The sequence below is a fragment of the Scomber japonicus genome, chromosome 21 (genome assembly GCF_027409825.1).
Source record: "Scomber japonicus isolate fScoJap1 chromosome 21, fScoJap1.pri, whole genome shotgun sequence".
Classification (NCBI taxonomy): domain Eukaryota; kingdom Metazoa; phylum Chordata; class Actinopteri; order Scombriformes; family Scombridae; genus Scomber; species Scomber japonicus.
In genome coordinates, this window is record NC_070598.1 from 17,842,228 (window position 1) to 17,914,316 (window position 72,089).

General features: G+C 38.4%; 2 protein-coding genes and 1 non-coding gene across 3 annotated transcripts; 2 read left to right on the forward strand and 1 right to left on the reverse strand.

Moving 5' to 3' along the window:
* The first annotated feature begins 16,405 nt into the window (after positions 1-16,405).
* Positions 16,406-19,506, forward strand: c21h11orf65 (chromosome 21 C11orf65 homolog). Its single transcript, XM_053342349.1, has 9 exons — positions 16,406-16,410; positions 17,268-17,358; positions 17,462-17,554; positions 17,626-17,679; positions 17,768-17,977; positions 18,130-18,260; positions 18,784-18,954; positions 19,101-19,156; positions 19,400-19,506. Exons 1-9 carry the CDS (start codon positions 16,406-16,408, stop codon positions 19,504-19,506), a joined length of 918 nt encoding a protein of 305 aa, XP_053198324.1.
* Positions 19,507-20,238: 732 nt separating this feature from the next.
* On the reverse strand, positions 20,239-20,310 carry trnac-gca (transfer RNA cysteine (anticodon GCA)). The gene has a single exon. It is a non-coding gene; the product is annotated as a tRNA-Cys (tRNA).
* Positions 20,311-20,683: 373 nt separating this feature from the next.
* pomp (proteasome maturation protein) lies at positions 20,684-24,310 on the forward strand. The gene is made up of 6 exons (XM_053342415.1): positions 20,684-20,735; positions 21,044-21,141; positions 22,441-22,501; positions 23,549-23,650; positions 23,750-23,843; positions 23,938-24,310. Exons 1-6 carry the CDS (start codon positions 20,733-20,735, stop codon positions 24,003-24,005), a joined length of 426 nt encoding a protein of 141 aa, XP_053198390.1. The 5' UTR covers positions 20,684-20,732; the 3' UTR covers positions 24,006-24,310.
* Positions 24,311-72,089: the final 47,779 nt, after the last annotated feature.

Below are 72,089 nucleotides of genomic sequence, written 5' to 3' on the forward strand. Positions count from 1 at the left end.
GCAATAAAGCTCATTTGAGTGTCCTTCCTTTCTATTCCCAATAGGATTTCAGTATCTGCTTTGACTGCAAAACACACCGTTTTTAGAGGTATGAACCAGGCCATGGCCACGTATGACGTTGCACTGAGCTAATGTCTGTCAGGCCAACACTTTGGTCCACACTGAAATATCTTATTTGTATGGATTGCTATGAAATTTGGTACAGACATGCATGTTCCCCTCATGATGAATGGCACGTCTTTTCATGTAGCACCACCATCAGGTTAAAATTTCAAGTTGTAGCTTTATGTTACACTTGCTTTATGACCAAACCAGCTGCACAAAGTAATGACATTCCCATCAGCCTCAGCTGTATTTTCTGTGCTAATTAGTGAGTATCAGTATGTTTTCAGCAATATCAGCAAGTTTGAACACTAAACTAAGATGGTAAATATATGGTCATTTACACCTGCTTAACACGTTAGCATGGCTGTAGATTCTTAGTCTTGTTTAACACGATACACACACACATATATATATATATATATATATGTGTGTGTGTGTGTGTGTGTGTGTGTGTGTGTACACACGTGACAAATTAAAGGACAAATCTGATAAAATGTGCTTCCACACAGGTGCACTTCATGGTACAATTAAGTGATTAATATCCAATCATGATCTGTGGCATGAATAAAATTACTGAGCAGGCCCAGTTGATTCTAATTTTGTAATAAAGATGACAAGAGGAATGATCTAAGTGATAGCAGGAGCTTCAGGCATAAAAACTCCCCGACTGGCTGGTGTTTCAATAAGAACAGTGACATCTGAATTTAGATCTATGGGAAAACATCATTAAACACCTAGAGGAGCTTTTGGAGCAATGTAATACACAGCACTCAACACCACTATGATCAAAACGGCAACTGAGGGAATATCCTTTGGAAGAATGGTGTTCATCCCTCCAGTAGAGTTCAGAGACTTGTAGAATCAATGCTGAGGCGCATTGAAGTTGTTCTGGTGGCATATGGTGACATCATAAATAGTTTTTTAATGAATCAGTTAATTTCATACAAAGTAACAGAATAAACTTAAATGAAATCACTGTCTGGTGTGACTTTAAAACAGTAGCAGTTCTCGGTGCACCTGCAAATAATTTTTCTGGTACTAGACTGGTTGACTGTTCCTGCATATTGGAGAACTTACTACAGTTATTCTGTGGATTTAGGTGTGTTTGTTGTTTCTGTCTCTTCATGTAATCCCAGACTGACTACATGATGTTGAGATCAGGACTCTGTGGGGGACATACCATCTGTCGTAGGGCTCTTTGTTCTTCTTGTTGCTGAGGATAGTTCTTTATGATTCTGGCTGTATGTTTGGTGTCATTTTCATGCTGCAGAATAAATTCAGGATGGATCAGACGTCTCCCTGATGGTATTACATAAACTGAGCTAGGAATCTAAACAGTCAAAGTCTCTAAAACTGTTGCACAGTACTGTATATAATGCAATGACTGCAATGTAATGTGATGATTATATGTGATTTATTGTTTAAAAATAAGGGACAAAAATGTGTTTAAAATCATATATGCATAAAGTCAACCATTGCAACACCCACAGTGGGGAAAGAAGGCATTGCTAATGAATTATCTCTATAAAAACAAAACAACTTGTTGAGAATATTATCAAAGCATTAAGTCTGATCCCAGCCTGACTATATGTGGAACTTCAAGCTGTGTTCCTAAATGAAATCAACAAAACGAGCACACTTAATGAAGATTAAAGGACAGGAGCATTACACATTTACTCACCTTAGAGGATGTATGAAGAATTCATCTTTGAGTCTGTTGATAAAAAGCTTAAATCAGTGTTTGCACCATCAGAGAGCTGTGAGTACTTGTAGCAGGATAAAAAGGAGACAGTGCATGAAGACTTTGAGCCTTCACTTCTTTGAAGTTCAGAGAGAACCAAATTCATTACATCAGTGTTATTCCTTCCCCCAAATTAACTGTTAGTTGCAGTAATCTACATTTTTATGGTAACGATGAATCAAATGTCATATGATGTGGAATGTCTTGTTTGTAGTAACAAACCCACAGATAATTATTACCCATCTGCAGACTGTTGTTTTGGTTTTACAGCCCACAGCTTTTCTATTTTGGTTCTCTCTCAAAGCTCTCGTCATTGTTTCCCATCTTTAACAGGCAGTTGTCCCAGTGAATACACACTGATAAACTCACTGTACACTACCTCCCCAGCATCAAACAGCAGACAAACACAGTTAACAATTAGCTGATGAGCATAGTGAAGCATTAAGCTACTTAAGAACACTTAAACAAGGGATAAAGCAAGTCAGTTGGCCAGAAACTGGTCAGACTGCATTTGAATGCTAATGTTGCTCTGTAACCTCTTTATGTGTATATGCTAACAACTTTATAAGGTGTCAGTGTTGTATTTTCTGCTCGATTTAAGTTTAAAATGGAGTTGAACTACATTGGGGATAAAGGAGGGTGTGTATATTAGATCATTACTTTTTTTGTTCTTTAAGATGGTAATTTGTGTTTAGATGTGTTTCCATTAGAAACAGAATATTGGAGGTGGGTAAAGCATTGCAGGAAACTAGATATGAGAGATTAAAAGTGTGCAAAACAAATAATTTAAAATGGACAGCTACTGTTGACTCTGTAATCACCCTCATTTAGTACAAATGACTGCAGCAGAGAAAGAAGCTGATTGTGTTGGTACTGCTGTAATGCTCTATAATGGAAGGGATTTACTTCAAAATCTGCAATCGCTATTTTGTTGGATGGAATTGCAATATATCCCTGACAGAAGGTAACAAGACTGAAAAATCAATTTTCATTTTATTTATTTGCTTTAATTAACATGGTGCTGTCGTTGTAATTCCTACTGGTCCTATAGAGGTAATAAATCAATTACCACCACTTAAAAGGTTTCCTCTTCCTTTATATGGAGGATATGGTTCAGTCTGTGAACTTTGTTAGGAGTAAACTTAGTCAGACAACAGACTGTAGAACTATTAACGTGCCAGCAACAACTGGAGCATTACAAGAATGTGTTCCTGTTTCCTTCAATATTAGCCTCCTGTAACTCAGACTTGCCTTCCTGTCTTCACCTGCGGCCGGAGCAGACCTCCCTGTGCTGGCCCAAGGAGCTCTTTGGGAAGTTCTGGACAGACTGGAAAGCCATTAATAGACCGTCCAAATAGGGCTGTCCTGCACGTGCCTCCGCTGAATCGCCCATCCTGTGGAAACTCATACTTTATCTGTGTCAAGAGTGATGACTGAGAAAGAAGAGCTAAATGCTGATACTGAAACATGCTGTAGCACTTTCCACTCATGTCCAGCTTTTTCATGACTTCATGCATTTTAAAGTAATTATCTGCACATTTTGCACGCTTTCCGATTAAACTTTATTCTGTTGAACAATATAAATATTTTAAGTGGTGTGATTAGTAGTAAATGTAAAGAGATATTGCCAATATGGTACAGAATCTACAAGTTGTCCATTTATCAAAGCAGTGCTTGACATTCACTGCCCATGCTATTTGATTGGTATTAGAACCAATCTAATGGGTACCAAATGGCTTTTGTTCCTCTGATTGCATTTGATGAAATATAGCTCTTGTTTGTTCTGAAGATGTCTGCTAATGCTGCTATTTACACTGATTTGTCAACTAGCACAGTGGGAAAATGTGATACAATCAGTGTATCCACAGTGGTCACAGGGCAGGGGAAGAAAACATTGTTTATTGTCCCAGTAAAGGCCATGTTAAAATGGTGCAACCGACTGAGGCTATTTCTGCTTTTTCAGGCTTTATCAAACCTCTCACACTGTGAACAAGTGAGTGTTAATCCAAAACAATGGGGGAAGCCATGACTCAGGCAGCTAAAAATAATAATAATAATGAAACAAAAAAAAACATCTTGGCACAATCTGGATGTGTGTGTGTGTGTGTGTGTGTGTGTGTGTGTGTGTGTGTGTGTGTGTGTGTGTGTGTGTGTGTGTGTGTGTGTGTGTGTGTGTATGCTATTGATATCAGTGCATATGAAGTCATTTTCTTTAGGGTAGAGGTCAATGGAGAAAAGTTGCAAAAGGAGGAAACACCTGTTCTCTGTCACATTACATCCTGGTGGAACACAGGAAGGCTTTGCCTAATGAAGCCTTGAATCCTGTTGGGCTTCTGATTAAATATATTATAACAACCAGACAAAAAGGCAACAGTCTGAAAAAACAAAGCCTGATGGCAGGCACCTTTACCTGATGATATCTGTGAATATGGAGAAACACACACACACACACTCAGAACACCATGTTGCATAGTTTAACTAACACTAATGTCAAGTTGCTTCTAAACCACCTCGTTAACATCAACCAACTGCTTCACTGTATGGTGATGCTCCACAGCTGACATGATTTTTGTGGATTGCTCTTGCCACACTTGTTTTCTTTTTTTGTTTGTGATTTTGTGATTAGGTTGGGTTTGCAGCAATCCTATTGGGACCCTGTCTTCAGAAAAGGGAGGGTGTAATGATCTCTGGTGACATCTGTATTTCACTGTGTGATTCAACTGTTTCTCCTGTTGCAGGAGATCATTGGTGGTTATTTAAGTCTAGGATACAGCACACTCTCTCTCACTCTCCTCTGGCTGTTTGCTGCTGCTGCTACATGCATCTGTTTCGGTCCAGTTATGTTGCCTCAGGTTTGTTGCTTAACTCTTTAGCACCTTACAACACAACCACATCTCATTCATGCACATCACACACCACTTATGCTGCTGATATTAACACTCCATGCCATATACATTTGGATTTAATGTTGGTTTAAAATACTTTTCTGATGTTAAATGTTTATTGGTGTGTCTTGCTTTTTGTTGCAGCCAGTTGAGCCAGACCATAACAAAGTCAGTCTCAAAAGAGAAAATGATGTAATTAACATATTGCAAGATGCAAAAATGCAAAAATGCAATTTTTCCCCACCAAAATACCCAGTCTTGTAGTACAATATCTGCTAGTAGAAACTACAGCAAAATCTTGATGGTTGTGTTTAGACACAGGTAGCACTTTGTTAAGGTTAGGGAAAGATCATGGGGTTAATACAGAAAAAAGTCTGTGATGACTTGAAGCATAACATGTTCATTAACATTTAAATGAAACACTGGGCAATCAGCAGGGTCCCAGGTGAACTCTGATGAACTAGAAAATGTCTGGCTGTGCTGTAAGGTCACAAGTTGATTGATAATTAAATACAAGAGGACATTTTGAGATGATTTAAAGATCACAGAGGATGCTTTGTTTTAGATGTTGCCCAAATCAAAAGACTGAAAGAGAACTTAAAGAAGCTCAGGTGAAGTTTTATACTGGATTATATCTGACAGGTAAATACTTAAAACAATGGAACACATTATCTACTGGTTGTTGAATTCATTGACTGGTAAAAACCTTTTTTTTTTCTTTTTTTTTAAATGTACAGTACAGTATGCAAATATTGTACAGGCTATATCACGTCTTGAATTTATATCAATAAAATGTAAAAAAAAAAAAAAAAAAAGTTTAATACATGAAGCAAATGCTGAATCAGGTGGTGTGTGTGTGTGTGTGTGTGTGTGTGTGTGTGTGTGTGTGTGTGTGGTCAGCATTCACTACTTATTTAACGGATTTGTTTTTCTGTTTGAATTTGCATGAATAAAAAATGGATCAAACATCTAAATTCTGCTTACAACTCATTTGGAAGCATGTCACATTGTTGGCAAAACCGTCCTGTGCATTTTTTCAGCTGCAAGAACAGTTTTGTTTGTAAGGCTTTCACTGCATTTTGGAAGGAATGTGTAATAAATTAGTGTTACCCTCCTGCTGATTTTCATTCAGGAAGTTGAGAAGTTGTTTTGACTGAAGCTTTCAGTAGCATTGGGGTCAACCCAGGGAAATCAAGATACCGCCTTTCATCGCCATTCAGGTTTAGGTCAGATTGCTTCAAATGTTTTCAGAACACAAATGTGCTCGAGCAAGAAAGTAAATCTCCACAAGCCCTGGAAGTGCTGTTTAGCTGTACAGATGCTATCATCTCCCTATTGAGAGAGGCAAAGGAAGAAAATAATTTCCTTTCAAGAAGCAATAAAGGACCACACTATTATTCTGCATCCCTAGGCTTGGGATTGGCTTCCATTGTGCTGGCCTTGAAGGAAACAATTCCCCCCCATCTCAAAGAGTTTGGACAACCTTTCCTCATGGCAAATGAGACACTCAAGCTCAATAAAGAAATACTCAGTCTGCCTTCTCCAGCCTTAGCATGCTGGCCAGTCTGGCTTGTTTTTAGATTGTTTTCTAGGTGCCAGTAGTGGGAAGGATGGAGGCTGACCCTGTACAGGACAAAGAACACTGAATACTATACATGTCCACACACCAAACGAAGGATTGCACAGACTAAGAACATATTAAATCAAATATACTCTATATTGTATATTACATAATGTATTGAAAAGGTTCTGTTTTAAATAAATGAATATTAAGCTGGCCCATTTCAAATAATGATACATGTCTTCACCTCAACACAGCTGAGTATTATACAATTCATGTTACACCTCATTAACAACAACAACAAAGCACCATCAGTGTCTCATCCTAAAAGTATAACAAAGACCCTCGGAGGCTACCTTGTTTACTGCCGGATATTTGTTTACATTCAATTACATCCTGGTGGAACACAGGAAGGCTTTGCCTAATGAAGCCATGAACCCTGTTCTGAGCTTCTGCTTAAATTAATTATAATAACCAGACAAAAAGGCAACAGTCTGAGACAGGCTTATTGTGCTCTGTAATTCTGCTTGTGTGAATGTGTGTGCTTTTGTATGTGTGATTGACTGTGTGATTGACTGTGTGGCAGGGCAATCACCCTCTTACCTATACCTGATGTGAATGTGGAGAAACACACACTCAAACACAAGCCCCTTCCAGCATGAAAGCATTAAAAAAAATAGTCCCCTTTACTGTCCCTCAGCTAAAGACATGCCTCGATATCAGGTTAGCATTTTGCAGCAGATGTTATCATTCATTTATCTTCATGAAAAGCTAAAGCATGGCACTGCGATTTTCTGCACATGCTCTGAACTTAATTGTGCTGGACAGGGAGATTTTAGCAATTTGTCCCAGTAACCAGGACAAAAACTATTTCCATAGCATTTAACCGCTCCAGCTTCCATGAGTCTTAAAGGATAGATTATGTTTATTACAACCTAGATCTTCAATCATTTCAATAGGATATCAACGTACCTACAAACTTATTTGTTCACATTGCTTAAAGAAGTGTGGCAGGGAACACAAACAGTCAGACAGATGTGTACTATCTGTTGTCCACTATAGTTCAACTTTTGGGTTGACATCTGAAGCTTATATGTAATGTGCTCACTTTAAGTTTTACCTCCAAAAATATAGTAGATCCTCTCGCTAAACTATTAGCTTGTTTGCTTGTCTGATCACGTTGCTTATGTTCCTGGCCCCATACTTACTAACATATTCATTAAATGTACTTTGTTTAGCGTTGTTTCCAAGATCTCAGGAATTAACTTACTAAAGTCAATGCTAAGACATCGAGGTGGCGTCCGTCCAAGTTGTTGTTGTTTCAGCTTGAGTGAAAAATTAACATTCACTCTGAGGCTTTATAACTCTAATTCATGAAAGGTTGGAGATAAGAAAAAAAGAGAAAAGTGTGGAGAGAAAAAAACTAAAACAAAATCAAGTTTATTGTCATCACAAATTAAGTTTCTGGTAAGTTTTAAACAAACTCAAACACAAACATTCAGTGCCTGCATTAAAGCTACAGCCAAGTCTTGTCTAATGCACATCTGGAAGACAGGTGTGTAGAACAGGGACACCAAACAAAAGCAAAGGTTTGATTCATCTGCACTAAGTTTATTGGAAATGCGATCAGTGTTTGTCAGGAGTGCTTGGAGTTCAACATTTCCTTTTGCTAGCAACATCTAACATCTGTAACAGTGGGTACATTATAAGATGACATTGTGATGTTTTTGGTGTCTTTCTGCTTAAATCTGATAAGTCTATTCTAAAGTGTACAATTTCCCAAAACAGACATCTTTATATATGTATATGTATATAGTCAACTTATTATTCTACAGCATGAATGTAATTTTACTGGGTTTTATTTTTGAATTTCACATACAGATTTCAAAATGACAAAACAAACACAAGGCTTTCTGTTATAACGGGGCCAATGCCAGTGATCATGCAGCATGAATATATTTACATGGTTGTGATAGTAAAAATGCTCTACAACATACTGGGTTAGGGTTAGGGTTAGGCTATTTACTGTATTTTTACATAATATCAGAGAATGTTTGAAAATGACAGTTAATGAGTCAGTGCAAAGAAAAAAATGCAATCAAAACTAATCAACCACTTTTATTTAAATCTAAGATTGAAGGTGTATTGTGGACAGTATATACTCAATTCAACGAAATACATTTCATTAAATATGTCTTATGATGATCAAATAACCACCTTTCTGTTTTCAGCATTTTTACTTGCAAGTATTATGAGCACCACTATCAAAGAGGTTGATCTGGTTTAGCAGAACATTCTCTCTTTCAGTAAATGGAAACACAGCTGGAATGAAAGTGATTGGGTCACCAGGTGGTTCAGAGAAGAGGGAAATAGGCAGACAGACGGTGAGCTGGATAACAGGCAAAGAAGGCCAATAACAACAAGGCAGATAATAAACAGAAGGGTGGAGACACTGCAGATACAGTGCATGTCTGTGAAGATCCTCAGTCATCCAGGTCATGGTTATCCAAGGACAGTTGAATCATAGGCAGCTGGACAAGCAGTATTTACCTAGATATAGTGTGTGTTCTCTATTCCACTCAGTTTACATTTGTAGATACAGTACTATTTACCTAGATACAGTAGTATTTACTTATTCTACTGAGTCTACTTTTGTAGATACATCAGTATTTAAATACAGTAGTGTTTACCTAGATACAGTAGAACCTAAATACAGTAGTTTTATCTACTCTGCTGTGTCTACATTTGTAGATACAGTAGTATTTACTAGATATAGTAGTCTTTTCCTAGATACAGTAGTATTTCTTTACTCTGCTGTGTCTACATTTGTGGATACAGTAGTATTTTTCTAGATACAGTAGTGTTTGCCTACTCTCTTTTTTCTGTGTACCTAATAGATTAAGACCGCCAGGCTTTTAGAAGAGCTGTTGGCCTTCTAAAAGTTGAAGTTGGAAAAGGGAAACAGAAAGTTAATCGGTTAAATGATGAAATAGGACAAATTAGCATAAGACCAGTTGGTCTGTTTAACCAGAGATGAAATGAGATGCATAAGTAGAATGAACAGGGGAGCTCTCCATCAGGATGAAAGAGACTTGCCTGAAACCACAGATGTCCACACAGAGCTGTGACTTTAAGATGACAAAGAAGTTAGGAGGATAAAGAAGGAGAATGAAAAATAGCTGGAGATACAGATATGAGAGAGGCAGCAGAAAGAGAAAAAGAAAACAAAGGATAAAAAGAATGAACAATAGAGACGGTGGAGTACAGAGAGAATGAAAGGACCTTCTGAGTCTATAATTAGTTTTACTGGAAGAGGCTAAGTCTATTGTCCCACTTATTGATTTAAGTTGTTCGTGCTGAAGTGCTCTGATAAGGCACATGGCTTTACCCTCCGTATCTGTGTATCATCTTGTAGGTCAGTACAGTAGCATTTCATTTACCTCTTGTCAATTTGATGCACAGCCTGGCACTGGAGGAGTTCCAGCAAGGCCAAACACTGTTCCTTTTTCGGTTTTCATTTTAATTAGATAGAAACATCAAGCTTTTTTCAATTTTAATTGGAAAATAAAAAATATATCATGAAAAATAGTAACAAAACAAAATATTAACCAAATATAAAATACAGGATCAAGAGTTATATCTTACCAAGTCTGACATGAGCCGAGTTGAATCATTGCTGTTTGGGCATGACGAAGTGCATTCATCACACAGTACGAAAGCAATTTTTGTATCACCTATAACAATTGTTGCAGCCAAGTCTTGCTGGGTCATTGAATCAATAAAAATCTATCTACTCCAGAGCGTTACTTCAGTGTGTGTATGTGTGTGTGTGTGTGTGTGTGTGTGTGTGTGTGTGTGTGTGTGTGTGTGTGTGTGTGTATGTTCCTGCCTCTGTGAGCATATGCCTTCTTATGTGAAGGTTATTGGCCTTTATTAGAGCTCAAATTCAACAAACAAATAACTTCAGAAACTGTGGAGGAAAACCTGCTTTGGGTTGAGAATAGACACTATTCAGACGGAAACATCCTAACTTGTGAATACCAAACAAGAACATTTTGTACTGTCTGTGGTAACTCTGCATACTGTCCTTATTGGTATTGCTCACAGACTTTTGTACAATGTGGTAGAACTCAATAAAAGGAGAAAGCAAAACTACTTTCTTCTTTAAAAATATCACATTGTAAACACTTCCTCTTTAAGAAAATAACTACCTGACCTCGTATTGTGCCTGTAAAACAGAAGTCATATCTGAAGCATATTCATCAGTTGTACAATAGGGGTGTGGTCATCCTTAAATGCCTTTCCGTAACTGTTTTGGCAGATTTGATTGTGCATGTGCCACTGAAAATGAGAGAGCAGACAAATATGGCAAAGGGAGGGAAATATGAACAGCAGTGTTTAAAGCTGCTATAATCAATAGGTCACGTGGCTACATGTATGTGAAAGGGGTTCCTAGGAGAAGAAAGCAAATAAGATTATTTTCCAAAATGTTGAAGGATTCCTTTAAGACTGTTGGTATTTTAAGGTGTATTTTTAAGTAATTGGTGTGGGTGTGTTTGTGTAAGAGTGAGGATTAAAAACAACTTGAAAATGATGATTCAGCAGACCGAATGAAAATGAACAAGAGTAAAAAGGTCATTTTGGCAGTATTCATAACCTGAACATGAGAAGTGAAAACACAGACACTAATTATATTAAAAAATTCACGTGCATGTCTGCTGTACATGCCTGAATGAATTATTCATCCTTGCTGCATTATTAAATATTATCTGGATTCCAACTACACCGTTTCATGCCCTTTTCAATTCATTTCCTGTTATTTGTGTCATTGGATTATTCCGAGTTGAACACTTATTTTTGGCACAGTGATAAATAATCTGGATTTAAAAGAGGATCTGCTTTCATCGGTAGCATCAAACAGGAAAGAAACTGCTCCTACTGGTTGGTACATAATGCAGACTTGACTCATGGCTCAGGACGCTTTAATAATAAATGAACCTATCAGCCTCCACAATGTTGTTTGGACTTCTAATTGGTGTTGGGGGCAATGAGCTGAAGGTTTCTTGGGGTGGTATGTGTGAGCATATATTCTATGTATGTGCACTTAAGGTTGTAAACCCTACAATAAGTCATGATTAGAAAGCATCATTATATCATCCATTATGAATTTCTCTCACACCTTTGGCCTGTTAAAAAATGTCATGCCCTTATAACCACTGACAATCTATACTATAGTTCAATCACCATGCTGCACAGAGCTCTGACAGCTCTCCGCTGTATTTACAAAGTGCCCACAAGGACATAATATGCAGCAAGGGATTCAGTATGGTGCTCATGGCTTTTTTGGGTCGATTTGTGAAATTGGAGATGCTGAGTTTAACCTTAAGGCCACCTCACAGCTCTGTCTGAGCATCTTTTACATATTTTCAATCTATTTATTGTTAGCATGGATGCATAAAGGGAGAGGAAGAATCTGAGACATTATTCCTAGAGTCACTCCAGACAAGTCTTTATTTATTTTGTTATTCATTAAATGTTATTCTCTGTCGAGTCAATGAAAAGATGAGGTTTATATTTTATAGCTTTTTTATTTGCTCTAGTGTATTCCACTTTCAGACCTGTCAACCCTGGATGGATTTTTTGAGTAGCACTACAGAGACCTGGATGCATCGCATGCATTAACCGCTGTTCATACAATTAAATGATGTATATAATTTGCATATATATGCATTACAGCACATTATTTGCATACATGCAGCAGTCAAACAGAAAAACAGGGATACACAGATACGAAAATGATTGATACCAATAGCAGATTGTTTATAAAATATCTGCAGTCATTTATGCCTGTTTTATGCCATTTGTCTTTCACCTGTAACACAGCTTACCAAGGAACTCAATTTCACTAACCTACCACTACTGTTGCATTTATATAGTTTCTATTGTTTACACCTCCACAATAATCAAAGTTTATTTCAATTTGGTTTGTAAAAGCCAAACCAGCCTAAACAGACTATTTTGTGACTATGGGGAAATAAATATTTTAGAGGTGGTGAATGCAGCTGTTCTCATTATAGGTTGGGTTACCTAACCCTAACCATATCTTGATGATATAGGCTGAATACAATAATAACTATAAATACAATACTATGATAAGTCCCATTTAACAATCTGTAACCCACGGACAAGATAATTTAACTTTACTTTGCCAACTTGCTTAATGAGCAAGCCAGCTTGCATAATATTAGGGTTAACGTTATTAATGTTTAATATTTTCCAAGGTTAGCAGCTCTGCATTAAATTTACTCAATTCACAATTTCAACATTCCACGGCCACCCCAGTCTGTTTACCTTTGCAGAGGGGAAAGAGAGGGATACAATCGATATTGTGTTGCTGCCAATATGCAGTCTGTTGAAATGACATTACACATGTAAATCACGATCATCCCCAAATGGCATTTGGGTGAAGGCAGGGTGAATTAATCTGGCGCTATGTTTGGTGAAACTCTTCTTCGTCATTTGCTTTTCGGCAGGACAGATGCTGCTGCCTCTTTCTGTTAGGCTTCAGTACTACATGTGCACAACTGAACTCACAGGCATCACCAGGTTTTTGCATAGTTTAGATTGACAAATCGTACCAGTGTACTTTTTCAAAATGCCTACCTGCAATGCAAAATGTGTAATTACTTACTTACTTTTAGGAAACTATTTCAACTTCTCTTACTTACTGAGTTATTTTCACCCACTTTCAGTTCTATTCCAGGTGACTCAGATTGGTGCGAGGTGTCGTTTATGGCACATGTTAATACCACACCTCAGACTTGGATAAAATGTTTAAAATGGATGAGCCTAATTATCCCACAGACTATTATGAACCAATATCATTTCATAATCTGATCACTGTTGTTGTGTTTTCCCAACATGACACATATGCATTAGTCTTATACTGCCCCCTACTGATTCAAACCTGTTGATGTACCTTTGTTTCATGTTTTTGTCTTGTTTTTTGAAGAACAGACTGCTCCGAGGTATGTTTATGGAGTAACAGACTGTTCAGAATACTGTTGTAAAGATAAAGAACAAATGTAAGTACTGTGAAAGAATTCAATTCCACCTCCACCATGAACTGCTTTAAGTGATGGATGGTGGTTTCGTATATACTGATACAAAGACAAAGCATTTTCATTTCAGAGAGAACATCAACATGGCAGTTGTCTCCCCGAGGTAAAATCCATTACACTAGTTTAGAAATTATCATGTCAATCTGCAGGCAATTGAGGAAACAATACAGCTACAGAACTGTAGGTGGTTGATGTGCAGTGAAACACAGAGGAATAATTTAATGACATGCTGACTGCCTAAATTTGGCGCACCTACTTAAAATGCAGGGTTGATATGAAAATAGGAACACCAATGGTAATGTAGGAATATGTAATGTGTCCTTGTATGGTAGTAGACAAGGACGCTGCACATTCTCCTGTCTTCTCATCAGTGTGAGGTCAGGGTCAGCACAATGATACACAAGACAACTTCTGTACATCTTTGAGATTGATTATGAAGGCTTCAAAACAGTGAAAGACAATCATTTTAATTACACATATACAATATAATTTTCATTCTAGTCTAGTTTCACTCTCATTTCGCACTCTCTTTTATAAAAGTGATCTGTATCACATTCTCAGAAATGTAATCCATTGTGGGTAATGAGTTTGAGGAAGGCACTTTTCTTTTCCTTTTTTTTATAGTTATGCAACATTTTTTAACAAGGTTGTCAAGCCAAATGTGTTCAATAGCATCTAAATATTCAGCAATCTATTTAGTTGAAAATACAGCCAAAAGTTGTATTTGAGGAGTATGACCCATTAAAATATGTTTTATTATTTACCTCTATGTATTAAAACAGTGAAACCAGGCTGATATAAACGTCTGTTCGTGTTATGAGTCAAAATGTTGGAGAATTCAGCCTGGAGAAAACAAACCGACCGAAATGAGAGGAAGAAATACAACTTCTCGTTTGAATAACAGTGAATTTAGTTTTGTCACATGCCTACAGGCTTTGGTGAGGAAATGCATTCAGTGAATATTTGCATAATGTACATCTTTCTCATTAGCAATTCATATCAGCAACAGTTTCGGGTCCTGAATTATGAATGCAGTGTGTTTGGAGAGCAAACAGAACTATCGCCCGCATTATCCGTGAACCATAAATGTGTACATTTGAGCATCTAATACATACAGATAGAGTTTGAAAGGGGTTTTAATTTGCTTATCTCTCATTATAAATCCCATCTCCTTTCATTTAATTGTTGAGTCTGAAACTGTCACAGCTGAAGGGAGTTGAAGTTAAAGTTGAAATTGAATTTTGAGTGTGGTTTTTTGTATGTGCCTGGATACAGCACATGACTGGATTGATTCAGTTGGGTTTTGTATGCAAAAAGTGACAGGTTGATAACCTGTCTGAACAAACTTTCACCTTCTGGGACCAGACTCTAAATTGCCAGAAGAAAAAAACAAAAAACACTGCAAATGTGGCATGGGTTGGTCTCTGAAGGGCTGTTTTCATGAGAAAACTGTATGCAATGAAAATGAAACTAGCTGCTGTCTGTTCAGAAGCTCATTTAAAGGAAGAAATTCTGATTTTATTAAAAAATGTTAATATAAGGCTGTCCTGTGTAATGACTTGATGTGATGTGGCTATGGGGTTAAAGAAGGACTGACAAAGGTTGGGAAACACTGATTTAGACAATAAAACAGGTCTGTGTGTATATGCTTCCTCTCTGGAAGATGCTGTAAGCATTTTTTCCTACAGACATGCCATGTCATCAGGTCTGGTTTGCTGCATTTGCTAATTACCGGAGCGAATTCACTCTCATCCTGGTCATGACTCTACGTCAGCCAGACTAATTGAAAAGGTGGATTGAGGGCAGAAAGACCTGGACCTGAGGAAAGAACATTACTCATTACAGGTTTGCGATAAGGTTTGAGTGTGTGTCTAGTGCACGCAGGCATGAGCTCAATAATCTTTTTAAATAGGTGAGTTGTGGAAAACCAAAGAAAAGCTGGAGTTTCATGTTAAAGAGCTCCACCCAATGGCCAACAGGTAAAAAAAAAAGAAAGTCAGTTTTGTTTTTTCTTTTTATTCATCCAATAAAAAGCTTGTCACTGATGAATTAGTTTTGTAATCCAGACTGGTTAGTTGACCTATGGAATTGATTGACTCTGTAAATTTGGTACTAGATTGTGACATTATTTTGAAATGAGCTTTTGTCTCTGCTTGTGTTTTTAGGCCTCCGCCCTGGCAACAATTGTGGCCAGAGTCATCATGTTTTCGGGTTGTCTGTCTCTCCCATTTGTGATCTGAACAATATGTCTCAGGACCGTCTGGAGGGAATTTTATTGCATCTGGCCTAAACGTCCACTTGGACTCAAGGATGAACTGAAGTGGAGATTGTGACCTTGATTCACATTTGGTCAGATACTGAATTGTTGACACTAATCTTTGGTTGCCCACCTTGAAACTGTATTGATTGTATCTATTTCATGGTGCTGGGTTGAATATGTGTGTGAAGAATCCACATTTTAGATCTTGTAGCATATTTGCATTTTGCTTTCCCAAGATACTTGTATGAGTCCACCTTATTTACTTCCTCTCACTGGAAGACAATGTGGACAGGGGGCCTCCTGTTCCTCTGGTAGTCCACTACAAACTCATATTGAGCTTCAGGGAATTATTATGCACCATGTGATGAAGCTCCCTATTAGTCCTCTATTGTCCTCTGTAAAACAGTCTTAATTGTAGGCAGTCCTCTGTAACAGCCCTTAAGTGAAGACAGTATGTTTCTCATTGGAATCATTCATGTCAACTTCCATTTCACCAAAAAATATACCATGTATTAAATTCCTTCAAAGTCCTTCAAAGTCTTCGCTGTATATATTGTATTTCTTTGTAATGTTGTTTGCACGTCTTTAATGAACTTTAACACCTTTGTCACTAATTAGTTTTATTCTGACAGTCTGGTCCGGAAAGCGCTCCGTTGCTAGGTAACATAATTAAATCCCGCGTTAGCGTTAGTTTGAGGATTGACAGGCAGCTGTTTGATGACAGAGGAAGTCATGGGGTAATGATTGTTTTCCTGTTTAGGACATGAATACGGTGGTCGGGGGAGTAGTTTATATTGTTTCAGTTTTGAATTGTTGTATGGCATCTTATGTTATAGTTTTCTAAACCTAACTGATATTCGAGTACTGCTACCTAATATTTTACTCCCCGAAAATGTTTAAAAGTTTATGACTTGGAGCCAGCTTTTAGCCCTCCAGGGGTCAGCGCGAGTCACGTGACTGAAAACTATGAATAGTCTCATCATAAGGTTTGCAGAGACTTTCCAAGCTGATGTAAATTTGAACACTGAGAGAACAAATTCAAATGATTTATTTCAAATTTTATTTCATAACAAACAATGATCAATATATCAAACATCTCTTAATTGTGACCCCACCTGCACAATTTACTATCAGGTTATTATACAGGACAATGGCTCCTTTAAGCATTAAAATATTACATATTATATTATTAGGAGTATTTTAATGTAGCTGGTTGAGGCTGAGCTAGCTGGAACTTGGATACTTCATATACTGTTGCATGGTTTAATCTATAGCAGTGCATTATATTTTACATCTTTTGCATGTAAACTTTTTATCTGTTAAGTAAGTGTAGCTGGTAAATAAATAACGCAGTGCTGTGGAAAGTGCAATACATCCCTCTGAACTGTATGGTAGTAGAATGATAAATGAGCAGAGAAAACTCTAACTTACATTCAAGTATTTGAGTAACAACCCTGCCTGTGATAAAAACAGGCCTCCTTACATAACGTTGGTTACATTTTAGTAATTATATCTACCAAATGACTCTAAAATGAAAAAATGAAAATGTTAGTGCATCCAACTGTCTCTCGTCTCCCTTTCTTTATACCTCCAGCTTACAGAAAGAGGGTCCCCAGGAGCCCCAAAAGGAGAAGCTGCAGCTCATAGCAGTCAGAATAATTCAGAAGGCCTGGAGAAGATATGTGGTGAGTGCTGCTGCAGCTGCTGCTGGGCGCACACAAACTCTTGCACATGCATGGATTAAAGTGCACATATATAAGCAAACTCTTTTTCTTTCCCAAACTTTAGTACAGAGAAGTCTTCAGGTATTTCAAAGAGTTGATCAAACAATGCAACCAGCGGGATCCACAGAGCGTCCTCAAAACTGTCAATCCTCGTGAGGTAACAGATATTACACTCTATAAAATGAAAACAACTCAAATAAATGGTAAAGTTTGGTTTTCCTGTTGCAGGCAGAACTGCTGGATGCTGCTGCTGGGGTGATTATTAGATTTCGACTTGGAGGGGTAAGCTGCATAAGGAAATCACTCCACGGTGGGTGGATAAGTGGATAGTGCAGATGTATCGGCTAACATCTCATGCTTGTGCCTTTAGATCACCTTTCCTCCCAACATCTATTACAAGATCTTTACCCATCGGCCCGTTGTAGACGTGTGTGCCAGCAGCCCAAAGGACTACACACAGCCAAGCATGAAGAAGCCTGTGGCCCGGCAGACAAACAATGGCTGGCCTCTTCTGCAGGAGGACCGATCGGGGTGGTACCAACGCATGGAGAACAACAGCTGGAGACTGTTCTGTAGTAAGGTGACTATTTGAACTATCATGCCAAATAGTGTGACAGACATTTACATAATTGCTCTCAGATGTTGGTCATTTAATTAAAAACAAAGTTAGCTATAAACTGTTACATTGTAAGCAGATGCTATAAAGTCTCTGTCCATGGGTTTCTTCGTCAGGTGGTTCCTGAGGGCGAGCCCGCTGAGATCGGTGCAAACAAAAAAATGAGCTTTCATCATTCCAAGTTGCAGCGGAAGCAAGATGTAGACAAGTGGAGGAAAAGGAGGAAAATTGATTGGCTTATGCACATGTAGGTTGCAGTCGTGTGGGTGGTCTAAGATCACCGTCATGTCATCATATTTTTGTCTATCCCTTAAAATGAATTAGATTATAGATACAGGGAAACAGCTAGATGGTTAGAATCTGCCTACCAGTACCTCTGAAGTGCATTAATGGATATATTATATGTGTAAAAATGAGATGGTATGGTTTTATGAGAGGTCATGTTACCTTTGGACTGAGGTAGGCTAGTTGTTTCCCCCCTTTTCCAGTATCAGTGCTAAGCAATGCTAACGAGCTATAGTACCAGTTAGAGCTTAATATTTAACAATTACTAGCTTGGCATCAATCTCCAATCTCAATTTTAACTTCTGGCATTAAAGCAAATAACCTCTGTTTACCATAATGGCAAATGATTCCTTTAATACTCATGGTTCTAGTCCAATATTTGGGAAACACACATCTGTGGCAGTGTGATGTGGACTCTTGATTGACAGGAAATCCATCTCATCTTCCATCTATCATCACCTGTCCGCTCTGTCCCTTACTTACAGGTATGATGAGGGACGTCTGCAGGCTCGTCCAGTACATCGGCACATGGCAGCCCTGGTGGGGACGTCAGCCCAGGAAGTGATGGACACCATTGAAGAGAAGGGGGACGATGAGATACTTGAATGGGAGCTGGATGAACTCCTGGCCTGGACAAACACTCTCAACTTTGAGGAGTAAGATACCTTCTATTGAATAGACAAATTGTAGGCTGGGTTAAACCCTGTATATTCATGTTCAAAATGTTCATCAAGGCTTTTCTTATGTATATACAGTCATTTTTTCTTTATTATCTTATTATTTTGCTCTCTTGCTTGTGCAGGTATATACAGGAGTGGAGACATTTGGCCTGTAGTCACTCCTATGAGCAGAGCAAAGGTAAAAGTATTTCTATTTTACACACTTTTTTCTCATTACATGCAATAAAGACTGCATATCTTTGCTGCTAGTAAAACTCAAGCTTGTGATTGCCACTTTAGTACTGCCATCTGCTGTTTAAGTTTAGTACTAACAAGGCTGTCCATTAGCATTCATTTCATCCACTGTCGTAGCAATGACTCTTCTGTTTTATTTCTTTCTCTCCGTTGTACCCCTTGCCTCTTCCTCCTCTTCCTCTTACAGGTGAGCCTTCATCTCCTCCTAGACTACATCCACATGACTATGCTGATATTGCTGATGAAGACAGTTTGGTTGACCTCACAAACAAGTGTAATAATGTCCAATTCTAGACAACTAGAAATGCATTTTCTGTGCTGTCAAGTCATTACTGAAACAATAATCATTTCAAATAATAAAGTATGATAATTGTGTTTGTGTTATAATTTATTTTATTACAGCAGTTAAGGAGATGTTATTGTAATCATTCAGTATAATGAGCCATTACGATCAGTTAGTGAGTGAAATGAACTTTTAATCTATTATTTAATGACATCAGACCAGATCAAACTGCTCAGACACTTCTTCTGAATATGAGAAGGTATGGGGGTGTAAAGTGAATGTTGTGTATAGATGTTAGAATATATTACAGTAAAGACTTAGGCCAATGTGATCCTGTTTCTCTCATAGTCCAGTCACTGCAAACTACTGTAAGGATAAATTGGCCATTTTGCAGAATGCAATGTTTCAGACATTTATCACAAGGTTTGTATTATGCACTTATCAGAAAAAACATTTCAGACCCACCGTCAAACAATAACTGGTCCAAAATCAATCAACAAAACAAACAGGCTACAGAGCACATTTAATGATCTGGTAGTCAAAGAAGAATACTAATCAGTGTGTATGATCTGTGGTCCTTAGTAACAAGACTGTCAACACAAAAGGGAAATGCATTGACGGTGGTTATGGTATTGTTTCAGCAGGTTTTTCTGAGAATTGTGAATAATGAATGGTGTACCATAACATAGCAAGTAATTCCCAGTGAATCTTTAGGGAGCATGTTCTGCCAAGGTGAGAAAAAGAGGGGGCACCCGGATTTGAACCGGGGACCTCTTGATCTGCAGTCAAATGCTCTACCACTGAGCTATACCCCCGTTGACAGCTTCTAAGAGCACTGAGTTATAAATAAGTGTAGCCGTATATGTATTACTTGTGTATTGTGATATGGTGGAACTGTGATGTATATTTCACTGTAATAAACAAAACCTACCTACATACACAGTGTTTGACTGTATTAGTTAGCAGTTGTCTCGTTATGTTATGGCAGGCTGTACGCTGTCGTAGGTGATATATATTTCTAGGATGACGAAGGCATAGCCCAGCGTACCCTCTCTCTGATTGGCTTAGGCTGATATTCTTCAACCAATACTAGCCAATCAGAGGTAGAGAAGGGCGGATTATGACTTTGCCATCCTAGGTTAAATATAAATTTTCAGCCCGGATGTGTCGTTAACAAAACGCGACCCAACCGGATATTCAATTGTGTTGAAAAGAAAGTGGAAGAAACGGACTCAGGATGGTATGGCTCTTTATTCTAATCTTCTACATCATACATGTTGTAAATATAACCATATTCGTGTCATGCCTGATGTTCTTTAATACTAGTTAAATGTATATTCAACCCCTTTCCGCCTTTGCTATCAGTCTATATCAGCTCTGAAGCTCAGTAGAAGTGAATATGATTAGTCACCGGAGCTAATGCTAGCTTGTTAGCAGTTAACGCAGCTATGAGATTGGATGCTTTGCGTCAGTGTTCAATGTTTGTAAGAGGTGTACATTAACTAATTATTAGCACATGTTAACGGTGGATGTGTACTTTGTTTGTAGAATTGCCGAGGACTCCGCTCTCAGCTGAAGGACAGTGTACCTGTGGCCGGCTTGTGTCCACAGGGAGCTTATGGAGTGCAGGACTCTCTGCGTAGCGGGTGAGAAATGCATCTAATTAATCTGTCATCGCTTTAACTAACAACTAACTTGAACTGATTAATAAAAATACAATCAGAAAATAGACAATTCTGCCAGTTGTGTAACAAATAACTGAGTCCTACCATCGCTTACCACTTTCCAAAACCAATTAATAAATGGTGAATATTTACCAAGAGCTTACATATAAATAAATAAATATCTGTATTTCAGCGCTGTCAGTAATTTTAAAAAGAATCAACTTAGCATCCAGCAGTCTAGGCCACTTGATTGTTTTCCAGATTTGTTTTAGATTGCACACCTTTTTAAAGATACGTTAATAAGCTTTTCTAGTGTATATAAATCAAACAGTATCAGTCATAAACAGTATTAGTGCCCTTCAATTCTCACTGTATATTACATATTACAGCACAGCAAATACAGGTGGACTCTTGGATTGATTCTTATAGTGACATTCATACAGTAACATATAGTGCCCATGTTTTGGCATATTCCCTCATTATTTTGCAGTCTAAAGGCTACCTTTTCTAACTTTATCATTTTGGTTGCTTCAGTGAGGCCTTCTACCTGAGTTGGCATATTTAAAACAATCCATTTAACCATGCTGACATTCTTAGTGACCATACATAGTCAGAGGAAGATCTTGTTGTTCTTTAAAGATACTTTATCCTGTATTTTACATTTATATTTCCATTGTTAAGTGTCCAGAAAATTAATTGCCAACAATTTCTTAGTTCATCAATCATTTGAGGGGTTTCCCTCCCATATTACAGCTTCTTAAATATGAATATTTTCTATTTATTTAGTTCTCTACGACTGTAAACTTAGGACTGTTGGTCATTACAAAAGAACACCTTTGAGGACATCTCCTTGGGTTTTGGGAAACAATGCTCCTTATTTTCTGACATACACCAAATAACTACTAAATGAATCAGTAATGAAAACAATTATTAGCTGTTTTCTTACATTTAAAAACACATTTGAGGGATACTAATCAAAAATAAATATTAGCCCATATAACGTTCTCAGATTAGTTTTAAGGTCCTAATCAGCTGTGTGGCATTAAAAGATATTTAGGTGGAGTGTAACATTCTCTGCATTAACAAGAGTGACATGTACAGAAAGTACTGGTACAAAATATATTTAAATGAGTTTTCTTGTGTAATGACCCATTTGAAGTGTGTGTGACTATTCAAGAGGATTTGTCTTACGTGTTAGGCCTTTTGGTCATGGTGCCAAATTTTCTGTACATGAAACTGAGTTTTATCTTATTTGTGTGTATTTCATCTTTTCCTAAACAGCTTCACCAGTGTGAAGAATGAACTCCTTCCCAGCCATCCACTGGAGCTGTCAGAAAAAAATGTAAGTCAGCTGCGTTCCCCATGTTGGTGTTTTCACTCATTTTGACTAATTAGTCCTCATCACAGTTTGGAAATGTAGAGACTGGTTTTGATCAACATTTCCCCAATATCTCTGATTCACCTCTTAACATTTCATACTTTTGAAACCAGATGAGCTAAACTAAAGAAGCATTTTCTTTTGCTTAAGAACTTTGGACATTAGTCAAATTTGTCCAAACGGTAGTGTTTAGCTCCCACTAAGACTTCCTCTGTCCACCCCACACAAGTTAAAACAGTTGAAGGTTTCGTTCCTGGGTAGGGTTGGACAATTAATCTAAAAATAATCAAAACCAACATTTAGAAACTCTAATCGAATTAATCTTGCTCATGTCAACTAATCGTGGTGTTCACTGTTGCCATGACAGTAAAGGTTGCATATCTTTAAGGAATTTGAAAACTTGTCTCCAGTGATCATTTTAACCCAAAACCATGATCACAAAATATGGTGTGAGGGCAGCAGTGTAAAATAAGAAACAGTGAAAACACATAATTGTTCATCAAGGGTGGAGATAATCGTTCATTAATCATAATCGCCCAGCCCTATTCCTGGGTTCATCTAACAGTTCTTGTTCTCCTGGGAAAGTTCCTGCGGTGGAAACGCCCTACACATTAATGTATTGATTGTGTCATGTCGGCTGTATTGGTGAGAATAATCTCTGTTGAGTCAGCATGAGTTGTCCAAAACTGCACTCTACAGGCCTTTTTCACATGAGACTCTTAAACTTGTCATAGCAGGGAAAGAATAACTAATTACATTAATACTAGTTGTGTTATGGTGTCCCAGTTAGTCATACCTATGATCCAGACACTCCTTTATTAATTACACCTGTGCCTTTTCTACTTTAACATGTTACAATGTCTTCATAATATTGTAATACATACAAAGTGTCATTACTCCAAATTACATAACAGGATGCCACGTTTTATTTGACAGAAGTAGAGTGAACAACTAAATAATAATAGTGGAAATGTTTCTTTTCAACTTGGTTTGTGTTTCTGTGGTGTGCAGTTCCAGCTGAACCAGGACAAGATGAATTTCTCTACTCTCAGAAACATCCAGGGTCTTCATGCTCCACTCAAACTGCAGATGGAGTACAGGGCAGCTAGACAGGTAACACACACAGCCTATTTCATACATCACACACATATATAGTTTATGTAATTTTCACTGTGTTCATTAACTCGTGATGCCTGTCCTTTCTTGTTCCAGATCCAGCGTCTGCCATTCCTACAGAGTTCAAACCTGGCGCTGGACACGCTCAAAGGCAGCGACGAGTCCATTGGCTTTGAAGACATCCTCAATGGTGAGAGACTTTTTATTTTTTTCTTAAATGGATATATCCGTGGAAAATATGATGCCTAACCACCACACTGTGCTTGTGTCATGTTACCTTGCAGACCCAGCCCAGAGTGAAATGATGGGAGAACCACACATGATGGTGGAATACAAAATGGGCTTGTTGTAAAGAAGACTGACACACATTACACACATAGATTTAGAGTATCATTTGTCTGCATTCATTTGTTTATTGGATCCAAAACTAAAGTGACCAATTTAGGTTCTGGAGAATTGTAGTCATCTTTTCAGAAAGACTGGGAAAGGATGGGGGGGGTGTATGTAAGAGGAGGGGCTGACCTTACATATAGGTTACTGAGTATTGAACATTTTTATTCATCCGCTGGCAAGACTCTCACTCAGACAGGCATTCAATGCTGCTTTTGTATGATTCCAAACTGGTTGGCGTTTCTAATAAATTTAACATAACAGTCATTATGATGTCGTTTCATTTCAAATCATTTATCTGTTTGTCTTGTTGTCACATTGTCACCGCAGGGCACCAATCAAAATGTGTTATCTTATTTAAATATATAGCACAATATTCTGATGTAGTTAGGCTGCAACTAAAGTTTATTTTCAACATCGATTAATCTGATTGTTTTTCTTGATGAATTATTTTGTCTAAAATGTCAGAAAATAGTGGAAAGTGCTTGTGACAGTTTCTCCCATTCCAAGATGACGTCTTCAAGTGCCTTTTTTTTTTCAATTTACCATCATTTAGGACAAAGACAAGCATAAAATCCTCACGTTTGATGGGCTGGAACCAGCAAATTTAAATGTGATAACTCTAAAATAGTTGCTTATTTCCTGTTGATTGACTTATTGTTGCAGCTCTATAAAATAGTCACATGATCAAGATAAAACTACAGCTGTACTGCAGATATGTTATTGCTGTAATTTCTGATTATTTGACAGATTAAATGTCAGAGAATAAGGTGTAACATCTTCATATGACTGCCATTCATCTTCATAGTTTTGATTTAGTTGTTTCCAGCTCTTTCAACATTGAAACTGTCCAACACTTAAACAATATTGTTCTGGCACTGTATTGAAAGTGCACAGTTACTGGCTGCATCCATTAAAACTGTGAATTAAACTCACTTATATAGCACCTTTCTAGTGTGCTGACCACTCAAAGCATCTTTACACTACAGGCCACATTCACATGCTGATGGCAGCCATGCAAGATGCAAACCTACTCATCAGAAGGATGTAATTATCCATATTTAGACACAAACTCTCGGGAGCAATTTATGGTTCCGTAATTTTCCAAAGGACACTGCGACATCTGGATTAAAGGAGCCGGGAATTGAACAACATCCCAATTTGTGGATGACCTGGATCTCCTGAGCCTCAGCTGCCCCAAGTGAAGGTTAAGATTCATGTGACATGCAATAACTAATTCATTCTTGATTGATCTTTTTTTTTTTTTTAAATGACCTGGGGCAGAAAGTAGTTGAGCATGTTTTGTTAGTATCAATATGATTACTGTTCCTTATATCAATTATGAATGCTTTTATAGGCTACTGGTTATTGTGTGAAGTCATCCCCATGAATAGCATGTTTTTCTGCCCTTTTTCATGTTAAAACTATACACATTATTCTAAGGAGACGCTGTTCTTTCCTTTCCTGTTTAAAACTGGAGTGCAGATTAATTAGACAGGAAACAGCCATCACAATGAGAAGTCTGTGCAGTGAGTGAACTTGACCAGACAGGAAGGCCTGAGGAGCAAAGACTCAACTACTGTAAATATTTTCACAGTCAGATATGGGCTTGATCTCTAACCTTGCCTGTCCGGACATTGTCGTGTTGATGGATGAAACGTGTCTGTGAAAACACGTGCAGAGATGGAAACTGAAGGGGTTCGAAACTCACTCACTCAGTCAAATCATCCTTAACATTTGCAAAGTTGCTTTCCAATGTTCTTTAAACACAAACTGCATAAATTCAACTGTGTAAATAGGTATAAAGGTGAGAGACTGGACAGTATTTTTACCCACTGCATGTATGTTGGTTCAACAGCAAGGTCCAAAGCAAGACTGCACTTTGAAATGGTGCATAATGGTGAACAGAAGCAAACCCCCCAGCAAAATCCTGCATGCCCTACGATGAGCCCCTCTGAAACAAGCAGTAAATACAGCTCTGATGGAGCAGATAGTCAGCAAGGAGCTCAGTGTGCTGCATGTAAAAGTGCTGCTTATGACCAACAAGGACAGGGAATGCCTGCTGAAGGCTTTACAGGCTGCAAGAGCCAGATAAAGATAGTTTGACACTGCTCACAGGGGGGTGGACAATGAAAATGACAGATAAAGAGGAGGAAGTCTGCTCCTTGAATGGAAGGCTGGACTTCCATGAGATGCAGACCCAGAAGGTGGAACAGTTCAGACAAAGTGACACCAGGTAGTGGAAGGAGGAGAAGTCCAGGATAACACAAGCCTGGAAGAAGGAAAGCACTGAGGTGGAGCGGTCCTTCAATAAAACACTGTTTCAGATCAGTGCAGAGTGGGAAGGGGAAGAAGGGGAAGAAGGGGAAGAAGGGAAGCTAGGTCACCCTTGAAAAGGAGGAAGGTCTCACTCCAGTAAGTGAAAAGAAGAAGGCTCTTGTGGAAAGTACGGTAAAGCTGAGCCAGAGTGAAACACATTGATGAGATAAATAAAAAGCTCTGCAAGACTGTGTCATGCTGGAGCTGGCAGAGAAGGAGAGAACAGAAGCTGAGTGACACAATAAGTCACTCATACTGGAGAAGACCAAACTCTTGACCCAGCAAATACTGAGTTTCAGTTATTTGATTAATAACCTGTTGGATTCTAACATTTTGTTTCAGAAACATATTTAAACTCGAGAGGAGAAAATACTGAATTACTGTGTCTCTGTCTTTTCAGGAGCTTGCGTGAAAAACATATATATATATAACAGTGAAAGAGGATTAAATGAAGGCAAATAAGGAGTCAGAAAAGAAGCTTAAAAAGTAGAAGTGATCCACGAGACCCCGCTGTTCGTGCAATCTCCTGCAGGATATGATTGGATCTAAGGTCCCTGATGATATCCAGATTGCTACATATCACCTATCTTTAGCAGATTGACAACCGAACAAACGTAACAAACAACAGGTAAACAAAAATCCACAGGAAGAGTAAGGCACTGCATCAAAATGCTTTTACATTACAAGTCACATTCACCCACTCATACACCAAAATTGTTGGGAGTTAAGTATCTTGCACAAGGATGTGTGTACTGGAGATAGAGGATATCAAATCACCTTTCTTCCGATAAATGAATGATCCTACTCACAGCCATAGTCCCTCCCTTTTCCTTTTGTTGCCTTTCTGCAATAGAAACAACCGGCCTTGCCAGGCATTTCAATTCAGAAGTTAATTACTTCAGTATGTTAGGCTGAACTTTAGCCACAACACAGGTGGGCTCTCATATCGTAACAAGGTGCAAGTCATCCTTATTCCAACAGTGGCTCTGTAGGAGAAGGTGATATACACAAATTTGTACTGTAGAGAGATTTTGAGATTCAGTGCCATTTTGCCACCAAGGTCTATGTGAACTTCATTGGTATTTATAGAACTACTTTCATATCTGTGTTTCACTTACGGTGCCAAAATTCTTCAAATGCCTTCCCACTAAAACCATATGAATTATTTTAACATGCTTACAACGCTAACAACACTACAATGTATTTGTTTTTGTTTATATCCTTGATTTGGATCACTTTAGTACATATCCCAGACAGCGTAAGGCATGCTGGGAAATTCATAGTGGCGCCAGCATATTTACAAGTACAGTGTGCTCTACAGTCTACATGGTGCCAGGGGGCACGCCATGACATGTTTCAGAAGCGGCTCGCCACTTTGCTGCACTATGAATACACGCCAAGACTATTTTTAATGGAAGACAGGAAGTCAGACACAGAAACAGCATAGAGCATCTGGCCAATTTTCAAAATATAACAACTCATGCAGACTCACCATCATTTTTCAGCAATAAACACAATTAAAACAGACAAATAAAGAGACCATTTAACTACGTAGGCTACTGACCCACAGTAGAAGCACAAACATCAAGGACAATTACAAAATCAACTAAATTTTAGCAATATGAGGCTACAGTAGCTCACTGGAATCTGTTTAAATGAATAAACCATCAGCTTCTTCTTCTGCACAAGGAAATCAAATATCCAAACAGCTGAATCTAGATCTAACAGATCTAAACGCAAGATAAATGCTATAAACTACTATCAGAATAAAGAGACAAAAACAGTAAAGCAACATTTCGGAGCTTATGTTTTTTGTTTCTTGCACAGTCAGCTGCTACATAAGCTTTCTTGTCAGTGTCATTTAATAGAGCAAAAAGAGTTTAATAAATATGAACAAAGAAAAACTGTCTATGGTTGGTCTTTGAGGTTTATGTTTTAGTTCATGTGTTATTTTACCTTTGCAATTGCATTTATATGTTGGATGTCAACACTGTAGTGCAAAGACTTTTATTGTGTATTTATTTATCATATATTTACTGACTCGACTGTTGCAGCATTACAATCTGGGCTCATGTCTAATGACTGTTCATATCCAGGCTTCTAAAAATACAAATACTAATAAATAGGGGATTCAAAAACACAATGAACTTAAAGGTAGATAAACCGCCAATACATGACAGATGATCAGCTGACTGTGACTGATTAGTCTTCAGAAACCTTTCTGAAAATAGTTGCAAATGAGTCCAGTTGAGATGCAAAGAGCATTATGTTCACTATATTCAGTTACTTAGTACTGTCACATTGTTCTACCAGTGCTGATGACAACTGTATATTAAAGTATCATTCTTTCAATTACAATAACATTACAATGAAATACAGTCTGGGCAGTGTTAATGTGGTACATGATGAGTTTATTATAGATGGAAATGGTATGTTTTTTAATGAAATATCTACAAATGCGTACAGAGGCCCATTTTTCAGCAACCATCACTCCTGTGTCCCTCTGGCACATTGTTAGCTAATCCAAATGTATCATGTTAAAAGGATAATTGATCATTGCAAAACTCTTGTGCCATTATGTTAGCCCACCTGAAAACTGTTGCTCATCAAAGAAGCAATGGTGGTGTACTAAGTGTTCCATGGCAAACATATGTGGCAAAATATTCAGAACACCATTCAATATAATGCACTCCAGTAGGCCACCGTCACCCACTATGACCTCAATAATAAAAAATAAAGTCCTGGGTCCTCCCCCAGAAAACTGTTCACAGAGTAGAGGTCATTTCATTTTGATACTTTGATCTGACTATACTGTGAGAAAAATGATGGGTACATTTTATAATTACATCCAGAGGAAGTGTTTGGCCCCAGATCACATATTAGAAGATATTAAAAAGCTAAAAGTATGGACATTTATGAATTCATTTAATCACTGGAGTAATATACAGGTAAGATAGTCATTTGCAAATTCCTTTTTGGGTGGTCTATACCTTTACAAATAAATGACAATGAATTTAAGGGTCCATTATTGATTTACGATTTGAAAGTGAGCATAGCATAATATGGCTCACCTGGGAACAGTATGATATTAAGTTATCACATTTTCAAATAGGTAAGTAATGCTCTCCTGACTTCATTGGTCATACAGGACACCTTGACTGAAATTTTCCCATTCAATATTCCCATTGACAAATTATTCTAAGCTGTTAAATCCATTTCACTCACCACAGCAAAGGATCTCTCTCCTCTGTCCCTGCATCCTGCATCCTGCCTCTGACTCACTCTCATACACCAAGATGTCTGGAGAGGTGGTGGAGTGATCATTATTTAGTGAGCAGTATCTATTCTTTCATGTTTATAACCAGAACAAATTATACTGAATATAAATACTTAATGTAAATACAACTGACTGTAGAGTACCAGTCTGTGAAACTGAAAATTTACCCAAAGCCCTCAGCAGCAGGCCAAGTGGAATATCTGTCAGTTTTATGAGCCAGTTTATAATGAGGCAGCCAGGCTTTATTAGTCAGCTCCTGTCCATAAGAGACTCAGGTGTAGTTAGCTGAAGTTAACTGATCACTCCCAGTACTTACTTTCTATTCAAACCAAGAGCCTGTCAGCTAAAAACAGACCAGTCCTCTCTATGGTAACAATCAAATAAAAACCACCTTCCTCATCTTTTCACTAATAATCAGTTATTCGTTAATAACGTAGGCTAGCATTAGCGCTTCTGAACAGTTATCTAACTCAACAGTCTGTGTAGAGACTTTGCCACAGAAACATAAAGGCGACAAAATACTAACATCTAGTTTCAGTAAGTTAATAATGTCCTGAACATGTTGTTGTGACAGTGATGGACGCGCCTTAAAGGATAATCACCAATTACCAACCTGGACCTTATATCTAGCATAAAATATGATCATTTACTCACCCAGACAACTTTGGTGTCACTTGGAGTCGTTCATACGAAATTAGCTCCAGTGGAGCGCCGTGTATATCCGTATAATGCGAGTGGGGGGTCCAAACTAATAATTTAAATAAGTGGATGGGACTTGTCGTATAGCCTAATGACAGCTACGCCCATGGAATGAACACATTTTGACAACATCAACAAAACTGAAAATGTGTAAACTTGAAAAAAGTAGGATTTATAACAGAGCTGTTGTATTGGATTGAATTAGATTGCACAGGTGTACCTGATGAAGTGGCCAGTGAGTGTATATGTCCATGTGTTTCTCAAATAACATTACAAGCTTATAGTCATATTTTGTCTGTATTTTCAGGATGTGTTTTTTCTATAATTGATTGTGCCACTGAAAATAATAAACAGAAAAAAAATCAAAAGGCTAGTCGAAGCCGGCGGTGAGGGAGGGGAGAGAAGAAACGTAGAGGTTCTGTAACTCACTGTAGCAATCAATTGAAATCTCACCGCCATCGGACCAACCGAGAGGCAGATGAGACTGTCCGAGTATTTATAAGACTGACCAGACTCTGGTGTTTATATCACGGTGCTGAATTATTGAAAATGACCTTCAACAAAAGAATATCAACAATTCCAACACGCTTACTTCGTTCGTGACAGTGTAAAACGTATTTATTTCTGTTTATAGGTTTGATTTTGTCGATTTAGGATAAATATCCTAGGCTGCATGGCATGCTGGGAACTAGTGTCACGAGGGAGGGATTACGTCACTTTATCCACAAGCACGCATTGGTGTTTATAATCCGTCCAGTTTTTTATACACTGTAGTATAAATACGCAGACACGACCAATAGGTACTACTTTGCAAGAGCAAAATCTCGCATTGTTGTGACTGAAGAGTAAAAATGATGTCTGTGTTCGGAACAGCAGCTGAGCAAAGATATAATAGGCTAGTTTGTTACACAAGAAATACGAACTACTATGAGAATAAAGAGACAAAAGAGCAACACTAAAGCAACATTTTTGAACTTATGTTTGTTTCACACATTTTGCTGCCACATAAGCGGTCTTGTAAGTGTCCACCATGTCAGGTTTCATTTTCATCATTTATTTGTCTTTGTGTGTGGATACAGACACAGATTTAAGTTTTTATCATTTAACAAAGTTATTGGTGTGTCAAGCTGTTACTCAGGTTTGACCAGGCATATACTGTAAATCATAATCAGTAAAAGAATGCAAAAAAAAAAAATCTTATTCATTTCGCTTCAAATTTATCTTTGATGAGTTATATGCTTTCTGTTATAAGATATATACTCCTCAAGTCAGAGCCAACCCTATAATGACATCACATGTTTTACAGACTTAACACAGCTCCTTCTACACACAAAGACATCATAACATGGGCCATGGTACTAAACATGACTAGAACAAATGATGATTTCTGTGCTGAATAGCTGCATGCTGCAGTGTAAAAAGCACTGTTCACTACCATTAATCAACCACTAGATGGCAGTATGGATCCACACCGACCCCACAGTTCATTGTTAACCCAGTTTTTAGATCCAGCACACCAGTTAAACAGATCATCTGCTGGTGAAGGTTCAGCTTCAGACATTTTTGCTCTTAGTGCCTAAAGGGACTCAGCTGAGAGCCTGATGTCACTTTTCATACATGGCTGGAAAGCAGCTTAACCCGAGGCTGTTAAAGGCTCATGATACTGTCTCTGACAACAAATAACACTCCCTGTGGGTCAGCTTAGGACAGATAGTACCATAATGAAAACTGTAATACACTGGATCTGTTTGCATCCATGTGTCAAACTTCATGCTCTGCTCATTCAATATCCAGTGATTTGTTCAGTAATTTTGCATGAACTGTAAATGAGTAAATCCAGGTCACATGAGACATACAGTTAATACCAGTGCCTGAAAGTGCATAACATGTGAAATGCTTATGTTCAAATCACAATCACTGTTAAGCCAAACATGGCACAGGAACAACAGGATGACCACATAACACAGTATACAACAAATACAGTGCATCATGTATGCAATGTGTGCATAATGTGTGCAAAACATCAGCTCTATGTTCTGCATGTATAACATTACATTTAAAAATAGCAGTGCTAAGGCTGAAAAAATCATTAACACCAGGATGTTTTACAGACTGTAATCAGAACAAGTGCTGTATGTTAATGAATACCAATTTCTACTGAGTGATTAGAAGTCTGTAGAGTCTGTAGGCGAGGTAGGTTGAAAAAAAGAGAGAAGTCAACTGAGGTGATTCCTCTGAATGGTTCATTTGTTGTGCCTTACTGTGTGAGGGCATTAAGGTAAAGAAGGTACCTTTGATTGATTGTGAAAAAGAGACAGTTGCTTATGCAAAGGTCTTTGCTACCTATTTGTTTTTGCTCTACACCTACAGGATATGTATAGAGATAGTAGATATCCTCAGAGGGACAATTAAAAAGCCATTGTACCATCATTATTGCAGCTATTATGTAAATCCTGAATATTAACTGTATCTCTAAAACAAGCAACATTTTAGTCACCCTGAAAGGAAAAATAATACATTATTAACATCATAAACAAACGTTTCATAAAGTGCTCCTTTGCATCCCCACAAAGTTGAAAGTATCATTTGTAATTTGCAGACAGAAGAGCACAAATGTAACTTGTTTTGTTATCAAAAAATTGCACCGGTGAACATCCAGGGACTTGACATCGAGAGAGTGAGGACATACAAGTACCTGGGTGTTCACTTCAACAGAAATCTGGACTGGTCAGACTCTATTTACAAGAAGGGTCAGTGTCGTTTACACCTGCTGAGGAGGCTGGCATCGTTTGGTGTGTGTAGACCACTGCTGAGATCCTTCTTCCACTCTGTGGTGGCATCAGTGGTCTCATATGCAGTGGTGTGTTGGGTAGGGGGGTGTTCTGAATGAGACAAGAACAGACTCAATAGACTGATTAAAAGAGCTAGCTCAGTCTGTGGCTGCCCCCTGGACCATATAGAGGTGGTGGGAGAGAGGAGGGTTTTAGCCAAACTGTCCTCCATCATGAACAGCACCTCTCACCCTCTGCATCTGACTGTGAGGGCCTTAAGCAGAGCCTTTTTGTTTTTCTAGTGAGCCGTTTTTCTTAAATACTTGATGATACTTGACTTGGCACAAAATGTGGCATCCAATGCATCAGTCAATCAAACAATAGTTGTATAGCATCTTTCATAAGGCTTAGTGCAATACAAAGTGCTTCACGGATGACTGACAAGTCAATAATAAGGCAGAGCAATTTGAAATTAATTCACATGAGAAATAAAAATGATGAAAATGTAATAAAATACAATAGATTTAAAAGCAATAATAATAGTGAAACAAATGCTGGATGGAATTAATAAAAAAAACCCAAAGAAATAAAAATTGATAAGTGGGAAATTAAATGAAATATATTAAAAATAATAAAATAAAATATTAAATACAATTTTACAACATGAAAACAATCTAATAAGTGAATAAAATAAAGTAGATAATGTTTATAAGTCATTGTGAATAAAAGTCAGGCTAAAGAGGTAAATTCAAAGTTTACACTTAAAAGCTGTTATCAGATCTTCAGCGGCTCGGACCATAAATCATGGTCCCTATATGATGTAACCTAATGACTTTGATGATCCACTGCTTTTTCATCTAGCATCACCATGAGGCTCTCATTTGTTCTTTTTATTGAAATGTGTTGACATGTATTGGTCAAGTCACTGTGAAAACACATCAATGCCCCCTCAGGAAGAACTTTAATGATATTTGGTGATGTCCTGATTTTTTAACTGCCTCATTATCATTTTACAGAGTGTGGCTATGGCAAATTTGTTTAAAATACACATTGATAGTGACATGTTTGGTCATCCACTGAATCACATCACCCAACTTTTCTCCTGCTGTGATAGATGACGACAATTAAGAAAGCCAGTAAAGTGTTCTAATCAAACTGTTACGATGACGCTCTGAGATAAATTTATTAGGAGTGATTTCAATTAAAACAAAGTTTGTACGGAGGGCAAACGATGTTTCAATGTTAGGAGGATATCTGCTGTTGAGAGAGTTCCAACACACTGCCACTCTGATTTAGCTTTTGTTCCAGGGCATTGTTCAGGGAGAGCTACAGAGCTATTTTTAAATCCCATTTTTAAAAAACCCAACACGCCCTCAGCTTGGCTTTCATTTTTATACCTCAGCTTTGGTGCTCATCTTTTTACGAAGTGGAAACACACTCATGAGGCCATAATCTTCTGACCCAAAGTAAATTCTTCCACCTCTTTCCAGCTCCAACTGACACATAACATGTGCTTTCATTTCCACTCCAGGCTCAGGTCCTTGCCGTCACGAACGAGTGCTCGTACTAGCAGACACCATGAGGATGTCGCGCATTAGATGGGACACCGACTTGTCTCGCTGAAGTGCTCCTTCTCCTCTAGCTGTGTGGTAATTGCTCCACAAATCACAATGACTGCCGGAGGAAGTGGAGAGACAGCAGGCCTCACTGCCGCTCACCATTTGGGAGTGGGTTGCCATGGCCACAGATGCACTTCAACTTGCTGAGAATGAGATTAGTCTTAATTAATGCTAATGATCAGCCAACATGCATGTATTTCTCTAGATGTAGCCTAATGAATGCACAGATACTTTTCCTTCTTAACAGTTTTTCAATACCTCTCCCTTAACATGCAGTTATATGGTTTCTATGGTGGAAAAAACAACTGTCCCATGCAGAGAACCCTCATGAATGTGAACCTACATTGGAGCTGTTTACCTCCTTTTTAAGTATTTTGATCATTTAAAAACAGTGTTAGACTGTGTTACATGTGGTAATGAGAATGTCATTTGAAGGCTTATATGATGTATCCAGTCAAAATAGTCAACTTCCTCTTTTCTTTCCAGGGGATTTTGACTGATGGTGTGTAGTGCTGCGTCTCATATTGGCAACTCCCTCCTTCTCTACTTTCATCTCTGTATCTTAGTGGGTGGTGGACGTCTCTCCATCAATCGCAGTGCAGTAACACAATTTGAACCTGCGTCCCACACCTTGTAAAGGACAGGCCCCCCTCCCATTGTGTCATTAAATGCCAGTCACCCTCGCAGCTCTACTTTGGTTTCCATGCCGCTTCCATCTGCTGCTGATAACACTTTGACCACATCTCAAATAAAATGTCACACTATCTCTCACATGTCCCCTTCTCTTTCTTTTCTTTTCTTTCAAAAGTAATTTCAATTCTTCGAATAAACATGTCTCATATTGTCCTAATAGTTACTATTGGAGTAAACAAATTAAATTAAAGCTAGCAGCTAGCTTTAGTGAAAACTTACAGTGAACTTACAATTCCAATTAAATTTCTATATATTTTTGCACAATGTGTTATTCCAAATGAGTCCATTAAATCCAGTCACAATGGTGAAAAACAAGCTAAACTTGCCTAAAGGCGTAGCCTTTCAAATTGTATACAGTTTAAGAGTTCTTTATATAAAAAAAAAAAAAAACTCAAACAAAACTAGAGCTCTCAAGACCAGAAATCATCTCACATCTTTTCTTACATGATCTTACTAGTGCAACAGTTTCTTTGTCAGGTCATGGCACGCACATTTTTTTCAGTACTGTTGTAAAGACTTTTTTATTCATCATGAGGGATATTGTTCTTCTGCATTTTGCTGCCTCCTTTTATCACAAGAGAGAAACATGAGGATTTTGGCCCCGTGCAAAAGTGTCTCCTGAAATTCATTTGGGTCAACAGTAGTGCCATGACTTGTATGCTTTTTAAAAGCACATCGCCTGACTGTCAGCCTTTTTGCATAAAACACAGTTAAGAGATGAATAACACAACATGAATCTCTCTGACACTGGAGGATGTCCCTATGCTCATCAAATGTTGTCTTTTTAATGAGATGGAAAAGAGAACTGCTTTGCTTAATGTCATGTGCCGATCCATCTTTATCAAGCATGACATTGAGGGCCACGCTGGCATCCTCCACAACTGAACCACTGCCAATAAAACCAATCAGAGCATGGAGAGCCCCCTCTGGCGACAGAAAGTTTGTGGGAGGAGGAGAAAAGACAGGAGGGAGAAAGAGAGTGACAAGCTGTGTCCCAATTCAGGGGCACAGCTTGACATAGTCCTTCAAAGGACACGGTCTACAAAGGCCACTGTCCTTTTTAGACCACAAAGGTCAAACCCAGCGCTGTTGATGGTCTGGTCTACGAAGGATTTCCGATTTGCAAAACCAGCTATTCCCGTTCTTACCCTTGTGTCATGAAGCCAGTAGAAATGGAGCCAGAAATGTTTATTTTATTTATTTATCTTTTGTTTTACCATTTATTAGAGGAAATGGAGCTGCTTCACCATCGGTGCATTATGTATCTCAGGCTGAGAGAGGACTATGGCCAGATAATTTAAGACTGGTTAAGTTTCTATTAGCTAGTTAGTTAGTTAAAATAGTTTATATGGCTAATGTCATTTAACTATAACAACATAATTGCATATTTAAAATAACCCTTACTTAAATATCTAAAAAATGATCTTGTCATTAATCAGCTAAATCAGGTTGAGTAGATAGATAGATAGATAGATAGATAGATAGATAGATAGATAGATAGATAGATAGATAGATAGATAGATATACTTACAGCCTTATCTATCTAAGCCGTCCACACTTTCTATACAGCTATTGTAGCTAACACTTTTTCTTGAAACCAGTCCATCCCCCTACACTGCAGGTTAAACCTGGACAGGTTTTCTAACCAGCAGGACACACGGCCTGATTTTTGGCTCTGGCAGTGCTGCTGGACTCTCTCAACCTGGAACGGAGACACAGATGGGGTGTCACAATTGAGACCCTGGAGTTCCTCTTCTGGCTGGAAAGTGGGGCATCACACAATGTGGTCTCTAGAGTGTTTGGAATGCCTTCGTCCAAATCTCTACCGCTATGTTCACATAGTCACTGAGGTGGTGGCCATTTGCCACAAGGCCATCCAACTCCTGAAAACCTGGAGGCAGTATCCTGTGGGTTTTCAGGGCTGGCAAGACTCAGAGACCTCATGAATGCAGATGAAGCAATTGACGGCTGCCATGTCTACATCAAGCCACTGTGCAGCCCTGATGGTCTGTGCTACAGGAAGAGGAAACTGTTCCCTCTAGTCATCCTGCTGGCTGTTTGTGACCATACGGGTCGCTTCATTGACACTTGCATGGGCTGGCCTGGTTCAGTCCATAATTCAAGAGCGCTCTACCACAGCCAACTGTACAGGAGTTCACTTTACCCTCCTCCTGGGCATTATCCTTACAGACAAAGGGTACCTGTGCCTCCAACATACCCCCCCCCCCCCCCCCAATCACTCCATACAAGGTGTCGGAACACAGTGCCCAGTTATCATTCCAGGTCACACTCCATTATTGAGCTTGCTTTTAGGATGACGAAGACCAGGTTCCTGGCTATTACACCTTTGTACCTCAAGTAAATAATCATTCAACTGGATTTTTGCAATGGTGAAGAAGAGTAAATCAAACAGGAGGTGTAATTTCTTTTTCTCCTTCTTTTGACCATTTTAGCTCATAACAGCATGTGCTCCATGCCATCTGCCCTAGGGCTTTTTGACATAGTGGCCCTGAAGGATGAGCCAGACGAGGATATGGAAGTGGAAGAGAAAAAGGAGGAGAATGGTCAAAACACACGTCAGTGATGCTCCCTAGTGTAACCTACTGTCTGCAGATGTTTATGTTTTATTTTTCAACTCATCTCTCAAGTAGAGAGAAGAGCCAGTTCAGTCTCTCTGCTCTCCTGTGCAACCTCATGTCTTCCTTCATGAGCTGAAGAGGCTCATCCTCTCTTTCTCTCTCTTTCTCTCTCTTTCTCTTTCTCTTAAAGGCCCCATGAAATGAAAAATACATTTCCACAGTTGTAATCCTGTGTGCCTGTGTGAATTGTTCATTTATCTCTTGTTTTATGTCACAAAATCTGTATCAGAGTATTTTTACATCAAAATCCCTGTCATTTCTTTTCATGTAAAACAGTTTTTTAAATGTTTGATGACTCATCCTGCACTCAGGGGCGTTTACAAAAGTTCATCCAATTTAAATTTTGGTTTAAATTTTGGGCTAGTTGCTAGCTACACCTGTCATATAAAGCCACACTTCAATATTTTGGGGTGGTGAGAGATAGGAACAGATGTGTATTTGGATATCAGTGGGAAAAAACTGTTTTCATTTCCAAAGCAATGTGACTGAGGTCAAATTCATTCATCTAATCTTCGTCCTCCTCCTGATCTAACAACAAGTTTGGGTGTGTGTGGAACCACCAGCTCTGTATTTCCCACCCATGTTTTAGCAGTTCAATCAAATGAGAAGGATTTGATTTAAATCCCTCTTGTAGCAGTACACCACCCAAATATTCCCTTTCACTGGGAAATATGTCACAGTGCAGAAGTCAACTTCCATACATTTCCATTTCATGGGGCCTTTGAGTGGCTCAGCTGGCTTTCCTCTTCCTTGTGGTCATCCACTGCTGTACTTGAGCCTGGTGTGTCCTTAGAGATGGAGACAATTAGGACAGGGGGTGTGGTGGAATGCCTCTGTTCCAATACCTCATCTATGAAGACAAACCACTCCAAGTTGCAGCAGTGGGTTTCCCTCTCTCACTCTTTCCTGACATCATACAGACAGCAAAATCAATCATTGTGTTTTTTGTAAATTGTCCCATTTTTATATTATTAATTATTTTTTTGCTTGGAAGGGAGTCACCTTGTCCAGTAAGCCAATTTTCCCCATAATCAGAGAAGGAAAACAAGAGAAAAGCGAAACACTTTTTAATCATGATAACAGAGGGATACAAATTCAGGAAGACTCAAAATAGTGACACAGCAGGACAGATACAAAATCACCCAGAAATCATTTACCTGGATGCCCTGTTTTGGGTTTAAAACACAGCTTGCAACCCTGTGAGAGCACTACAAAACAACACAATCAAGAAAAGTGTATTGCTCCATCTACTGGTTGTCTTAATAGTATGGACTTTGTATAGGATCAGGGCTAATTTGAACCTTAAGTACATGATGGTCCAATGAAGATATTGAAAATTGGTTATTGTTGCTCTACTTCCAAGCTACACTAGCTTAATTTTTGACCAAGAGCACAGGTTTGCTTCACAAAACTTTACACACCGAGAGGAGGATGGGTGAAAAAAGAGAGCAAAGGAGGAATAAACAAGTCTTTAAGTCACAATCCAAGATGCCTCTTAAGGACACAAGGACAAGTCCTCCAAGCCACAGCACTTGTTTGGAGAAACTTACTTGTACATTACTCCTACTACCCACTCTACATAGAAGCAGCTCAGCAAATCACTATGAACCATGATAAGTCAAACATAGACTGGGGAGAAAGAGTGCTGCTGAATACATTTAGAAACACCAGTCCTTGATTTATTGCGTTTTGTTGGGCCTAGGTTCAATTTTGAGGCAGTTTAAGGGTTCACCAGGGAGCCTTTGTACTGTAAATCCTAGTATGTTTACATTTTAAAATTCAAGGCAACCTTATTCTGACCAGACATTTTTCAACCTTGAGCAGCACATAACTAACACATAACTTTCAGGCAAACCCTAAATTAATTATTATTAGGGCCCGAGCACTTCACAGTGTGAAGTCCCTATTGTATCTATAGGAAAAGCTTTCTTCCAAAACAACAACAGCCTAAACATGCACGGAAACTCATGGAAATTTGCAAACTTGTCAGACCTGGTGAAAAATTTGATATCTTATGGGTCCCCGAATTGCGTGTGGCAAAATGGCTCTATGGCGCCCCCTAGGACACCTTAAAATGTGAATTTCTTATGTCCAGATTGACGTTGAAATTAGGTATGCAAATGTACATGTCCAGATGCAAAAAAAAGTTGGGGAGACCACACTGTCTATCCAACAAGAAGTCAGCCATACCTCATACTTTAACAAACTCTTCCTAAATATTTGACCCCACCAACTTCAAATGAGGTCTTTATCATCTAAAGACCTTGGCGATGAAAATGTATCAAAATCTTTTGCCTGTGTTATACATGGTGGGCGTGGCAAAGTCTGATGTTTCGCCATGAAATGTTAAAGCCTTATAACTAGACTCCACATTGTCTGATCTTTTCCAAATTGTATATGCTTGTTGAGAGCTTGTTACTCAAATCTTAAAACATTGGAAATGAAAACTTATCAAAGTCTTTTGCCTCTGTCTGATGGATGTGGCATTACGGCGAATTTCAGTGTTTCAGGGCGGGGCGGGGTAGCGAGGGCCCGGTCATCACTGCTTGCAGCTTTAATTTATATTATGTGTGCCCCACAGAGAGTATCATACCTCTTGGTATACTATATGACTGGCACTGAGCTTCTCTTTGCACATGGGAAAACAGAGATGGATTCACATGATTCCCCTTGTTTACACTGAGCTTCATCCAAGTACACTGGAACACAACAGGGGCTTCAATGTTTGCCTTGGAGCAGGTCAAACCTTTCCTCTGCTCTAAAGCACCCTATTATTGGTAAATACTCTTTATGTGAACACTCTATTTTCTCAGTAATGTGTTCTATAATTAAAAGGTGGTTACAACTGTGACCACCAGTCAGGGATCGTCATAAGGCAATACACGCCAATATATCAACATTAAAGTGACGCCTTACTGCTATCATTTTATATCCTGAAGAGTTATATCCTCCTAAAGCAATGGTTTACAGCCCAGATGTTTACATTGGAGACTGGATTGTGAGAAGGATTGAGAGAGAAAGAGCACATAAGGTGAGTAAATACACTGAATGGAGTTGGGTAACTTGTTCCACCACCAAGGGACCACACAGGAGAAGAGACCAACATTATAGGCTCACAGCAAGAGATGTGCACCTGGCTGCCCAATATCCCCCTTTGTGTGTCTGTGTTCTTTCATTACAGTCAGAGGACTTCATTCCATAATAACCTTTCAAATATGTTTTCTTTCTAAACCCTCTAGTGTGTGGCTACACTACACGTCTGTTACAACAGATAAAAGCAAGGTAGTTGGTATAGCCATCACTTTAAGGCTACTTGGATTGGTACTGGTATCGTAATTTTTTAAACGATACCCAGCCCTGGGCACTTATATGTCAATATTGCAACCAGTGACCTCAACTTGTTCTAATTTAACCAATTTGATGTATAAAGCTGCAAAGTACAGCTTTGGACAGCTACCACATGACAAAAGTAGTATTTTGTCACACATCAAAACATATTTCTCTTAAAGTAGTACAAATGGGTTCATTATCTGTAGCTCTATCTCCGGTTTATGTAAGGTCACCTCTATATATAAGCTGCACCTTTTTTCTTCCCGACTGAGAACAGATTCTTTTTTCACCCTGTTAAAATCCAACACAATTTCCTCAGATACCGGTACAGACTGTTATAATGAAAATAGTTGATTTTACACCATTTCTACAAAGATCCAGTTAATAGTCTGTGATCATCCCATCCTCTAAAGCACTCCATAGCTGCTGTGTCATCAGAAAATTTGCAGCATGTGGCTCCCTCAACTGTTATGGCCATTAGTGTACAGGGTAAAGAGAAAAAAGACTCTGTGCTGCTCTGACTGGCCAAAATCTATACGCACTAATCAGTATGTTCTGCTTACTGTGAACTCAAATGATGATTCATCAGCATGCTTTATGATCACCAGCCATATTGAAGCATAGCCTATTCATAACCCGGAATCACACAAGTCACCTTTAACTACAATAATTCCTGCTCACATACCGCAGCAGTTTATATTATTGCAATTATCTAATTCCCTTGCTCAGCTACTGATACATTCAATTACAGCCGCCACTGGATGAATAAATCTCAAAAAGAACAGTATCAATATGGAAATGAAAATCAAGAAGACATATAATTCTTTCCTAACAAGTATTCTTGTTAATAATGTAATTTCATAAATATTTGTATCATGTAAATGTAATCAAGAACAATAAACGATCCAACATTTATTTAGTAATTTAGTTTACATTTAGCTGTTCTGGCTGAATGAATAGACATTGTTGAAAGATTATATCTGGCAGTGGTCTTTGTGTGTAGCTTTTCAGTTTCACACCCAGAGCATAAACAAGTCCTGCATCCAGGCAAGACATGAAAAGTCCAGTTGTCTGTCTTTGATTTGCCATCAAATGTGGAGGCATGGCTACAAGTACAGAGTATTTTTTGTCAGATTGCAGGTACTGTATTACCAGTTTCACACATGTGCAGAAATTAACATTCATAAAACAATTTGGAAACAGATTTTATATTAAATTCCAATTAAAAGCATAACAATAATTTTGAATTCCTTGAAACTCCCCATATCAGTTTGCTTTGGAAATGCCTGCTTCACAATAGGCCATAGTCTATTATTTAAGGTACTAAACCTTAATGTAATGGATATAGCCAGTGCCAGTCCAAATTTAAGTTGTAATTTATGATGTGAATGGTGGTTTCCAACATCTCATTGGTTACCTAGAATTAATGACCAAAGTAAATGTAATCTGTAGGGGTAAAATACACACAAAAACACAAAATCTGATATACTGTTGACCATCAATGTATTTTCTCTGTATTTTCTCCTCACAGGTATGGTTTCTGTGTTTGTCCCCCTTTGAATTGCAGTGGATGGTGTGAGCTGTTCTTATCCTATTGTTGCTGAAACAAGACCAAAACTCACCCTCTCTTCAGGCCCTATGGATTGTCCTAACCCAATTTTACACCAGCACACACTGTGAGGAGCTCAGTAGGGTCAATTCCTCTTATTTCCTTCTGGCTTCTACCAGTCCATTACTCCTGTAAAAAGTAATCAGAATTATTCTTAAAGCATCGCTGACCTTACTTTGCTTATTTGTGTTAAGACACTATATTCATTACCGTCATTCATCTGTGTCACTCTCAACATCTATTATGGGAACAATCTGTCATTTATGATGACGTGACAAGAAAATAAACTCCAGCATGGAGACCAGACCCCCTACTGTACACTTTTTGTGATTCATATCCGCTGTCGCCCTGACCTTTATGCAAAAGTGTAATTACCTCATCAAAGACGTCAATAACAACATTCTGAGTCAGTGTATCGGTACATCTGATCTGTTCGAGCTAGAAAAACGTGGCTAAATGAAAAGGGGAAAGGAATGAGGCAGCATATGCCAGCAAGTTCCTGTATCTGTGAAGGCAAAAAGTTGAACTACAGGGCTGATTTGATTATTGCAATTGCTTGAACACAAGCCTCAGTCAGAAATCAATCAGCTTTAGCCCAGTCAGGCTTTACACCAGCAGCGTATTGTATTAGCAGATTTAAAACCATGATTGCAGCTGTATATCATAATCCTGCTGTGATTAGCCTGTAGAACCTGTAGCAGACATAGCAGTTATTTAGTCATAGTAGCAGAGACAGTTGTAGCAGCTGCAGTATTATAATAATACAATTAGTAGTAGTGGTAATATCAGTAATTTTCGTGTATTAACACTTGCATCTTCAGTTCTCTTGCTGTCAGTGCATTCTCTATTGATGATTTAGTAATTAGTTAGGAGTATGTATAATGTATGAAATAATAAAGCTATCGTAACAGTAGTAGTAGTGGAAGTTTTGATATCAGCAACAGTAATGGTAGTTTTAAACTTTAAGTAAAAGTTGTCGGAAAGTCTGACCTTCACCTACTCATCCTCTTACAGATCTCCTAGGTGAGTCAAATAGTGAATATTAGACTTAAGTAATCTAATCTGATAAATGTATTCAGTAAAAGGCCTTGAGGAGCAGTGGTATAGAGCCATGGAGGTTATCAGTGATGTGTAGTCACCTTGCCATGGGCATGTATGAAACATGCAAGCACTGTGAAAGAAGGCCATGTTACTGTAATTAGCATTTTCCACACACTTTTTTTTTAGTGGCAATTAAAATGAAAAAAAAATTCACCTCAGATACAGTTTGCATGAGGTTTAAATCTGAGCCTGTCATTTAGCAGTGTCTTGCCTACAGGTCCAACCATTCTGTGTCATCAAGTTTTGTTGTACAGTGTCACGGTCAGAAGGGAAGATGTCGCCTAAAATGTACAATTGTGTATTCATTTTGAATTAATTACTTGAACCATGTAGCTAGAGGCCATTTCCACAAAAGCTATCACATTTTGGTCATGTATAAGTAGCTATAGCATTTATTTTGATCAGTGAAACATGGCAGAATGAGTGAAAACAAGGATCTTGTATTGCTATTATTAAGTCCCTGGAGTTCTGGATAAAATGTCTCACATTAATCATGAGTAAAAAGATACTTCAACACAAATGTGCTGATTTGTTCACTTACTAGGAGTTTGATGAGAAGAGCAATACTGACCATTAAATAGCCTGCTGGAGCCAGGAGACAGTTAGCTTAGCTTAGCATACACACTGGAATGACGTTGTAACTAGGGTGTAATTAGCTAGCCAGCTAGGCTATATCAAAAGGTAAAAAATCTGCCGACCAGCTCCTCTATTAAACTCACTGAAACACATTATATCCTGTTTTGTTCATCTTTGAAAATGATGCCCCCTCTACTGGTTATCACTGGTGGTGACACTAATATCAACATCCTAGTTGTTTAATCTAAGTGTGAAAACTACAATTTGCCGTGTTACAGGAGGTTGTATGCAGGAGTTTCCCACTGCTCCCAGTCTGGCTAAGTTAAACTAACCTTCATACATATTTCTATCTTCTCATGATCTCAAGTGAATAGCCGTTTTTCCCAAAATGTCAAATTACTCTAAGCAGTGTCAGTAACCATCCCTAAAAATATTCAAAATGCTTAAGCTGTGTGATGGAATTGCAATTGTGTCCAAATCACATATTTGATCTACATTATCCATAAATTAGTCATTTCATAATCACTTACCAGAAAAAGTGTCTTCCAAGAGAACTTTTGATAAATGGAAATATGCTATTTAATCAGGTCGTCACTGTTATATGTTTATACGTTTTTCATTAGATAACCAAGAAACAATTATTTATTTACTTAGAAATGTATTGTGGTGTACAAGTTTGTTGCCTCATGCCTTAAGTGGCATATTGTTTCTTATTTTAGATAAATAGTTTCTGCAGGGGTGTGAAAAGTCACTTAATATATTGGCAAAGTTGCAGAGTTGTCAGCAGCAGTTGAAGTTAACTGAGGCGCCTCTCCTCAAACTCAGAGGCAAGACGAGACAGAAGTGTCAGAGTAAACTGCATGAAACAAAACTACTTTATAAGACTTACTTAGCTCGTCTGCAACCAAACCACAACTTGCTTTTTTTTCCTAACGTGGTTTTTAAGCCAGCACTCAAACACACAAAGAGTCGTGTCCCGCCTCGGCTGTGGTCACCTCTGTCCTGGGATCTGCCTGTGAAATAGCCTGTCCTCTGCCAAGCTTCAGCGCCGGGCCAAATCAACCATTTGTTTCTGTTTAACCTTTCACATAAATGTGATATACAGGGGCTGGAATTGATGCTGGCAGGTAATTTGTGTTTGTGGGATGCATTTCTACTGGTGTGTGTGTGTGGTGACTATTTCAGTGTAGTGTTTTACTCCTCCATCCCTCTCTCCATAATGCAATGAGTTCCCCTTTCCCATCAGTCTATGGCCAGAGAGGCTGCAATGCTGCATCAGGCTTCTCATTATTCTCTTTGCTTGCTATCCATGCTTGGCCTGCTATAGCAACGTGAGTGTGTGATCACGTTTGGAGCTATTGTGTGTCTGGATGAAAGAGCTCTCAAAAGTTCCATATTTTTCACCTGACACCTGAAGTGGCACACAGCACTGTTGATTTATACATGCTATTAATCCATGTATAAATACCCCTGGCAGGGGTGAAAGCAGGCTTTTGAATAGAAGACAAAACACAAATGAAAACTATGGCAGGCTATTTAACAAAATGACACTCCACATGAAAGAAAGAGATGATAAAATCCCTTTATTCCCTTCCTGAAATATCAGTCTGTGTGGCTTTTTGATTCTTTCTTTATGTTTTTAATGATTTTATTTTAGCATTGCCCCCTTTAATCTGTCTGCTGTTCCTGCTTTGCGCACATCAAAGTGTCAGTGCCTGCAGATGCAAACTGTGGTCTGTCCCTTCTTTCCTTGGCACGGCACTACTGGCAGAATGGCAACAAATAAAATAAAAACCTGTTGCTTTTTTCCCCCCTCGCTGCCTTTCAGAGCCTTTCTTCTGCCATATAAGGTGAGACGTTGCTTAAATGTCTGATGGTATGGAGTTTACGAATTGTGAAGGCATAAAAAGCCAGCCAGCAACGCAACCATCTGTGGTCCCGAAGTGAATCACCGGGAAGTTGGATGACACTATAACTACCAAACGTCAAACACAGCTTTGAATAAAGACCACCATAGCATAAGACTGATGGTTGGAACTGTAGCTGAAAGAGGGAGACAGGATTTAAAATGGATTGTGGGTGTGCAAATGTATGTGTGCATAACTGTGTCTTTTCGTGTGGGCACACTAACAGGCATAATGAAAGTTTTGGAAGATGTGCGGATGACAACGTCTTGACAAGCTGACAGCCAGCACATTAAGCAAATCTGACAGGAATTCAATTACAAGACACATCACTTGTCTCCGTGTTGCAAACGGATGTCAATCTTTCTTCCAAACAGCAAAGACCTATTTTGGGCTGTTAGGTTTCCTTTTACCATTTTTGTGTTTTCATCTGCTGAAGACGTTTTTAAATCGGAAGGCATCTGAGGAAAAAGCTGCAGGTTAGCCTCTTTTAAAAGACTGAAATTAGTCCTCTTCTCACTTAGCATGGTACATTTAGTCTCCTGCTTTGATTTAAGCCTCCCTTGGGCTGACCAAACATATGTGAGTGGTTGTGTGTGTGTGTGTGTGTATAACGAGAGGCAGAGAGGGCAAAAGAGAAATAAAACCCTTCTCACTGTGTGTGTAGGAGTCTTCTGTGGGTTTAAAGTTCTTTGTTTTCATCTCCTAACCACCACTTTGACTTCACTAAAATGTACTGTAAGCCTGCTGTTGATGCATTTGTTTGTTTAGTAGTCCTCGCTGTGTTAATGTGATGTATAAACTCACAATTGGGTCTGCCAAGTGGAGGCTAAATCCAAGTTCTCAGAGATGCTTGACATGTCAGAGAAAAACAACAAAACATGCGTTTCCTGATGCTAATCTGCAAATCAGATCAGAGATTTTTTTAAATCCTGGGTGGTCAGTGATGGAGCGTGAGATGCAGAAGAACCTTTTGATCCTGATGTGTCCACCAGAATATTAGAAATCAAGCTCTGAGCTCAATAACAAAAACAAGGACTATGTATCTACTAGCAGTTAACCAAGTCTGTCTGTTTGTGCCAAAGTTTATAGCAATTCATCCACTAGCTGTTAAGATATTCCATTCTGAACCAAAATGGTGGCCCAACTGACAGACCATGCCACTAGCATGGCTAAAAAAATCCTTCATTCCATGCCAAATCTGGTCAAATCTAAGGTTATATCGGGTAAAGGGTGATAAGAAGAGTAAATGTGTCATGTTTACGTCTTTTGTATCAGATGTTGAGGTGAATTCAGGCCAGACATTTGATTGTGTTTGACTTATGACACAGATTGTAGATACGCTGGCATCCGCACCACAGGCTGTTCAGGGATCAGCCGTCAACCCCCAAAGTGTTACTCTTAATCTCCCCCAGAAATCTTGATGAGATTTAAGTCCTCACGCTTCAAAATACTGTCAACCGCAGCTCTGGGGGAATTGGGAAAAGTTGAAAAAAAAAGTGTCTACACATAAATAGATTTCAAATCAAACAGGGATTAAAGTCTATCGCAACCTTCGCCTGACTTCGGACATTAGGTCATAATCCAAGAGCTGCAGAATCATCGTATTCCTCATTTCTCTTGTTTGGAAAGTTCATTTGTGGCCTCAGTCATCCACTAAAGCTCTGCTTTGCTGTTTGTTATTACAGGAGGGCTTTTCCAGGAAGCTGAGATGGATCTGAAAGAGTAGATACTGTACAGTAAACATTCTTCCTTCATTTTTATCAACTTTTATAAGATGCACACATCTGCATAATATTCATAAATGCTTTGTGCATGTGTGACCAACAAAACCGGTAAACTGTTTGTTTGTTTTTTAGCCTGAGTCAGGTTTGGTCAGTTGAGTGGACAGCTGTTAGTAGCTCAGTAGCTGTTATGATTTTATCTGTAGTACTTTCAGGGCTTCTCTTCCATATTGGCTAAAGGTTAAGCATCCAAGTTCATTCCTGACCCTAGAAAATCATTCTGCATCAATGTCCACTTTTCAACTTTTTGGGGGCTTTCAACCATGTCACATGGTCTTTGACATGTATCCATGCTGTTTTGCTACCCTATTTTAGTCTCCAAGAGTTAGTACTTTTTGTAAAATGAAGACTTTAGGTGAATTCTCACTTCTCCAATTAATTGGTTTACAATGAGGGGACATTTTCTGGTTAGTTTTTTTGAGTTTGAATGCAGAATATTGATTGGCTTTGTTCCCTTCATCAAAGGAGATACAAAGCATGTTGCCTTCTCTATTGGCAATTAATATCCTCTTGGGTTTATTCATACAAACCTGTTTCTGTGTCCCAGTTTCTCAGTGTTGATATGATAAATAGAGGTGTAGCCCACACACAACAGTAACTCATCGATGCAATGACGCAAGAAAAACATAAATACACCAAAAAAGTGGGAAGGTAGTAGTAGTTTTATGCTTCTATGAATTTTATTTGTCATAATACATAAATTCAAGTTAAGAAAAACATGAACACGCCTCTTCCAATGACGCATCTTTATCTTACGGTATCTTACATTATGTGTGTTGAACATCAGTGGATCTCTTGGCTCTTATTACATCATCCAGTTGGCAAATCTGATTGGTTATCTGTTTCCAGGAATACTACACCCAGCTGTCAGTGTGTACAGTATTAGTGGACGTGTCTTGAGGGATGATAGTGTAGAGCATGGACACCATGTCAGCGACTGCTGGTAAAAGGGATAAAGGTGAATTTAATTATAACAGCACTTGAGGGTAGCAACTGAGTTCTGCCCATCAATACCCCATATCTCTCTGACTGAGTGGGTCTAACGAGAGGTTTCATTTACACAGCATCATTTGATTAAATTCACCTCGCTCTGCCAAAGCGCATGTCAGTGGAGGGAGGACAGGAGAGGCTTTATGTTTAAGATTTGCTAAAAAAAATTCTGAATTCAACTGCAAGCGATCCTTTATTTGCATATGTAGCTGACATTCAGAATTAATAAGTGCTTAAATTGAACGAAAGATCACATGTTCTAAGTAAGATGTGTTTTCTGAAACTGTAACCTCACCGTCCTGCACTCCAAATGTAGATGTACACTGTGAGGTTATTACAGTAAAGATAACACTAAATACCTATATGTATGGAGCCCTAAAGTGCTCACTGTTAAACACAAAACACATTAAACAAGAATCATTATCAATCATTAAATTAGATCATTAAACATAATTGTCACACCCGGAACAATGGGACCCCAGAGAGGACCACAGAGACGAGTGATCACACACAAGGGTAGACTCAAAGGCAGGGTTTAATGATAAAGTAAGTCGGGGCAGTGGGGGGCAGTGGGGGGCAGTGAGGGAGCGGTGGCTGGGTCTGGAGTAAGGGTTCCAGGGAAGGTGGGTGCAGCATGGACCCCTGTATTATTGAAGTTAACTCTTATTTCATCATAATAATCTTTATTTCAAAACTTCAAAATTATTTTTTTATTTCATAATATCTAATTTTATGGCAGTGTTGTCATTGTCAGTCACTGCCACCTGACCTTTCAGCCAATCATATACCCCCAGCTTCTCGTAGGCTGGGTTCAGGCAGACATTAGCCAAACTGGGGGCCAATGCTGGGTATTGGTAAGTCACATTTGCAGTTTTTTGTAATTACTTCAGCCAAAAGTGCTTTTATCAAAAATGATGATACAATTTGCAATATTTGATGTGCTCTTTTTGTAGTAAAATTGCAGGAATTGTGAAAAATTGCAAGCAAAGGAAAATAATAAAGATAAATATGTAATCACAACTAAAGATTCATATGTAATCACTTCCTTCAACAAAGACCATACTGCATATCACAAGAGACAACATTTTACATGGATTTTCTGAACATTGGCACCATGGTCACAAAGTTAAGTTAAAAAAGAAAACACTGTACAAAATTAAACATTTTGTGATTTTGAAAACGTTAAACATGTGAGCTACAAAAAACTACAGCTTCCGTGAAAATTTGCGTGGCAGCAGCAGCAGCAGCATGTAACGTGATTTGATCTTTCTTTTTAGCCTTCGACCTTTTAGTTTGCCAAAGATCACTAAAACAGGAATATTAAATAAACAGTTATATTAGATTGTTGTTGTTTTATTGGCTGGTAAGATTATGTTCCAAGACTGGATTTTTAGATATTTGCATCTTAGTAAATGTTCCAGTTTCACTTCAGTTCTTGTTTATTTATTTATTTATGTAATACTGACCACTCTGGGACTCCATACACCTGATGTCAGGCTCTGTCATTGGAGCATGCTTGGGGGAAACAGATCAGCTGGACTCCTGTTAACTCGTCACATTTTTTTGTGTCTGGCTGCTGCGAGCTGATAACAAACGGAAACAATAACCATAAACACTTCGTACAAATAAAATATCACCTTCCCAAACACTTTGTACTCCCCTTCATCATTTTAAAAGTGCGGGGGCCAGTCAGGCATAAACAGATACTAAGGAGAAACAAAGACTATAAAACCAAAGAGATGTGCTGCTGCTGATAAACATAACAGACAAACTGTAGGGGAGCAAAGCAGCTTTGAGTGCCCTGGGGGATTTATTTCAAAAAAAAAAGAAGAGAAGAGAAGAGGAGAGAGAGAAAAGGGTTTTCCCATATGGAGTGAAGTGAGGTGGTGTTTGTTGGGAGCTGTTGGATGTCCACTTAACTGAAGTAAACAGAATTGTAAAATAAATATATCCACAAAATAAACAACACTATTAAACAAATGAGAAATGCAACCTCATTGCCGTTGGGTATATCATAAAAGCTTCAATTCTCTTTCTATACAGAAAAGCGACTGACTCTGTCGTCTGACCTGTTATGGTGTTTTCAAACCAAACGAAAATGTTTCCCTCATGTTACGCAGGCAAGTTTGACTCGTGTTTATTTGCATTAGTTGCGCCAGTTTGACCCTGTGATCATTTGTGTTTGTTCGCCCCAAGCAGCCAGAATACTTTATTGTACATTAGCTGTGAGATAGCAAGTAACCGCAGTCACTGAACGTGTCTGAGGGTTTATGTTGAGTTCAGCCTCTGACTAAAACTCACCAACAAACTCCAGTTCTTTTTGTTATTTCCCTCCAGCCTCTCTTTCCCCCCTCCCTCTCCTCTCTGTATGTCCATTCATATACATTTCCCCTCCAGTCTGCACTCAACATGGATGAAGAGAGATTGCATTATAACACTAACTGTGGTGCTGCAAGCAGTTTGAATAAGAACCACAGTCAGAATCGCTTTATTTCAACATGTAACATGTAACATAACCTACACAAATATTTAAAACATAAGACCAGAGTAGGGAGTAAAGACAGAAAAAATATAGGTTGAGAAGCAAGAATTAAGATAATCTACTTTTTTTAACCCAAAAGTTCAAAGAACAAAACTCTGTGAATGACTCTGGGTCAGAGCAGAATCCAGTGTGACTCCAGATGTTATTCCTCCGGAAGTTCCACTTCTACTCCTGTCTGTCAGCTAACAGCAGCAGCTCCATCCCTCTGGTCCTCCACACACAGCAATCTGAAAATCCCTGCGATGAAGCAAATTTCTCACTCAAGTTGAATATTAAACTCACCCGAATAACGCAAATACCACAACTTCACAGTGTGTTATTTGCATGCGTCACCCGCTGTGTTAACAATATACAATTTCTAAATTTAATATTAAACTGGACTTGTTCATGCGTCGTCCAGCCCATATTATCCTCTGCAGATAAGCATGGACTGTTGCCAGTTAATCTATTCATAACCATTCAGAATCCTGCTTATCATCTATCATTCCCAGCATGTAGCTTTATATCTCTTTTCAGGCTATACAGTCATTTCATCATCAGAGTGAATCATCATGTTGTAGCTGTAAGCAATCTTTATAGAGGGCCAGATGAGTTTTTTAATTGTCTATCCTGCAGTGCATGATTAACCCTTCCTTTCCCTTCTCTCCTCTTCTCTCCTGAATGTCGTATTATAGCTAAAAGTCCAGTTGAGCTGACCTTTCTCAGCTAGTGACTCACAGACCCCTGATCTCAGTTCCTGTTGTGGTAAGTCAGCAGAAAGTCATCACTGATTGTTCCAAATATCACATCTTGTCAACTGAGACAACAACAGAAGCTTCCGTTGGGTTCGGAGGAAGAAGCTTTTGTAGGGGAGGAAGGTTGTTTTTCTCAGCTGTGAGCTTACAGACTGCATGCAGAATTTAACCGGATACCCTACTCTACCATAATCTGTAACAATTATAGCGCACACAAATGTCCTCTTAGCTATTTTCTATATTTTTCTAAATAATGAGTCAAGAAAGCAAGTTGAAATCCATTTTGTTAGTCATGTTCCTGCATCTTTTTCATCAGCTGGCTGATTTAATTTTTACAAACCCACCCTACGAGCAAATATGAAACTAACTTATGGAAATAAAGAGCACCATACGACACAGAGCAGTGCGACTCTTTTATGTTCACTGCCCTGCCGCACCTGTGCTAAATGCTGTGTGATTCTTCCACTGACAGCACTTTCGGCAGTCAGGCAGCAGAGACGCTCTGTGGTGCACTAGGATTTCATTTACTAAACCATGATCAAGACACACACCTTTTATTTCTCTTTGAATGTGTGGAAATCCAGTGTTTTCAATCAGTCATTGAAATGCGAGTCTTACAGTTAAAACATGAGACTTTACATGCAGGCTGTTTTTGGGACAGATACATGAAACCCTGTAGATTCATGACTTAAACAGATGTGTCTTAAATCGTTTCTAGATCTGGCCCCTTGTAATTGTAGTATTGATAAAACTGAATAAATATCTAAAGATGAGAAAGAGCAGGGGTGACGTCAAAAAAATACCCACTTACAATCTCAGTACTGCTTTTTTGACATTAAGTACAACAAATAAATTAATCAAAATGAAAAGTGGCTGCCTTGGAAGGAAGCAAATTGATCTCTAAATCATGCTTGCAATAATAAAGTGCAGACAGATGCATACTATCCATAAGGCTTTAAACACTGTCAAGAGGGCGTATTTAGTCGGGTGTATTTGTATGCACACATTGTCTACATGTGAGTTTGTGTATGCACTGTGTGTACTGTGTGCATTAATGTGCGAGGTCAGTGTGACTGCGTGTGCACTAGCGTTAATGCATTTTATTAAGGTAAATGAAAGGCAGCGGGGTCCTGGTGTCACCATGGTTAACATAAGTGTTTTGATATTTGGGCGAGGCTGATGTGCTGAAAGGTCATCTCATTGTAGCGCTGCTTTAATATGTGGCAGAGAGATGACCTTCACCTCTCTCTTTATTCCATCTCTCACTGACTCACATATAGACCTGTGGCTTACACAAGAAGTGGGTGTATTTTTTGGTATCCAGAGAGTGGGAGGTATCTAATTCCTGCTGGTCTCTAGAGGAGAATCATTAAGTTGTTGGGATTCTTTGAGTGAAGACAGAACAATTACCCAGGGTGTTATAGGCCTGTGTAGAGTTGTTTGAAATATTTAAATGTCCTCGCTGCCTTCTTTGAATATAAACTGCATTTGACAGATTCCTAAAATTGTGTTTTTCTCCTTCTTGGTGCATTTCAGTCATTATACCACTCAGGCGGTGTTTATCGCAGCTCTTCCAGGAACATAAACGCACTCCTCCTACAGTTTCTTTTTCCAGTTCCGCTATTCTTTACTTGCCACTGATTTCACACCTGTCCCTGTGCAGCTCGTACTGACGTCACTGTGTTTTTCTGAGAATAAATCAGTTAAAATCCTTCAGGGACATGAAATTCCACAAGTGAGACTCAATTATTTCATGTTTCCCCCAATCGTCATTCTTTTGTTCTTTGTCTTGCTCGTTTTGTTTTTGTCTTGCTTTCCCTCGGCCTGTTTTCTGTCGATCAGTTTTCTCAGTTAGTCTCTTCATCTCTTTGCCTCCCATTTTTTTTTGCCTCTTTCTTATTTTTTCCTGGAAGATTTACATAGATTTTCATCAGGTACAAAGCTGCTTGATGTTGTGTTCTGAGCAACATTTGATGTCACAGCTTTTAACATTAGCACAGAGAGCTCAGAGGAAGCGTAAATCACCACCCCTTTATATAAAATTCACATAAAAATAACAATAAATCCCATTATCGTCCTGAATTCATGACTCTTACTGATAGTTTGATGACCCACAATACACCTAATAATTATTACAAAGCCAGTAATCAGATGGTGTTCCAATATGCCGCCAAAAAGAAAAAGATAACATGGCAACAACAAGAGTGCTTGTAGAGGACATGACTCACTTGACATTTAAAGTTTATAGTCACCCAGTGCAATACATGTATGTATGACTGTAACTGCTTTCCTGACTGTGTGATATCATGTTTCTATGAGTCGGCCCCAGATGGATTCATATGATACTCAGAGAGGTGTACTGGGGGTGATATCATCGACTGAGTTTCTATTGGAGGATAATTCCTCTGGCGTGCCTGTTTTTCCCTGGAGTAAATGACCTGAAACTCAATCTGAAAAAATTATTGCAACCGGAGAATTCAAAGGTGCGTCACAGGAGCATGACATCACAGGCCATGCAGTCACCATGAGAACATACAAGAAAAGTTTTGACTTTCTCTAAACCTTTATTGCTCAAACAAAAACCATATATTTGGAGCTGATCTGAAGCAGAAAAACAACAGTAACAGTTGTTTCGGTTAATTTCCAAAAATACCAGCTGTTTGCGTTCAAGTGACAAAGCCCCCTGGCAGCTGAAGGATTTATGACTCTTGTTGGGAGCAAAGAAGGAAAAAGTGTAATGTTATTACAAAGTCAACAAAAAATTGGTGTCAACATGAGAGGCCACTGTTCGCTCTCGATCAATGTTGGTTTCTTGTAACCATGACACCAATTGGTACCTTACTAAAACTTCAATCATTAGTTGGATAATTGATTGGTTGATCATCAGGTCTTGAGAAACTACACTTTTTCCCTGATGAAATAATGGAAGATCAGTTTTAGAATGTACTGACAAAAGATGACATAGTGGAAAAGGGGGTCAAAGTGTCCCAAGATTCAATATAATGGACTTTTAATGTCACACTTTTCATCTCCAATCATTATGATGCATTGAATGATCAGAACTGATAGTTTGTCTTCTTGGAACCATTTGAGTGTTCAACAAACCCCTGAAACCAGCGGTAGTACAGCAGGACGTTACCTGGTTCCAATTAGATTGTATATAAGTTCAAACCAGCCCAAGACGTGTCTCAGTTACCAACAACCAAAAGGACCCATGAAGACCTTCACCTCCAAGTAAAAATGTATGTCACCTTATATTGACCTGGGGTTGTAGGGTACACTTTTGTAGTATTTTGCAGTACCACGCCTTACTTTTGCTATGTTAGGGTGCAGCCTGAGCAGTCAACCACGTCACATCTACATTACTGCATAAACATTTGAAGTATAAACATACGGAAATCATTTGTTCCTTTGCAGATGGCAACTTTCCTGAACTTACATATCTCAGCCATGTCTTGACTTTGGCTTTATTCCACCATATGTTCTCCACTAAAATAAATGGCTGTCTTTCCTTGACTTTAAAGGATTTAATCAACTTTTTTTCTCTGTGAAAAAACAGACAATGCTCTCCCTCAAGGAAATAAATAATAGAGTGAATAAACAATGGACTAACAGCTTTGTTCAGCAATAAATAAATGGAAATCTGTTTTAGTCATACTTAGAAGATTACTGGCATAACGTTTAATAACATGGGACAAAATATCTTCTTTAACTGTATTTTGACTCTCTCAGTGTAAATATGTGAATATGTTGATATCAACTTTACATTAAACCATATGGGAGCACAGACCTTCATCACTCCTTTAGGTTGTTGGACCATGTTGACTATCACACACTTCACGTCTTTCCGCAGCCATACATATTTAATATAGCAGCATATGGTTGTCATCGGAGGAGGTCAGTGCTGGAGTTAAAGCTGTGGCTGCGTCCTGTTGGCTTTACATCTGCCCTCCACTCCTTGGACGGGGTAAAGAGTGGAAGGAAGTAAGTACTGTGTGAACTGAAAAAGAGAGGAGAGATACTTGAGCTGCATGTGAACGCTGAGTGAACTGTCACTGTAAAATACAGCCAAAAATAAAATTTTAAGTCATTATTATCTCAACTGAACAAAGAACCAAAAAAGAGACCAAAGAACATCCCAACCAGCATGTTAAATGAAACAGTGTTGTAAAGTAGCAGTATAAAGCTAGGAGAATAACTAGGAAACCCTGTTTAAGCTATGATTAAAATGTGTACTGTTAATTAGTGATGTGAGATAGTAATGTGACATTACACATAAATCAGTAGGGTGAATGGATGGTCAACAAAGCTCTGAATTTGACACAAGAACTTGCTGTTTGCCATTTCACAGCCTTTACCATGACAACAATCTTTTCCTAAAATTAACTGAGCAGTTTTTATTTTTAAACCTAAGTAAACCCTAACCATAGCATTTCTGGCCACCTGCTGAATGTAAGTCCCATATTTATCGAATTGTATTTGTTGGATCTCAACCAATTATTGAGTGAAACATCTGAGTTTTGAGCAACTTTGGTCACCAGCTAGTTGTTGGCGTTGTTTTTCCCAGCGAACTTCTTGATGCCTCGTCAGTATTGTAGGTCTTAATACTGAAAAGCAAAATTGTTCGATTCATTTTCCATCCATCCAAGAATTGAATGATCTCCTTTTTCTGTATTTGTGAAACACAGAGGATGAAACATGTGGCTTTGAAGTTGTTTAAACCACGTCTGACATAGCTCAGTAACAAAATGAGTAACGAGCTGTTTAATTTCTAAAAGTATTCATTGCCAAAATTCCCATACAGGAAAGCTTTTAACATGCTTTATTGCTATAGACATATAGCTAACACAAATGCTCCGTAGACTGTATGCCATGTTGAGCGTGACTGAACTGAACCATTAAAGTGGCTATAATAGATATTTTCCATAATGTTAACAAATTCAACATCTACTTAAATGATGTTGATATGTTAATCTTGTGTTCACATCTTGTTTCTGCTGCCCCCAAATGACAAAAAAAAAAAATCAGTTTATACATGCACAAGTGTTTTTTCAATCTTCCCAAAATTGCTTTGTGTACGTAAAAAGACAACACACATTTGCATGTAATTTAGGATTAGGATTGTAATTAATTGTAATATTCATGACTGTTTTATGATGATTGTTCTCTGTGTTGTAAAATACTCACACCTACAGGCAGGTTGAGGTATTGCACCTAACCCCACCCACGTGCAAGCTGTTTTAGTGAATCTTCACAGAGGGATAACTGAGCAAGTTAGGGCAGTTTAATGAAGCATATTGGAGGCTTATGTGGCTTTAAAAAGTGGGTTGTCTTGTTATCCAACTGATAATGTAGGACAAGGTATTTGCCAGACACTGAAGTAATTCCATCCATGTGTGTCAAAGACTTCACTCAATTTGTACATTCATCCTTATCCATGCTTACCTCCTGTTACTTTTCTGCTGAGGAGAAGCTCCTCAGAGTTTGTCACAGCACCAAATCCCAAAACTCGCTCCACGGTCAATATTAATGTGATGGAACCAACAAGTCCTCCAAATCAAACCACAAAATGTGTTGTTTTTCATTTCCTTCCCAAATGGCAATGACAGTTTGTCAGTGTATGTCTCTTTCTGCGTATCACTTCAGTAACATGCACTGAGAGAAAACAGAAAGACTTTGATGGATGCCAGCATCCAGTGTTGCATGGAAAGTCTTGCAAATAAAAAAAGAATGAATACATGCAGATGTAAGAGAGCGACTACTCACATTGAAGTGCTGCTAAAACTGTGCAGATTTAATATACTTCAGCTTTAATTGAATGCACATGCTCACACACACACGCATAAATGTGTGTATGGTGGTGTGTTCCTCTGCCTTCTCATGGCCAGTTGTTGCAGCGTGGTAGAGGTTGACGTGGCTAATCTTCCTAATGCACCCTCCTCTGCAGAGGTCATAAATTAGTCTGAAATACGGAGCGGGCCGCCACTGCCAACCTCATCTGCAAAGTGAGTGAAGTGAAGCAGAAAGAGGCGGCCTGGGATGCAGCGTCAGGCCATTCTCAGCATAGAAGTCTGGCATGTCTGCAGTGCCAGCCCTACTTTTCTGACTCGCACTAACAGAAATTAGATATTACATTCAGTCATCTTCGAGTCCTCGCTGTGCTTCACAGCTGCATTCAGCTCTGACTGTAGATAGTATTGACTGATGGCCTCATTTTATTAACCCGGCATTAATCAGAATTTCTAGAAGTAATAAAATGTATTGGATTTCCATTATTAGGAGGAGAGAAAGATGAAGACCTCTTTTGTCTGAGAGGATTTACTTGGCTTTGCGCTGCTGAAGGTGTGAGAGTCTCTTAAAAGTGAAGAGCGAAAAAGAGATATTACATGAAGCAGACATTGCTTTTTCTAATTTCGATTGTAATTTCATTTCCCTAACCTTTTGAACCATTATGGAAATTGAAAAATCCCACATTCCAGAGAAAATAGTAATTTCATTTTGACCCAAAAAGCAACCTTTTATCTGCATTTTTCTATTATGTTCTCAAATGGTCTCTTTGTTCGGTTTGATTGGAAGGTAATTTTGCACTGATTGAACTCAACAATAGTTGCTTTTATTGCTCTTCTAGTCCAAGATGTCTGTTCAAATCATTTTTCCACCATCAGCTATGATAATTAACAGGGAATGAAAATGAATCTGCCCACCGCCAACAAACACTACTGTTTTCAAAGCTATTTAAATGAGCTGTTTCAGGTCCTGCTATCATTTGAATGATTTGTGAATATTTACCAGAAGCCCACATATGAAATCAATGTTGGTATTTCAAAACTATCTGTGAGTTTAAGAGTATCAACTCAGCATCCAGCAGTCTAGACCACTTGATTTTTCCAGATTTGTTTCAGATTACACACCTCTTTGAAAAAGCTACCTTGACCAAATGTTACCAAATGGTGGCCAAGAAAGTCTTGGCAAGGGTAACATTTTTTCTACTGGAGAGTTGTACAAAATTGACAAGTTTCTGATACATATAAATCAAAACTGCTTCTGGTCGGTAAGGTGCACTGCTTCTTCAAAGGCGTTAGTTTTAAATTTCTCTCTCACACACACATCAATAAACAGTGAATGTTTCACGCAATAAAGCATGTTAAAAGCTTTCCTGTATGGGAATTTTGGCAATGAATACTTTTAGAAATTAAACAGCTCGTTACTCATTTTGTTACTGAGCTATGTCAAAGGTGGTTTAAACAACTTCAAAGCCACATGTTTCATCCTCTGTGTTTCACAAATACAGAAAAAGGAGATCATTTAATTATTGAATGGATGGAAAATGAATCGAACAATTTTGCTTTTCAGTATTAAGACCCACAACACTGATGATGCATCAAGAAGTTCGCTGGGAAAAACAACGCCAGCAACTAGCTGGTGACCAAAGTTGCTCAAAACTTTCACTGAATAATTGGTTGAGATCCAACAAGTACAATTTGATAAATATGGGACTTACATTCAGCAGGTGGCCATAAACACATCTCTGAAGGGCACACAAACACATACATCAGACCATTGTCACTTTTGGGGACATTACATAGACTTCATTCATTTATCTGGAGACTTACCCAACCCTAAGTCAGCTTTCTCCAAATTGGGGACTTTTTGTTGATAAATGGACAAGTCTTCCCCAGTCAACTGGTCGTAAGTCTGAAATTTGTCTTCAAAAGTAGCCTATGACAAACCACAGATACACACACACACAAACAGACCACAGTTTCTCTTCCTGTCTCACTTAAGAGGCAGCAACCATTTAGCATTTGCAGTGTTTAATCAGCAGAAGATGAAGGAAGTCAGTCAGTTATAAGATTAGTTTAATCAGCCCCTTCCTGCTTGTCTTCCTGGCTCATTACAGCTGAGACAGTAACGGTTCGAAATTCGTCAAGGTGCAGATCAGCAGGTAGGGCTGATCCTCACACAAACCACAATTTCTGTGTCAGACTTTTGTCATAACTTACAAGTACTTTACATACAGTTAATATCCCTTCCATCCTGGGCTGGATATTGCATCACATTTTCAAACCTGCAGCATTCACTCTGAGACAGCACACAAAACAGTAGAAACCCTTGGACCAAATCTGAACTCTAAAGTGTTGCAAAGTGTTTGGTTCAAGCACTACTTGTCCAAGTTATTATTCTACATCTCTTACTGCTGTTAACAATTATCAATGATTCTCATGGAACAGGATAAGTCACTTTTTTAAACTAAGCTAAAATCCCCTTTTCGTAGCAGAAGCTCTTTTTATAGCTTGATGTTAAACAGCAAGAATGCTATAAATCAGAACTGTTTGGCTGAATTATCCTGGATTTAAAGGCAAGAGGCTTCAACCACCAACACTTAGTGGGGTCAGGTGGGTTGTCAAGTAATAATGATATTTTAAAATTTGTACAAAGCAATGGCAAGGCAAACATTGTTACAGCAACAAGGTACAGTAACAGTCCAGTCATGTCAGCCATCTTAATCAAACACTCCTCTCATTAATTAACAATGTCCTGTAAGATCTCCCCTTTTTGAAAGACTTGTTTCAGCAGTCTTTTCCCATCATGCATCTCAATGCTCCCTGCTCATTGTCTGCTGCAGACACACTTAAGATAATGAATAGCTGGAGGAGTCTGGCGTTCTTTACTGCAGCCCAGTAAAAGGCCACTCTGTCTGGATCCACGAGGCAAAGGAAAAAAAATCTTTCCGGCAGCATCTGGTTGGATTGTGCATATCAGTATGCTGAATCTATTTGGACTTCAATGATTTCAAATGGTTTTTATTGAAGATGTACTCATGTCATCATTTTATGTTTCTATGAAAGCCAGGCAGAAGATACTTTTTTTTTTTTACTTCTTCTCCATATCCTCTCTACTGCATTTTCCCTTGACACTAGACAGGAAGGTCACTGTTTTACAGAATAACACTGGAGCTTTTCACGATAACAGTCAAAGGTCAGCCTGAGACAGACTGGAGTTTTGGAGGAGCTTTAGAAAGGAGTAATGAAACCATTGGCTTTTGATTTTCATCATTCTCATCTGCCAACATTTAGCTGGCAACATCTATGAGATCTATTTGAGCATTTACTAATGAATTCACCCTAAATGAGCCAAATAGTGGGTATTGACACTTTTAATTACCTTTTTCTTCGAGCCACAAGAAAAAATAGCTTCTGCATACTGACGGGTAAATGCGTGTATGTAGAATCATTTTTGGCCATGTTGGCGTCTCTATCAGATCCTATTTGATCAGAATTTACCACAGTCTGAAGTGAAATGGAGAGGGGGTGTAACCACAGAAAAACAACTCTTATAGCCAAAGTTACTAAAATCCAAAGTAAAATGTGTTACTGTCCATTGCATTTGTTATTTTAATGGAAAACTCTAAAATAAAAAATAACAAAATGTATAATTAAATTTCATTTATATTGATCGCATTCCAATATGATGTGAAAGTATGAGAGTATATTTATAAATAATAGTCTTAGTTGGTGTTAAATGGTGCTTTATAAATAAAGTTGTTCCTAAATAAAGACTGGCACAGTCGATCCTCCATATTGCTTGCTTATGAGTGACTGCTGATGAATCATCCATTTGTTCCTAGAAAATGATGACTCCCAGTCTTGAATCTGTCCAAAGTTATATTAAACATGTATAATCTAGTCAGAGACTAAAAATAAGGTTCATTTAGCTTTCAGTTCGTTTCAGTTTTAAAAGTAACGTAACATTTTATTCAACTTCTCACCTTGTTGCACTGATGCACGAGTGTGTGGTCGGTGCTCTCTAATGTCACGGTTGACCACAGTTACTGTACATTTGCAACAACGCATAATGTTGACAACAAAATACTGGTTCTTTTCAGCCTTGTGTTAGTTACTCTTTAATTTAATTTATCCAGAAAGATGTTATTTTATCTCAACACTTTAATGAGTTAAATGTGTTTGAAACTTGCTATATAAATAAAGTTGCAGCACAGTAAAAGCTCCATATTGCAAAACTCCATGATAGCTGTTTTCTTCTATAAAATTAGAAGGCTTTTCAGTCTAAAATTGGTAAAAAATCCCATAAGACATGCAAAATAACCCACACTCTTATATCATAACTGTGTGAAGTAGCAAAAATCTTACAGTTTGGTTTTTCCTTTAACCCATATTTTGATTTCCTATTGTTTTTACCACACAGCGTGGGTGCAGTATGTAAGACTTGCAGCCTTGTTTCCAAAAAGAAATCCCGAGAGAGTTCATTGTTCACTGTTGCTTAGAATTTATTGCAAAATAAACATAATAGAAAAATAAGATGCAGATGCTGTTCACTGGCTGAGTCTGAGGTCAAACATGATATTTGATGTGACCCGCTTTCTTTCCTGCCATGTGCCATTCCCACCATCTTATAGGAGCACCTTCACCACTTGTGGAGGGTGCACATTTTGCATACAGTAAATTGCATGAATAGAAATAAACTTAAATGAGGCTCCTACTCCATATACAGTTTTGATATAAGAGGGTATACACCAACATGACATCATTATTAAAGCTGCATAAGAGGTTTCTACATAATTTCTCATATATTCTCAGTAGGTCAGCTTAACTCCTTGTTTTGACAGTGTTTTGATCAAATTTCCTACAAACACAGCCCCATTAGACTATTGACACTATTACTGTGACTACCCCAGACTGCCTTTAATGCAAGACAGTGTAAACTGTCTCCAATGAAAGCCTGAAATGGGTCAGGGGATATTTAGGGACAAGACAGTGCTTGGGGAGTGAAGAAGGGGGGATTCAGAGGGATTTGTAAAGCTATTTGTTTCATCACCATTTGTTATTGAAGCACAGGGGATTATGGTGCATGGCTTGCATGTTTTTCTATCACTGTTTTCAGCAATATAGAGTGAGGATGTTTAGTATTGCGAGGCGAATTAGACCGAAAGGGCAAGGCACTGTAAAAAGCAGCAGATTCTTTTAAGGTCGCCAACTTACTGTAAGCTATTTACATAATGAGCTCCCTGGATAGTTAATGTTCCCAGGCTGTGCTGTTGCACTGTGTAGACATAGTTAAAAAGTGTACTATGCTAGCATAAACATACAGTACAAAATATGTTTACAGTACAAATTCATATGCAGATTGTTTTGGTGTGTTTGCCTTTTTCATTTTTGATCTTCTCTCTTCTTGTTTTTCATGTTCTCAGTCAGTGTCATCGACCTCTAATCTAATGCTTTCATGAGGCCACAGTACATTTCCACAGACAACATGATGAGGTACTGTGTATCACTGAAATGAATCATTAAACAGCAGTGAAGCATTTATACAGTAGGTCTATTTGGTGAACAGAAGTATTTTTAAATATTTTGTCCATGTAAGCTTATTTTTATTGGATTTTCTTCCTTGAAAGAAAAACTGGAATCTGTTTCGCTAAAGTTCTTGATTAAGAGTGTGTCACACGATGAGAAGGAAACTATGGGGAATGAAGAAATAATAACTATGGGGAAATAAGATTATTGTCATCCAATGAAATTAAGGTGCAACAACCTCAAACTTCAAATCTTGATTATTTTTACGATTCATTATTCAAATTTGTGATTTAGAAATAAAAGGAAGTGAGTTTTATCTTGTCTCTCCTGTTCTTATGAAAGTTTTGAAGTATAATAATGTTCAGATTTTTCACCCACTAAGTACCTCCGGGTGTCTATAGCAGCATCATGTACTGCCAGTATGACAGATGTGTCCCTACTGACTTATTTCAGTCCCTGTATACAGGTCAGGCAATGACACACAGTGTATCGCTGAGGGGCAGTGCACACGCTTTCATCCTCACACCACACTGCCGGAGAAGAACATCACACCACACACACACACACACACACACACACAAACAGACTGCCGGAACGCATGCATGAAGCTGCAAGCAAACACAGACGAGCAGGCATGTACTCACACAAAACCCACATATGCAGCCTCGCACTTACATACACAAACACACATACAGGGGTCATTTCTCGCTCTGGCGCTCTTCCACTCGCTCAAACACACACACACACATGCTGAGCGAGGGGGCCAGATGGAATCACAGCGTGGGCTGTTGGCCTTTCACACTCTGGAGACTTGATTTCTCACTGTTTCTTCTCCTTCACCGACCCTTTTTCATCTCTTTCCTCATCCCGCTTACCCCCTTTTCTTCCGCATTCTCTCATCTTCATTGACACATTCACGCCTCTGTTTCACCTTTTCTTTTCTTTCTATCCGACCTTGTTATTTGTTCTCCTGATTGCCTTTTCATTTTGCAAATAATACACGACAAAGGTCGATTGTGTCGAGCAGATTGTTCATTTCACAATGAGCTTTTTCTGAAGACCCTCTTTGACTCTGAAGGTAGTGGAAGGTAGGGAGTTATCGTACTGTGATGCTAAGGGGTAAAAACACCCAGTTGTCCTAAGCTACAACTAGTAAGTGCACTTTCACCCTGGCTGTACTCTTCTTCAATCAAATCAGAGGCAAGAGAAAAGAAAGAGAAATGCTTAGTCCTCCAGCCTTTTGGTTTGCCTGTGCTGTAAATATTGATTACAGGTTAAAGGCAATTACAATAATGGAGCAAAAACCTTGCAGCCACTGCCAAAATGTTCTTGGCTTTGATGTGCAGTTTGTGGAATAAAGATGGTAGAGAAAGCAGAGAGAGCAGACCGGGTTCTGATTTAAAGAGGTGGTGTGTCTTACCGAAATAAGCCCTTAATAAGTCTTACAGAGGATAATGCACATTATACACTACTGATCAACATCCTTCGCAAGAGAAATCTCTAGCCAATGCCCAAGAGCTGAACTTAAAAGGAAAACTCAAAATTAGACAAGGAAGTGTTTAAGGAAATCGACTGCCCAAAAACATTGAAGATTTAATCAGCAAAAACAAGCAGAGGTGTTTAAAGTCCCAGTGGGATTACTGCTGAAGGAGGCCAGATAAAGAGAAGCATGCAGTATCCTGTTGAGCAGTGGTTCCCTCTCAGATGAACTCAAGGACCCTTTCATGGACACCGCTTGTTTCACACTGTGTAACATAGTCAGTTATATAAAAGTGAATATTGTCACAATACATTTTTCATACAATTGAACTATGTTTAGGTCAGTTTGGAAAAATCAGCATAATATGTACTTGATGTTTTTAACCTTTTACCCATTGCTATTTCCACATTTTATCCTTTACTTGTAGCTTTCTCACCACTCATTCAGCTAGCTATGTATGCTTATACATGACTTTTAGCTATCTACATTACATCAACCATTTTATGCATTATTCTCAGCTTTACTTTAAGCTAGCTAACTATTTCAAATGTTTATTCACTAGTTACCTTTTTTCATCTACATTTGATCGTTTAAAGTAATGGATGCATGATTGATCATGCATCCATTACTTTAAACTATTTTTTTCAACCATTTATTCACACTCTTTCAATACTTTTCACCACTCATTCATTAATTTCTAGCTAACTATATAACTTTTAGCTATCTTTATCCAATGGTTAAAGATGGTTAAAATAGTTTAACCATCTTTATCCAATGGTTTTAGCTATTTAAAGTGCTTATCAGCTACTTTTTACTATCTACATCAACCATTTATCCATGCTTTTATTTATTACTTGAGCTTTGCTTTTAGCTTTTTGACACTTATTCATGATATTTAAGCTAGCTAAATATTTGAAATGTTTGTCCATTTCTTTTAGCTAGCTATTTTAACCAATTAACCAATATTTTATTTTCTATTCAAATTTAGCTTTTTGCTATCTAGGCTACATCAACCATAATTGCATGACTTTCTGCTTTACTTTTTCGGTACTTCATTATCTTTAAGCTAGCTAACTATTTCAAATGTTTGTTGGTCATCTGCATCAAACATGTATCCAACTACTGTACTGATAAATCAACTATTTTTTCAACCATTTATCCATTACTCTCACATCACAATCTTTTTAAACAATTATCAAATACCTTTAAGCATTTTTCAAACAGTTTTTTACTTTACTTTTAGCTCTCTAATTCAACACTTTAATTACTTTTAGCTAAATGTTTTAGGCTTCTTTGTTGCTAATTCTTGGCCTTTCAATCACATTGCGTTTAGGTGTTAAATCTGACTCTGATGTGGTGATATATGTTATAAAATCAAATCTTAATGTATATTTTTTCAAATTATAGTTGGTAGCCCTGGTTGGGAATCACTGATGCAGTTCAGCTCTCGCTCTGCTGGTGGTGTTGAACTGAATCTCAAGTCATAGAGGTTTTGGGGATTTTCCTAGGTTTTTTCTGGCATAGACAACTTTATTCGAGGTCGGGACTCGAACCGCGAACTGCATATGTGGCATGCGTTCTTAACCACTCAACCACCTGCGCGCCCTCAAGTCATAGAGTGACATTAGAGATTTGACAGGAAATGAATATTTTAGATGTGATTTAAGACTTCTAACATGAAAGTGTGAGCTGTTCTTCAGTGGGACAGTGACCACGTCCTTAATGGCGTATCATGACATAATCTGTATGAGGCCTCCTGATGCCAGGCTACAGATGGCAGACTCCCCAGGGTCCTTATTCAAAGCAAAGCATGGCAAGCAGTTCAGTTCAGTCTTACAGTGTGCCATACAGCTCAAGGCAAAGTCTACATCACCCAAACACACGCACACACAAATACTCTCTCTCTCTCTCTCTCCACAGGCTCTGTGTCAAAATGTCATATAAATATTTAAAGTCTGATCAGGGGACAGTCTCGCAGCCAGGGAACAGGGGCTCACAAAGGTTCCCAGAGGATCCAAACTCCCATGTCAAACTTTCAATGCGATCCGCTTTCCGATTAGACTCCACACATTCTCAGAGATCAATAAGTGATCGACTCAAACACACACACACACACATGCACTCAGTAGGCAAACGCACAGAAATTGTAGCTCTCCCCTCTAAACACACACATAGTGGACACAAACTTGCATATAAAACGCACTTTCCAATCTCATCTCTACTAGCATATTCACAGAATCTCCGCCTCCACACACACACACACACACTCAGCCAGTAGCTCTCTGTATCGAAGAGTCTGTGTTTGATCCGCTTGATGTGTTTCTGTCTCACAGACTCCTCTGGGGGTTTCGTAGAGGGAGGATGGAGGATCAAGGATCAAAGTGAATGAACTCTGAAGGTTTAGACATCAGTTCAGGGATCTGGGATGATCTCCTGTCAGTCATAAGATAAGCTATATGTACTATTTTCATTTAGATTATATTAAGTCAAACAATATCACCATTAATATTAAAAATGGATGCCTTGAATGGTGTACATGAAGGTTGTTGATCGATGTCACTTGATGTTACTGACTGAGTAACTCCACTAGCTTTCCTTTTGGCAAAATCATTATTTGCTAATGCAGTACAACATTTGCATATTGTGGGTAATGAACACCTTTAGGGGCTGAAAGTAGAGCTTTGGCATGTGAGTCCTTTTATTCATATGGGTACTGTGGGGAATTAGCTAAACAAAGCTCAATGACACCCACTTTGTGAAACGGTAATTGTAACAACAGGGCTTAGTCACAAGCCATTTTTATACCATTCCCCAGTAAAAGTTTATGAAAACACCAGACTTAATCCCTATGTCTATAATTGTGACTTTAATTACCAAGTGGGCAGTACTATATACTACTGTTACTGCATGTCTACTCCAGATTTCAAGCTTAACCTAAAATATGATCCTGAAACAGAAATTTACAGCAAATCTGACGCACCTCACACCTTTGATGCATATCTGCTACCATCCATTCATATACAACTAAACTGCAAGTGCAAATATGTTTGACTAAAAAAACATTTGGCTAAATTGTGTTTTCTCTCAACATAATGTGAAAATGTTGCTAATTAATATATTTGGCAAGTTGCAAAAATGTTTATACTGAACATATGAATGATGTTCAGATGACAATATAACTATTGTTGTTATTTGTGTTGTTATGGTCCTCCAAAATATCCAATCTTGCAGTGCAATATCCACTAGTACAACAGTATTAAACTTTTTATGGTTGTGTTTATGCCTGGCAGCACTTAGTCAAGGTTATTGGGAAAACAACTTTGTTGTATATGAATATAATTTCTAGGAGATGGGGTTGCCTGAGGATAATAAGTGCACCTGAAAAAGATCATGCAACTTTACATCACTTATGTACTGGAGATGTAATTCCGTTCTTTACATTGTAGGAAATTTGAATCTCATTAAAAGACTTTTGTTTCTAAATCCGGATTACTATAACAAAACAAGCTTAATTCATGGTCTCTTTGACAAAAACCACATGGGACTGTAGCTGTAAATGAGCTCCCTCATTTAACATGAAAAAAGATTCCTTAAGATGTTATTCTGAATACTTTGGAGAGACTTTTTTTTAAAGCTTACATTTTGTCAGTTGATAATGCCTGAAAATGTCAAATGTTTGATTAGCAATGAGTTACTTACCACTATCTCACTGTAAATATATATGAACTGAAAACACTATTAGTTAAAATATCTAAATTTAGCACCCTAGTGTACACACTGGTTAGGATTCTTCAGGCTCCAAGAATCAGTAAAGAAAGAGATCAAGCCTAAATATATCATAACCAAAATTTATTTCATCAATTGCATGTGTGCATTTTTAAAGGAATAGTTTGACATTTTGGGAAATACACTTATTCGCTTCCTCACTGAGAGTTTTGATAAGAAGACACCACTTTATTTCTGTGCGCTAAATATGAACCTACATCCAAGAAGAGATTAGCTTAGCTATACAGTATTTCCCAAAATGTCAAACTGTTCCTTTAGATGTGTGCCATTTAATGATGATACACCCCTGCTGGGACCACCAATAGATGCATGACACATTATAGCCTTCATAGATGTAACACCACTTCCCTCTCTCTCTTAGACACACACACAAACAAACACACATATATCAATCCAAAAAAGACACACACAAATATTGAGAGATGTTTACGTGTGTATACTAATACTAATGTAAGCAAACATGTATACCCTCACATGCCTACACTTGCACAAGCATGCATGCATACTCCCTTGTCAGTTTGAGAGTTGCAGTGTATCAGGCCATCCTTAAAATGAGCCTCACAGAGCAGGATGGGGGTTATGGGAGGAACTAGAGGGGCCACAGGGGTCCCCATGTTTATTCAAGGTGAAACCGTCAACCAGTTTACATTCCTGCCAACGTCAGGACTGAATGGACAAGCAGGACTGATTTATTTTCACAACCAGGGCTGAGTTGGGCTGTAAGACCTTTATGGATACAGAGTGTGGGTCATCATATAGTATGCTTTATTTAGTCATAGTTGGAAAAAATAACACTACACTCACTCACAGTAGGACGATTCTTGCTGGAATCAAAAATCTGTTAGTCACTTACAAGTGGAGTTCGTTTTTTACCCCCTAAGGTTGTTGCAACCTAGAAAATCAAGTGGTCTTGAATTAAGGCCAGATGAAATTTTTTAAGCCCATAGACAAGACAAGAAATAGATGCAGTTATAGAAGGGGTTCCATTTTAAAAGAAAAAAAAGTTTTCAGTATACTGCTAAGCTTTCAGACTTTTTTCAACCCACTTTGGGGTTTCAAGCATATTCCACAGAGCATTCCCACTGGGCTGCTGATTGAATGGTTGTATTGATAAAGAAAATGTGTGTGTGTGTGTGTGTGTGTGTGTGTGTGTGTGTGTGTGTGTGTGTGTGTGTGTGTGTGTGTGTATGTGTGTGCGTGGTCCAGATATTTCTCATTTTGTGGGGACACGCTTCCCTTATGGGGACCAAAAGCAAGTCCCCTTAAGGTAGATCATTAAGTTTAGGGAGAGGACTTGTTTTAAAGTTAAGGTTAGTGTAAGGGTTAGGGTCAACATTAGGATAAGTCTCTAGGAAATGAGTGTAGGTCAATGTAATGTCCTCTGAAGTGATGGAAACACAACTCTGTGAGTGTGTGTGTTTGTGTGTGCATGTTTACACAGGACAAAGGTTCTGTGATATAGGATATGTATATAGTGTGGGGAGAAAGAGAGAGTTGGCAAACCCACTTGGCTTAAATTGCTTCCAGCTTTAAAAGAGAAGAGGAAATACCATTCCAGGAGAGAGATCCTCTGCATGTGTTCAACATCATTGCCATTGTTCATGTCTGCAAAGTTTAAGCTGAAACACCTGCTCCAAGAGGCCCTATCAAGCTGAGGAGCTACTTTTTCTGTGTCCATTACTGAAGTTTGTCTTTCATACAAAAAGATTTAGGCATGTAATGGCCTCAGTTAACCTGCTGGGGCCATTAGCATTTAGTTCGGCTCGAGAATGCACAGACGTTCAACAAACAAAAGCACGATGGCAGTTTAAAAAGAAAATCACAAGGAGTCGCTTGTATCGAACATGTGCTGCAGTCAGAATCTTAAACATCTCACTACTTTTTCACTGTTCTGTTTTTACAACTGGCTCCAAAGAGGTGGGCTTGCAAAAATCTTACATAATCCACAGTTGCTGAGCCATTTCCTCATGACCACTGCACAAAAATGCTTTAAAACCCACTGATTAAGGGTATTTAATGGATAGTTTCCATTAATATACAATAAAAGTAATAATCCGGATTAATGAATGTATTTCTTGAAAAGAAAACAGAAAGAAATGAACACCTGACAACTGAATTAAAAATTATTTACATTCAGTGAGGCACACTTTAAGGATATGCTCAAACACCGTAGCTACCATTTAGATTCCATATACCAGATTCTGTATTTGATTAATAGAATATAATTAATTCTATAATAATTATAAGTTTGAAAACAAACTTATCCTTTGTTTTCAACTGCCTGCCTTTTTTGCTTACATGCACACATTTTGTGGCAACATTTACATGAAATTATAAGACCTTTGGGGCACCCCAGTAGTCTACGGGTTAACATGCATACCACATAACTGCACCATCCGCAGTTTGATTGTGGCCACAGACTTTCATTGCATGTCATACCCCTCTTTCTATGTTTCTATCTTGAAGAAGAAGGGGGCCAAAATGTGTCTGGGAATGATCAAACAGTACAGTCATTTTTCTAACAAAAAAGTTTTTTTAGACCTTGTCCAAAAAAGCCACATGTAGGACTTGTGACATCTGAATTTCAAATGTCTTGGCTACAGCCCTATATATATATATAAAAACATGGATCCTGGAACATATTTTGTTAATTTATTCAGCTAAGCAGACTTTGATTGAATAGATCCATGGAAGCTCCAGTGTTCAGGGCATGCTGGCTGATCCATAGCACAAATGTATTTTTGTGGTACAGCATATAGAGAGCAGCTGAAAGGCAAATCCCATTAAATAGCTCTATATATGCCAAGAAAAAAAAAGAGTCAGAAAACATTTCCTGAAAAGAGGCTTGCTGCTGATATAATCAAACACACATGCTGTGTAC

Bases quoted from the DNA above. Each gene is read 5' to 3' on its own strand.
- c21h11orf65 (XM_053342349.1), top strand. The intron at 17,359-17,461 runs GTGAGTGCTGCT...CCCAAACTTTAG, and splicing joins AGGCCTGGAGAAGATATGTG to TACAGAGAAGTCTTCAGGTA. The intron at 17,978-18,129 runs GTGACTATTTGA...TTTCTTCGTCAG, and splicing joins GGAGACTGTTCTGTAGTAAG to GTGGTTCCTGAGGGCGAGCC.
- pomp (XM_053342415.1), top strand. The intron at 21,142-22,440 runs GTGAGAAATGCA...TTTCCTAAACAG, and splicing joins CAGGACTCTCTGCGTAGCGG to CTTCACCAGTGTGAAGAATG. The intron at 23,651-23,749 runs GTAACACACACA...TTCTTGTTCCAG, and splicing joins AGTACAGGGCAGCTAGACAG to ATCCAGCGTCTGCCATTCCT.